Source organism: Schistocerca gregaria, chromosome 3, assembly GCF_023897955.1.
Source record: "Schistocerca gregaria isolate iqSchGreg1 chromosome 3, iqSchGreg1.2, whole genome shotgun sequence".
Taxonomy (NCBI): domain Eukaryota; kingdom Metazoa; phylum Arthropoda; class Insecta; order Orthoptera; family Acrididae; genus Schistocerca; species Schistocerca gregaria.
Window position 1 is genome coordinate 769,832,953 of NC_064922.1, and position 72,089 is coordinate 769,905,041.

Below are 72,089 nucleotides of genomic sequence, written 5' to 3' on the forward strand. Positions count from 1 at the left end.
GCCTGACCATGATACAATCTGAGTGAAATATCCCCATATCATCTGGCCTTTTCCCGATAGAACTCCTCTTCTTGTGATTCTTGAACCGAGTATTCGCTATTAATAGGGGATTTACATAATTCAAATAGTCTTTTTCTCTCTCATTCCTGCTACCACGCCCTTGTTCTCCCATAACTGTTTCTTCTACTCCGTCCCCTACAGCCACATTCCCATCCACCATGACTGCTAGATTTTCATCCTTCTTTACGTACTAAATTACCCATTCAGTATCCCCATATACTTTACCTATCTCTTCATGCTCTGCTTGCAAAATTCTCGTGTATACATTAATTATTGTTCTCGGTGTAGGTTTGGTGTCGATTCTGATGAAAAAAAACTACCACTGAACTGTTCACAATAACACGCTATATGCCCTGCTTTCCAATTCTTAACAAATCCTACTCCCATTATACCATTTTAGCCAGCCGGTGTGGCCGAGCGGTTCTAGGCGCTTCAGTCTGGAACCGCGCAACCACTACGGTTGCAGGTCCGAATCCTGCCTCGGGCAAGGATGTGTGTGATGTTTTTAGGTTAGTTAGGTTAATGTAGTTCTAAGTTCTAGGGGTCTGACGACCTCACATGTTACGTCCCATAGTGCTCAGAGCCATATATCATTTTCTACTGTTTCTGATATTAGTGATATTATCCAATAGTTGTCTTATCAGAAATCCTTGGTTTCTTCTCACTTAACTTCACTGACCCCCCCCCCCCCCTCCTCCACACACAGACACACTATATTTATACTCAGCTTAGAAATTCCCTTTTCAGATTTCGTTGTTTTCATACCACATTTAAATTTCTGACTTTGAAGGGCATAACTCGTTGGACGTTATCCTTTTGTTGGTTGTTCAGTCGTTTTTTTCATAGGGACTTCCCATTTGGCAATCCTCTCCTAGATTTATGGACTATTTTGCCAATGGAGGGATCATCATGACACTTTCCCAATAACAGATCACATGACCTGTGGATACACATTATGTGTTTTTAATGCAGTTGTTTCCATTGCCTGCTACATCTTCATGCCGCTGATCATTGCTGACTCTTTTGCTTTTTAGGGTATTTTCCCACCGAAAGGTCAAAATAGTGCCCTGAACTTCTGTCTGCTCCTCTGCCCTCTTTTATGAGGCTGTTGGTAGAACAAGTATGACTTCTTATGAAAGAAGTCTTTGGCCGCCATCACTGATGATTTTTATTCAAAATTTAAGCAATTGTGTGGGCCAAACCCAAGACCCAGGATGTTTTGATTACTAGTCACATACACTGTCAACTCGCAAATTCCGACTGTTGTATCTGTACAGTGAGTGTAAAAATGTGTGCAAACTTAGCTTACCAATTAGTGCGCAAATGGACAAAATATGTTAACTGTCTTCTCAAGCTCAGGGTGTCAAACAGACATTCTAAACAAATATGAACCTGACACTGTAGGAGAGCTAATATTACGTGCAGATCGTAACAAAAATCACTAGAAGTGCTGCTATCAAGTAACTTGAATGCATGAATTAATAAAAGTGAAAGTTTGGGATCTATTCTAGAAAGACAAAACAGCTATTACCTTTTTTTTACACTACGTATAATTTATCAACTGTGCTTTCAGGGGCCAAGTGATTCACAACAATCATGTTCAATTACTTTTGACACTCAATAAAAAAATATTTAACTCTTAGACATATTGAATTGAGGATTATTAAAATAGTTATCTCTACACATAAAAATTTTTTGTCACAGGAAAGAATGATTAAAAATCTTCATCAACTCATTTACATCTACATTGTTGTAGCTGGTCAATACACTGAGTTGGTGGAGGATTAATTTACTTTTTGCACCAATGAAAAAACTCTCATGTACTCAATGTGAGTGTATGTTAGTATCCTAGCTCTTGGTATTCAATGGTCAAAGTGCATGTAAGTTGGAGTGAGCAAAATCTAGACTCAATATTTACTGTGGCCTAATGCATGATGGTACTTTACCAAGTGGCATCTGCAATGCTCTTGTCTCCATGCTGGATCTGAAACACAAATTCCCTACTCTGGCCTTGACTGAATTCACTCAGTCTCAACTTTCCTCCATTCTGTAGAACGTTAATTTTTCCCTAGTCGAAATAACGGCTAATGCACACTCACTAAGGGTTGGAGTGACATGCACAACTTCTTTGCGTGCAAAAATTCCCACAGGAATAATTAACTACCTCTTTGCTATCTGTTGCCGCGATATGTGAAATGTATCGTCCTCACTTTGCATAAAGCAAAGCTCTCAATCCCCTCGCTTATTTCCACACACTTGTGCAGTCTGCTGTGAGATAGGAAAGAGAGATAGCAATTTTAGGTCAAAAATGTTTTTATATAATGGGGATCTCCCCACTGTGTCACATCTGTGTCACCCAGTAAGTACTGCTTCAGCCAAACACCTTATCACTAGAGGTGAATTTTATTTTTCTTACTGAGTCGCAGCCTAACCCTGTTATGCTTTGCAGCCACTTACCCTCGGTACTGGCCATATTTACGTAAAAGGAATAATGTATTGTTCTGGCCTTATCCCTTTCTGCGCTGAACCTCGCTGTTCTCTTGCTAAGTGGGGTTTTCTGATGTCACTAACCACTTGCTTTGTTAGTCTCCAAAATGTGTTTCACTTTAATTTGTTTATTCATTCCCCTGTCCATATATTGGTGGATTTTGTTTTGTTAGATTTCGGAACATGAGATTAACTGCAATTGCCTTTTGTTGATATTATATCATTATTATTTTCTGAGTGTCTCACACTATATCGAACTGTCGTTACGGATCAAGCTCATGTAAGGTCTGTAAAATCTGGATGCCTCACAACACTATCGCTAGACCATGGATGCACAACTCCATACATAATTTAATTTTTCTCGTCTAGCTCTCTGTACTGCAGTTGGGGTGATATGCTGGCCAATACCGCTACCTGTTCTTGGACATCTGTTCTTGGTTCATTTCGACTAAAATTCGATCTGCATTGTGACATTTTGAGAGATCTTCTTGCAGCTCTATCTGTCCGTGACCACCGTTGTCAGTTGTCATGTACAGTGACCACATTACTGTCAAGTCTTTCCGCAGCATCGCAGAAAGATCATCCAGCTTCTTGTAATAGTGTTTCAAACTCAATGAGATGTTGATAATGGCATCTTCGTCCTCTTAAAGGCATTTTGACTAAAATCAACTCACTACGCCCTGTCTCAAAAGTAACTAAGGCTCACGACCATTACAGCGCTTATTTGAAGGAAACCTAATATGGATGCTCATGATCGTACTACTAGGGCAACTCCTACGCGACTGGCGTGAATTACGAATAGGCGTCATATTTTAGATATAGAAACACCTTCACCACCTTTCATTTATCTCGGACAAGTCCTCCCTGCTGATGGAATTCTTTCTCATCAGTGCAGAATCTTCCACTGCACTACTGCAACTAGGAAACAGCCTTCACGCTAAGTTCGGATACGACAGCATAAACATTTACTTTCCTGTCACAATGGCTGTATTCCTTGTAAGTGAAAACAGGCCGTAAATCCCTGTATGCTCTCGGAACGACTAAAACACAGCTGGCCAGGCGTATTTCACCCCGATATCAACCACCTGGCGTAGACTGGCACTGCTTGGGTAATGGGTGGTCACGCCATTCCTCAAACGGAAACAGAAACATTTACTTTCAGAGCAGACCACGTGAGAGAAAAGCATCAGGCCTTTTTGAGAGGACTCAGTTAGAATGCTATTAGCGACTTCAGCCAAAGAGAGGATTGGGAAGTAACTCCACCATGTACTTTATGGCAGTGGCGAAGCGGTGACATAAAGAAGCAAAGGCCATTCCCCTCCGCCAGATCGCACCCTCTTACAGTGCTGCTAATAATACAAGGAAATAACTGGCCATTAAATAGCAAGACATGAAGGCGACATGCATAAATCGTCAAACTGGCGTTAGGTGTGGGGGAAATTGTTGTACATTGAGGATAATGCACGTGGGAACATATGATGTTACCCGCTACGTGATCGGTGTTTGCATCTAGTGACCGATTCTTGAACCATGTGAATAAATGCAAACCAGAGACAGCCATAAGCAGTGATAAAATTACAGCGTTATGTTTATTAAAAGTAATTATGGAGATGTACAAAACTGAAAGACAATTATATAATTTTACAGAGGTACAGCCCAGCGGACTAGAGACATTTCAAAGATTGCACTCTACCCTCGGTTCATTAGAAAAATTCTGGAAGTCGAAATTAGTTATTATCGATCTGATATTTTTATGGAACATACACAGAGTACAGAATTGCTTACAGAAAAATAACAATGATGTGCAAGATCTTGTAGTCAAAAAGGGTGTCATTTGAGCGTCGCTCCAGGTGCAGAACACTTTCTAACGACAGTGTTCTGTTTGCCGCCTGGTCCAAAACCACACCGTCAGTATAAAAGGACCACCATAGCGGTATATGTAGAATCATCGATAGTCAGTTAACTATGATGTATGTCGCCATACTTCTGTCCGAAACTGTGTGCTCTACGCCTCTCACAGCACTGATGACGACTGACTTGTGTGTTTATCGATCGAATAAGTTATCATGCATTTTTGTGAAAATGTGCAGAGGCGAATTTTTGTGGAGTGATAATATTGAAAACTCTGTGTTTGGTTTTCATCTTTCATTGTTTCGTTCCACTTGTAGCGTTGCTGAAAATCGGTGTGGTAAGGGGTGTAACATATTCACCACCTTTAAAGTGATCAGTTAACTGTACCTAATTAACAGAGTAACAATTAGCGATGCTTGGAATTTTAAGTGGAGTTCGTTTGTGAAGTGTATAAAATTCTGATCATGTTAAGAAAAGTTTATTCGGTCAAAGATATTGATTTTTGCGTTTAAACTTCCCTTCAGTGTACTGATTTGTTAAGAGAGTAAACCTTCATTTGTCGCCGAAAATCCCAACTCCATTAGATTACGAATAGAGAGGTAGTACATTTTATTCCAGTTCAGTGAGCTGGATTGTGGACTGGAGATGTGGGTATCATATTTCTTGAATACTTTCTGGCTCCCTGCACAAATAATTTTCATGTTCTTGTAGATGGAATTGGTATTTAAATTCGCACAAACACATACTAAATGCACTAAACATGAACACTGTCTCAAGAAGCAATAACAATACTTGTAACCCACTGCTGATCACCCTCGAATGATAGTCAGGCTGAGATATGGCTTGGCAGCAATAGTCATCTTCATGTAACCATCCCAAAACAAAAGAAAAAAAATTGTTTCTCTCGATAATACATACACTTACATAGAAAACAATTGGTACTCACACGCAAGATCCTCGTCTACAACACTCTGCATTGAACCAGCAAATGTGTTGTCGTGGAAGATGAGTGTATCCCATCAATAATTTAAATAAACAGTATTCCACACATAGTCTAAATAGTTTAAATGATATTCCATACACTGCAATCGATTTCCCTCCAAATGGCCAATCAACTGACTCTTTTCCCCATCAATTTCCAGGTAGGAGAGGGGAGAGGAGGGCTGGGGGGCTCCCAATGGATGGTTCATTAACTGATGGATTTAGTTAATTAAACAATGAAATTGATATCAAAGATGTATCAGTGAGGGGAGTTTTCAGAGGATGGGGGAGGAGGAGGGGGAGGGTAACAATAGGTTAAGGACCTGTCAATCAATAGAGGAATTAGGTTTGCCCCTGGAGGTGTGCTTGCGGCTGATATAGGAAGCCCACACTAAGAAACTACACCAATGGTGGTGCTGTCCCCCTGCTACTAGGTGTATCATATTGTCATCAGCCTTGTGAAAATGAGGAGACTTTCTGCTACCTCTTTCGCTGCTGCCTCTGCCTGACCTCTTCATGATAATACAACTGTCACACGCAAATGCTAGAAACAGTATCAAGTGAAAGCGGACCTATTGGTCTGCCTAATGTAGCTTAGGTGGGTGCAGTTATGGTGCGGAATATTTCAGCCAACAGCCCTTTAGGACTAAATGTGTGACACTGTTACAAATGGAGCGCTAAGAGCGTGTTTGTGAAATAAGAAGATACGAGAGATTATTTTTTGAAAAATCATTTATCTATAATTCAACGTAATAGCAGTTTTACGTTACCTAATGCATTCACAAAACGATTCTTTTTCTTCTTCAGATTTATGTGACGCAGCAGTGGACATCACATGCTTCTAGATTTCTATCAACAGTGTTATTGTAAATAAGATGTATTCGTAAAGATTTACTACAATCATGTAACAACTGAGTCAGCACTTTGAAATCTTCATAATGGTGTCACTTTATCTTCATCAGTCATCCTATCTGATTGCCAGCGGATTCACTGAAAATTCCGACTCAACCATAACGTACTTTTACAGAGTTTGAGGTTGTTAATGTCCCTCTGAAAGGCTTTCTTGAAACGAATAGCATAAAAAATGTTGTGATAACTCGTCCATCGTTTGTGAAGGTGATAAACGCGACGTCTTTAAATACAAAGTATTCATGCTCATCGAGGGAACCATGCACGTCGATTATGATTTTCACAGTTTGAAGTGCCAGCATGAAATGATTTAGGTGTTATGCTACACTTATCAATTTATACAAGTCTCTGCACAAATCTTTTAAGTGGACGTAGTTAATGATGTGATTATGTATTATTAAAGTGAATGCTGCTGCATCTGTTGGGAATTTATAAAAGACTTCAAATTCAGTATGAACATTAACTGGACCATACTTTACACTCTTTTTCTGTTTGCAGCAATCTATAATGACAACTGGAGCCAACTTCTTAAATTCATTTGGACTGAGCAGACACCCCTCTCTCTCTTGCTCTCATAGTGTGCTAGATAAAAAGTAGACTAACTGTATATATTATTAAGCTAGCATTTTTGTAAGTTATCATATGGGTAATATTCATAACCGAAATAATCTTCAGCGTTTGTGAAATTATAATTGTCGAATTCACCCAAATCATGTTGCAGGTTCACTTTCCGATCGGTTTGAAATGCAAGTATTATAAATCATGGTGTTTTTAATTGAGCTGATGTTTTAATAATCTATGATTGTCAGGATATGCTTGGAACTAGATAATACTCAAACAGCTCTCATGATCCGAAATTTAAAGGTAGTTGAATGCCAGAGTCCAGCATTTTTAAGTGTTTAAAATGTTCTTTGTCGGTTACAGAGCCATGAGGCATTTTCCATATTAATTTCTCAAACCCGAACTTCTTCTCTTCTGGATTGATGCCTAATCCTTGGAAAAGTGCACTATTATCCATTCCACATCATACTGATATAAATTCCCGCTCAACACCAAATCAAATGTGGTTCATATCCTCAACAACGTCCATCAGCATGTTAAGAACTATGCAAGCACTAAATCTCTTGTACTCATCTGCTGCTGGCGGCTTCCCCATAAACCGTCAAACATTTTCTGAACTGTTCAAGTCTGATTTTGATGCTGAAATGTGTGTTTTTATTGTTGATTTGAAATCTACATTCCGAGTGAAGTCCATTTCAATACCATTCAGTTCATATTTTATTCCCTGAAACGGGAAATAAAATGTTTTATGGTATGGTGTAAGTTTTATGCTTGTTGTCATGTTTAAATTTTGATCTTTCAAACTGAAAGTTTTCCAATAAGTGAAAGTTTTCTATAGAATGAACTAACATTCAATGTATGAGTTTTACCTCCTGAGTTCCTATCTGTGTGTTTTTTGAAAAGAGAGTTTTTACTCTACCTTCTGTCTGAAACCTTTAGATTTTATTTTGACTGTGTACATCATGTAACATTCTGTTAACTAGTAATTGTAGGTAACTATTAGTTGTACTGTATATGAAATTTCCATTTTGTAAGTACCTATGTGCATTTTACATACACCGCACGCAGTTCTCAATAACTAAATACTACTAATCTGTCATGTCTGAATAATGTCTTTTTTTTATTTCTAGTGTAAAACACTTACACAGCCTTGAAATAAATAACATCAGAATGTGAACGTAATCTGAAAAGCATCACTGTTCCATAAGGACACAAAACAACGTTCAGATCTGGTCCTAATGAACACTTTGGCTAATCTGTGTGCAAACAGACAAAACTGCTTTACCTCACAGTTGCTTCCATGAAATAAATCACGCTGCTCTGCTGTTTAAATAATCATGTCGCGTGAAGTGCAAGATATTGTGGCAGCTTAAAGTTACACGTCAGCTCTTGTGAGCTTCAGTGAACATCTACAATAGCTTTCTTTTAAATTTTTTACATAGCAAGTCGGATGTTGAGGCTTAATGTTGAATAACTAGAAAAACAAAAGTTGCACTTTAGATTTGTGTTTTAATCAGTGAAACTGAAAGGGTATGAATAAGACCGCATTACTGGTACTTGTTACTATACTGTAAACACCAAACACAAAAGTCGAGGAATGAATTCGTCACAGTATAGAATTATATGCGAATTGTGCTGATCAGTAAAATATCCACCGAATGAGGTGACTCGCAAAATTAATTCTTATCGTTCTGCAGAATTTGATTCTTTCAGAAATTTAGTAGCGATGCTGTTTAATTTTCCTTTGTGTAGTATATCACTGCTTGGTCTTGTTGTTTCCATTTGAAGCGTGTTGTTGTTCACTTGTAACTCGAAACCTGGTACAGCACATTTTAAAACACACTTGAAGTATCGATGTTGTGTCCGCTGTGGAGTACTTTCACAACTTCACTACGTCTCAGGAGAAAATTGAAGTTGCTGTGATGTAATAAATAATGTTATCGGTTGGTAGGACATATTCTGAGGCATCAAGGGATCACCAGTTTAGTATTGGAGGGCAGCGTGGAGGGTAAAAATCGTAGAGGGAGACCAAGAGATGAATACACTAAGCAGATTCAGAAGGATGTAGGTTGCAGTAGGTACTGGGAGATGAAGAAGCTCGCACAGGATAGAGCAGCATGGAGAACTGCATCAAACCAGTCTCATGACTGAAGACCACAACAACAACATACGTTTCTATGTCTTGTCAGTAACTTGGATGCGTGAGGTGTTAAGCTGGTTGTCCGATAATTCTCACACTTGTCACCTCTCGCGATCTTCGGATTTGTGAGGATGATGTTTCTCCGAAAGTTTGATGGGATATCGCCAGACTCATACATTCTACATACTAACGTAAATAGTCGGTTTACTATTACTACCATTTACGCCAAAGATATTAGAAATTCTAATGGAATGTTGTCTTTCCTATCTGCCTTATTTGCTCTTAAGTCGTCCACAGCTCCTTTAAATTCTGATTTTAACACTGGATCCCCCGTGCTTCCCTGTTGACGTTTGTTCTTTCATCATGTCATCAGACAATTCCCGCCCACCCTCTCCCTCCTTCATAGAAGCTGTCAGTGTGCTCTTTCCACCTATCCGCTCTCTAATCTGCATTTAATAATGCAATTCCCATTGCTGTTTTAATATTAGTACTCTTGCTTTCAATTTCACTAAAGATTGATTGACTTTTCTTTATGCTGAGTCATTCCTTCTTTTTTTTCTTTTTCCAATTCTTCAGATTTTTCACGCAGCTAGTTCGCTTCAACTTTTCCCCAAACTTCCTGTTTATTTCATTCCTAAATTTCTTTTACATCTGTATTCCTGAATTGAAATACCCTACTTCTTTGCACATTGAGTCTTCCTGGCTAGTCTCTTACAACCTACTCTTGATCATTACCTTTTAGTGATCCGAGTCAGTATCTGCTCCTGGTTACGCCTTATGATCCAATATCTGATTTTGGAGCCTATGCTTGACCATGATACAATCTGAGTGAAATATCCCCATATCATCTGGCCTTTTCCCGATAGAACTCCTCTTCTTGTGATTCTTGAACCGAGTATTCGCTATTAATAGGGGATTTACATAATCAAATAGTCTTTTTCTCTCTCATTCCTGCTACCACGCCCTTGTTCTCCCATAACTGTTTCTTCTACTCCGTCCCCTACAGCCACATTCCCATCCACCATGACTGCTAGATTTTCATCCTTCTTTACGTACTAAATTACCCATTCAGTATCCCCATATACTTTACCTATCTCTTCATGCTCTGCTTGCAAAATTCTCGTGTATACATTAATTATTGTTCTCGGTGTAGGTTTGGTGTCGATTCTGATGAAAAAAAAACTACCACTGAACTGTTCACAATAACACGCTATATGCCCTGCTTTCCAATTCTTAACAAATCCTACTCCCATTATACCATTTTAGCCAGCCGGTGTGGCCGAGCGGTTCTAGGCGCTTCAGTCTGGAACCGCGCAACCACTACGGTTGCAGGTCCGAATCCTGCCTCGGGCAAGGATGTGTGTGATGTTTTTAGGTTAGTTAGGTTAATGTAGTTCTAAGTTCTAGGGGTCTGAAGACCTCAGATGTTAAGTCCCATAGTGCTCAGAGCCATTTGTCTAAGTACGTGTTAGAAAAGGATTGTCCTGTGTTTAAGACACGTTGTGTTGTTGTTGTGGTCTTCAGTCCTGAGACTGGTTTGATGCAGCTCTCCATGGTACTCTATCCTGTGCAAGCTTCTTCATCTCCCAGTACCTACTGCACCCTACATCCTTCTCAATTTGCTTAGTGTATTCATCTCTTGGTCTCCCTCTACGATTTTTACCCTCCACATTGCCCTGCAATGCTAAATTTGTGATCCCCTGATGCCTCGGAACATGTCCTACCAACCGATACCTCCTTCTAGTCAAGTTGTGCCACAAACTCCTCCTCTCCCCAATTCTGTTCAATACCTCCTCATTACTTATGTGATCTCCCAATCTAGTCTTCAGTATTCTTCTGTAGCACCACATTTCGAAAGCTTCTATTCTCTTCTTGTCTAAACTATTTATCGTCCATGTTTCACTTCCATACATGGCTACACTCCACACAAATAATTTCAGAAACGACTTCGTAACACTTAAGTCAATACTAGATGTTAACAAGTTTCTCTTCTTCAGAAACGCTTTCCTTGCCATTGCCAGTCTGCATTTTATATCCTCTCTACTTCGACCATCATCAGTTATTTTGCTCCCCCAGTAGCAAAATTCCTTTACTACTTTAAGTGTCTCATTTCCTAATCTAATTCCCTCAGTATTACCCGACTTAATTCGACGAAATTCCATTATCCTCGTTTTGCTTTTGTTGATGTTCATCTTATATCCTCCTTTCAAGACACTATCCATTCCATTCAACTGCTGTTCCAAGTCCTTTGCTGTTTCTGACAGAATTACAATGTCATGGGCGAACCTCAAAGTTTTTCTTTCTTCTCCATGGATTTTAATACCTACTCCGAATTTTTCTTTTGTTTCCTTTACTGCGTGCTCAATATACAGATTGAATAACATCGGGAAGAGACTACAACCCTGTCTCACTCCCTTCCCAACCACTGCTTCCCTTTAATGTTCCTCGACTCTTATAACAGCCATCTGGTTTCTGTACAAATTGTAAATAGCCTTTCACTCTCTGTATTTTACCCCTGCCACCTTCAGAATTTGAAAGAGCGTGTTGCAGACAACATTGACAAAAGCTTTCTCCAAGTCTACAAATGCTAGAAACATAGGTTTGCCTTTTCTTAATCTAGCTTCTAAGATAAGTCGTAGGGTAAGTAGTGTTCCAACATTTCTACGGAATTGAAAGTGATCTTCGCCGAGGTCGGCTTCTACTAGTTTTTCAATTGTTCTGTAAAGAATCCGCTTTAGTATTTTGCAGCCGTGACTTATTTAACTGATAGTTCGGTAATTTTCACATCTGTCAACACCTGCTTTCTTTGGGATTGGAATTATTATATTCTTCTTGAAGTCTGAGGGTATTTCGCCTGTCTCATACATCTTGCTCACCAGATGGTAGAGTTTTGTCAGGACTGGCTCTCCCAAGGCTGTCAGTAGTTCTAATGGAATGTTGTCTACTCCCGGGGCCTTGTTTCGACTCAGGTCTTTCAGTGCAGTGTCAAACTCTTCACGCAGTATTATGTCTCCCATTTCATTTTCTTCTACATCCTCTTCCATTTTCATCATATTGCCCCCAAGTACATCGCCATTGTATAGTCCCTGTATATACTCCTTCCACCTTTCTGCTTTCCCTTCTTTGCTCAGAACTGGGTTTCCATCTGAGCTTTTGATATTCATACAAGTGGTTCTGTTTTCTCCAAAGGTTTTCTTTAACTTTCCTGTAGGCTGTATCTATCTTACCCCTAGTGAGATAAGCCTCTACATCCTTACATTTGTCCTCTAGCCATGCCTGCTTAGCCCTATTGCACTTCCTGTCGATCTCATTTTTGAGACGTTTGTATTCCTTTTTGCCTGCTTCATTTACTGCATTTTTATGTTTTCTCCTTTCATCAATTATATGCAGTATTTCTTCTGTCACCCAAGGATTTCTACTAGCCCTCGACTTTTTACCTACTCGACCTCTGCTGCCTTCACTACTTCATCCCTCAAAGCTACCCATTCTTCTTCTACTGTATTTCTTTCCCCCATTCCTGCCATTTGTTCCCTTACGCTCGCCCTGAAACTCTGTACAACTTCTGGTTTAATCAGTTTATCCATGTCCCATATCCTTAAATTCCCACCTTTTTGCAGTTTCTTCAGTTTTAATCTACAGTTCATAACCAATAGATTGTGGTCGGAATCCACATCTGCCCCTGGAAATGCCCCACAATTTAAAACCTGGTTCCTAAATCTCTGTCTTACCATTATATAATCTGTCTGAAACCTGTCAGTATCTCCAGGCTTCTTCCATGTATACAACCTTCTTTCATGATTCTTGAACCAAGTGTTAGCTATGATTAAGTTGTGCTGTGTGCAAAATTCTACTAGGCGGCTACCTCTTTTATTTCTTACCCCCAATCCATATTCACCTACTACGTTTCCTTCTCTCCCTTTTACTACTGCCGAATTCCAGTCATCCATGACTATTAAATTTTCGTCTCCCTTCACAACTGAATAATTTCTTTTATTTCATCATACATTTCTTCAATATCTTCGTCATCTACAGAGCTAGTTGGCATACAAACTCGTACTACTGTAGTAGACGCGGGCTTCGTATCCATCGTGGCCACAATAATGCGTTCACTATGCTGTTTGTAGTAGCTTACCCGCATTCCTATTTTCCTATTCATTATTAAACCTACTTCTGCATTACCCCTATTCGATTTTCTGTTTATAACCCTGTAGTCATCTGACCAGAAGTCTTGTTCCTCCTTCCACCGAACTTCATTAATTCCCACTATATCTAACTTTAACCTATCCATTTCCCTTTTTAAATTTTCTAACCTACCTACCGGATTAAGGGATCTGACATTCCACACTCCGATCTGTAGAACGCCAGCTTTCTTTCTCATTTAAGCCAAAGTTCACAGCAGCTAACGTTTACCTATTTGTAACCAGTCAGTTTTTTTGAAGGGATCGAAATTCATATACAGTAACACTGTCGTGAATCTTTCATAATTTGAATCATCTCTCCTCTGCAATTAACAGTGGGATTCCCATTGTGCTCTTAACGTTACCAGCCTTACTTTTAATTTCACCGAAGATGGTGAGCGTAAAATAACATCATTCTCATCACTATCAAAATGAAGCCCTCTTCGGTTTTCTTTAAGTTTTGGAAACAGATTAAAATCAGGTGGGGCCATGTCGGGACGTATGGAGAATGAAACATGACAGTGAATTCAAGGCGTCGTATTGTTATACAACTCGCAGCGGTAGGGTGTGTTCTAGCATTAACATAATGAATAAAAATGGTTCAAATGGTTCCGAGCACTATGGTGCTTAGCACCTGAGGCCATCAGTCCCCTAGAATTTAGAACTACTTAAACCTAAGTAACCTAAGGACATCACACACATCCATGTCCGAGGCCGGATTCGAACCTGTGACCGCAGAGGTCGCGCGGTTCCAGACTGTAGCGCCTAGAACCGCTCGGCCACCCCGGCCGGCATACTGAATAAGAGACTGCTCCATGTGTGGAGGAACGTTTCGAATTCGAAACTACTTTACAGCACGATGTCTCTCCCGCTCCGACATAGCTGCGTTACGCAACGTCGTGTAAAACGCTGCTGTTCGAAGTCCTTTAGGGCAGAAGGCTGCAGATGTGTAGACTTGAAGAATAAAGACAGAGAATATGAGTAATGATTGTTTCATTTGGGAAAAGAAAATTCGGAGACATTACTTTGCAACACGCCCTCGTAGATCTGATGAGCACACACAGCAGGCAGCTTTAAAAAAAAAATTGTACGGAGAATTTAGGAATAGCTTACAATTGTAATCAGCTACTGTTAGGCAGAAAAGTTGCATGAAGATAACATCACATCTTTATTTGCACATAGTTATTGATACTGCTTACTGTATGACAGATCTCTTTTCCTCGTAACTAGATAAATTTCTACTAAGTATTACATGACTGATCTATCGAACAAGTCATGCAGGTTTCTTGGGACGTAACCCTATTCTAATATGACCAACGTGGGAGCCCACAGACGGGCATAAAAATATATGCTGAAACATTTATTTTCGCAAATAATGACATCCAGAGACAAGAAAAGGAGGTTAAGCAGAAATTTTCGAAAATTATCGCTACACTTACCAAATGCAGTTTTCAAATATGAAGAAAGAGAAAGAGACAACTGTTTGTAGCGATTAAGATGAAGATGCCAGCCTATGATTACATCAAAAGGCAGAGCATTCTTCTCGTGATCCTCTTTCATCTCAGGCAACAGCTAACTTTCTCTGCATTCTGTCAAGTAAGGTGTAACATTACTTCTCAATTCAACAGGTTTCTGTGCAGCTCTTCACTCCTCAGTGATTATGGGACATTAATTATTAGCATATCATACACTGCAAAAATAAATGTCATCTTGAACAGTAATCTTCAACTTTCAGTACTAAACCGGAGTTCTTCATAGGTTATATTTAAAGAACAGAAGCTGTATTTCACAAAGATATTTGATCACATGCGAGTATCATGAAGCTGAATTCCACAGGGGAAAAATCGATCCAAAGTTTTTTAGGTGCCATATGAGTACAAAATGTGAGCGCATTGACTTGCCGACGTCTGTCATAGTTGTTTAGGGCTCGTATTCTTACGCCAGAGGTCTCGAGTTCGATTCCTCCTCCGGCACTTTTTTTTCTTGTGTTTCATTTTCTTTTGTTACTTCACCAATTATTCAGAAAGTTTCCCAAACCTACATTATCTTTAACAAATTAGTTACATTATTGAATAAAAATTATTCTCTTTTTGTCCAACAACACAATTCATGGCGGTGGGTTTTCCATTTTTCATTGTAAAGTATGAGGAAAAAACATTGGACAAAGTCGATCGGAAAACATTCAATTTTTATACATATAATCATTATAAACAAGAACCGCAGTAGTAATTGTCGTAAAAACAAACAAAGCAATAATTTTTGCGACATCTTGCACAACATATAAAAACGGATTTTTACTATCACAGGTCGTTTGCAATAAATCTCTAAAAAAACATGCCCCACTAACATTTACGAAAATGTTTTGAGATTCTGATAATTTTGAGGCAAACCAGGAATATTGAATCATGTCTCGGAATACTGGTGACGATAATTGATGGTGAATTATAGAATGCATTTTTACACAATCTTCCCGGGAATTAATTTCACGATTCTCCTGTAACAATGCGCTGCAATTTTTGCAAGCAACAGAAGGGAAAAAAGTACCGGAGGAGGATTCGAACCCAAGACCTCTGGCATAACGGTCCGAGCGCTAACCATGTAGACCTAATATTTTATATTCATACGGCACCTAAGCAACTTTGGATAGATTTTTCTCGGGATTTTCCGAGTAGTGCGTCCTAATATTTTAACCACGTGATATGTTAGAGGTCCGCTTTCACCACACAAAATTTTGGACAAATCCCCGACCCCACGGTCGTGCCGTCTCCTTGTAAGTAAAGATGCCAAACGATGTGATACCACATTCTAGTGCAGACACTCTTTATAAAAAAAAAAAAAAAAAAGTTACAGAAAATCATATCCTTCATATTTATGCGGATGTTTCTCCAAGTCGATTTACTTAGTTCGACCCACATTTGACTCAATCCAATGTCACAAAAATGAATGCACCATTGGTAAGGAGCTTTTCTTGTTAACATTGTACCACATTATAAAGGCTGAGTGCCTGGCAGTGTAATGTAATCAGGTAAAGTGGCTCTTGCATGGCGTGTTTTGCAACTCTAGCAGACAGGTAATAAGCCCGTCATTGACTTAGGCATTGACCGCGGCCGTTAAATCCGGCATCGGCTCGTGTATGTATATTCATGGCGTGACGCCTGTCCTCAGGGACAAAGCATGCCACACGCTGCAGCACTAATAAAGGACACACTTGTTTGCGTGTCGAGAGCGCCAGCGAGCGAATGGAGCTAAAGTTCGTGGTGATTGGACTAGGAAAGGGCCACGACAGTAGAAGCGGCAAACACAGGGCTTATCGCTGACACAGTCGGATAATATGTTGCTAACAGGTCGCTATTAACACAGCATGAAAGCAGTACGCAAAAAAGGGAAAATTAAGGGAATCAAACACGAGCTGAAAGTGCAACCGTGTTCGAAAAATATGATAAATATGAAATGCTCATCAACAGCGCTAAACACGATTAGGATAATGATATGTCAGTTACACTGTTCTTTACATGAGTTTTACTGTGTAAATCGCAATGAACTCATTTCAGCATATTGCCACCGTCGGTGTTCTGTAAATAGCCTTGATATCAAAGATTGTAACTTGATCGTAAAGGTGTTTGTTATACATTCGATTGGCGTTTTTGCCTTGCGTGTAATATGGAAGTTGCCATATGCTGTCTGGACTTACAGTTATAACTTGTTTTTAGATATACGCATATTAGTTCGCTTTTGAGCTTAATTTTCCCTCTTGATAGCTTAGATAACAGTGTATCAGCCATATTACATGTTTACATGATTGCTAAAAGAAGTAGGTGAAGGGTGTAAATACGGTTATGTTTTGATTATTTTGTTAGGTTTGGTCTGAGTATGGTTTTTACCTACATGTCGTATGGTTTACGTTGAAATTATTATGATTATTTTATTTTTACGTAATAATTTCAGGTAAAAAACATAATCTGTCCAATGCTAAGAAAATAATCGAAACGCTACCGAATTTCCATACATCACGTATTACAAGCGGTAACCATGTAAACACGCAATGCCACTGATCCATTGCTGTCAAGAGAGAAAAGGACGCACAAAAGCCGGACTAATCTTCATCCAAAACCAGGTATAACAGTACATCTACAACGAACGCCCAAGTAACGCCTTTATAAATTCTTACAAAGACATCTTATGGCAACATCGATGCATCGATATTACACGTAAGGTAGAAACGTCAACTGAATGTATAGTACCTTCGCGATCGTAGTCGCAGTCTACAGTATCAAGACTATGATCTATTATTGTACTCAGAGAACTTCTGAAATGACACTATGCCGATATGACATCGTAATTTATGCAATAAAACTCATACTAAGGGCAACGTTACTGGTATATCATGTCACTACAAGCCATATTTAGCATTGCGGACCCACGAGACCAAAACTTACAGAGCAAAACGTTAAGATTTTATTCTTGTCCTCTTAAAGAGTCAAGTCTCCTGGGAGCCGTTTTTCGACGAAACAAATCTAAAAAATATATATATATTCTTTTGGGTTAGCTGGCGACCTACCGTCAATATTTCTTAAAAGAACGAAGATTAGGAAATAAAAGGTATTCTCCTTTTTCCCAACAACCTTTGAGCTCGTCGGAGTGACGACTACAGGCAAACAGCGTCACAGTGAAGGCAGTTTCCTTGCTGATTCACATCATGGAGTAACGTGTATTGGTCGTGCACTTTTATCCAAATATGTTATTACAATAGATGCATGAAAGTGTGCATCTGTATGAATGTATGTATGATCCCTTATTCTGGTAAACCATTTGATCGATTTCAACCAAACCTGGTACACATTTCTCTTATTGTCAAGAACGAACCACTCTCGGATTAACGACCACCTACTTCTCCAAGGGGAGGGGGTAAAAAAACAGTATCTCACGATGCCCAAATTGCTAGAGTATATTCATTCATTATCTCAAAATGAGGGCACTTAGTAACAAAATTTATACATAAATTCAAACATTTCGAAGACTTTACTCGCTAACACCCCCTCCCCCCAAAAAAATTGTGCATTTTTACTGTTCATGTAGTAAAACATCCGCATCAGGCATGAGTTTATAACTTCTTCATTAATAACTCTATTCGTAACACATTTTGCAGACAGTATTCTCTTTTTCTTTTTTATTCTTTCTTTTTTTGAGTCGTTAATCTTCTGACTGGTTTGATGCAGGCCACCATGAATTCCTCTCCTGTGCCGAACTTTAATCAAAGAGTAGCACTTACAACCTACGTCCTCAATTATTTGGTAGTGTATTCAAACCTACGTTTCTAGCATTTGTAGACTTAGAGAAAGCTTTTGACAATGTAGACTGGAATACTCTTTTTCAAATTCTAAAGGTGGCAGGGGTAAAATACAGGGAGCGAAAGGCTATTTATAATTTGTACAGAAACCAGGTGGCAGTAATAAGAGTCGAGGGGCATGAAAGGGAAGCAGTGGTTGGGAAAGGAGTGAGACAGGGTTGTAGCCTCTCCCCGATGTTATTCAATCTGTATATTGAGCAAGCAGTAAAGGAAACAAAAGAAAAATTTGGAGTAGGTATTAAAATTGATGGAGACGAAGTAAAAACTTTGAGGTTCGCCGATGACATTGTAATTCTGTCAGAGACGGCAAAGGACTTGGAAGAGCAGTTGAACGGAATGGACAGTGTCTTGAAAGGAGGATATAAGATGAACATTAACAAAAGCAAAACGAGGATAATGGAATGTAGTCAAATTAAATCGGGTGATGCTGAGGGAATTAGATTAGGAAATGAGACACTTAAAGTAGTAAAGGGGTTTTGCTATTTAGGAAGTAAAATAACTGATGATGGTCGAAGTAGAGAGGATATAAAATGTAGACTGGCAATGGCAAGGAAAGCGTTTCTGAAGAACAGAAATTTGTTAACATCGAATATAGACTTATGTATCAGGAAGTCGTTTCTGAAAGTATTTGTTTGGAGTGTAGCCATGTATGGAAGTGAAACATGGACGATTACTAGTTTGGACAAGAAGAGAATAGAAGCTTTCGAAATGTGGTGCTACAGAAGAATACTGAAGATAAGGTGGATAGATCACGTGACTAATGAGGAGGTATTGAATAGGATTGGGGAGAAGAGACGTTTGTGGCACAACTTGACTAGAAGAAGGGATCGGTTGGTAGGACATGTTTTGAGGCATCAAGGGATCACAAGTTTAGCATTGGAGGGCAGCGTGGAGGGTAAAAATCGTAGAGGGAGACCGAGAGATGAGTACACTAAGCAGATTCAGAAGGATGTAGGTTGCAGTAGGTACTGGGAGATGAAGCAGCTTGCACAGGATAGAGTAGCATGGAGAGCTGCATCAAACCAGTCTCAGGACTGAAGACAACAACAACAACATTCAAATCTCTGTCTTCCTGTACAATTTTTTCCCTCTGCATCTCCCTCTAGTGCTCCTGATGCCGTAGCAGACGTCCTGTCATCGAGTCCCTACTCCTCTTCAGCATCATATTCCTTCCTTTGCCGATTCTGCGGAGAACCTCCTCATTCCTTACCTTGTCAGTCCACCTAATTTTGCCGGCCGCGGTTGTCTCGCGGCTCTAGGCGTGCAGTCCGGAACCGTGCGACTGCTACGGTCGCAGGTTCGAATTCTGCCTCGGGTATGGATGTGAGTGATGTCCTTAGGTTAGTTAGGTTTAAGTAGTTCTAAGTTCTAGGGGACTGATGACCACAGCAGTTGAGTCCCATAGTGCTCAGAGCCATTTGAACTATCCACCTAATTTTCAACATTCTTTTGTAGCACCCCGTCTCAAATGCCTTTATTCTCTTCTGTTTCGGTTTCTCTACATTTCACATTTCACTGCCATACAATGCAGCCCTCCAAACATACAGCCTCAGAAATTTCTTCCGCACATTAAGGCCTATGTTTTATATCAGCAGTTTTCTCTTGGGCAAATGGTTCAAATGGCTCTGAGCACTATGGGACTTAACTTCTGAGGTCATCAGTCCCCTAGAACGTAGAACTACTTAAACCTAACTAACCTAAAGACATCACACACATCCAAGCCCGAGGCAGGATTCGAAACTGCGACCGTAGTGGTCGCGCGGTTCCAGACTGAAGCGCCTAGAACTGCTCGGCAACACCATCTTGGACAGGAATGCCGTTTCTGTCAGTGCTAATCTGCTTTTTATATTCTCCTTACTCCGTCCGTCGTTGGTTATTTTGCTGCGTAGGTAGCAGAATTCCTCAGTTTAGTCTACTTTGTGATCCCCAATTTCTCGCTGTTCCCATTTCCGCTGCTCCTCATTACTTTAATCTCAACCCATATCCTGTACTCATCGGACTGTTCATTCTATTAAACAGGTCCTGTAATTCTTCTTTACTTTCACTCAGGATAAAAATGTCATCAGCCAATAGTATCATTGATATTCTTTCACCTTGAATTTTATTTCCTCCTGAACCTTTCTTTTATTTCCACTATTGCTTCTTCGGGTGTAACTTAAACAGCAGAGGTGAGAGACTGCATCCGTGTCCTCTATCCATACCGAGCTAGGTGGCGCAATGGTTGGCAGATTGAAGTCGCATTCGGGAGGCGACGGTTCAAACCCGCGTCCGACCATCCGGGTTTGGATTTTCCGTGATTTCCCCAAATCGTCCCAAGGAAATGCCGTGGTGGTTCCTTTCAAAGTACACGGCCGATTTCCTTCCCCATCCTTGACACAATCCGAGCTTGTGCTTCGTCTCTAATGACCTCGATGTAGGCGGGACATTAAATCCAATCTTTCTTCTTTCTTACACCCTTTGTAATGCGAGCACTTCGTTCTTGGTCTTCCTCTCTGATTTATCCCTCTTGTCTCTTGTAAATATTGTATATTGCCCGTCTTCTCTACAATTTACCCTTAACTTTTCTCAGAATATCGAACAATTTGTGCCATTTTACATTGTCGAATGCTTTTTCTAGGTCGACAAATCCTATCACTGTGTCTTTACTTTTCTTCAGCTTTGCTTCCATTATTAACCGTAGCTTCAGAAGTGCCTCTCTGGTGCCTTTACCTTTCCTGAATCCAAACCAAATTGATCGTCATCTAAGCCTTAATTTTCTTTTCCATTCTTCTATATATTATTCTTGCCAGCAAAACACCAACGTGAATAATCGTTTGATTGTCCAGGGATTTTTGAAATTCCGATGGAATGTTATCTATCTCTGTGTGTTATTTGGTTTTAAGTCCAACTCATCAGACCAGTCGTCCCCGTTACAGTGTACCCTTTCCACGTATCCGCTCTCTCATCTGCATTTAATAATTTAACCCTCACTGATTCTTAATGTTACAGCTTTGTTTTGAATTTCGCCGAAGGTTGTTTTGACTTTTCTGTATGCTGAGTCAGTCCTTATGACAAGCATATTTCATGTAGCCTTTTGCCTCAGCTGCCCTACACTTCCTATTTATTTTATTCATAAATGACTATAATATTTTTTCATTCCTCCTTTCGTCCTCCTTTCATGGATCACCTGTCGTATTTCTCCTCTTAAGCTTTGTTTCTTCGCAATTACCTTTTACATCTACATCCATACTCCGCAAGCCACCTGACGGTGTGTGGCGGAGGGTACCCTGAGTACCTCTATCGGTTCTCCCTTCTATTCCAGTCTCGTATTCTACGTGGAAAGAAGGATTGTCGGTATGCTTCTGTGTGGGCTCTAATCTCTCTGATTTTATACTCATGGTCTCTTCGCGAGATATACGTAGGAGGGAGCAATATACTGCTTGACTCTTCGGTGAAGGTATGTTCTCGAAACTTTAACAATAGCCCGTACCGAGCTACTGAGCGTCTCTCCTGCAGAGTCTTCCAATGGAGTTTATCTATCATCTCCGACACGCTTTCGCAATTACTAAATGATCCTGTAACGAAGCGCGCTGCTCTCCGTTGGATCTTCTCTATCTCTTCTATCAACCCTATCTGGTGCGGATCGCACACTGCTGAGCAGTATTCAAACAGTGGGCGAACAAGCGTACTGTAACCTACTTCCTTTGTTGTCGGATTGCATTTCCTTAGGATTCTTCCAATGAATCTCAGTTTGGCATTTGCTTTACCGACGATCAACTTTATATGATCATTCCATTTTAAATCACTCCTAATGCCTACTCCCAGATAATTTATGGAATTAACTGCTCCCAGTTGCTGACGTGCTATTTTGTAGCTAAATACACCACAGCATCATCTGCAAAAAGCCTCAGTGAACTTCCGATGTCATCCACCAGGTCATTTATGTATATTGTGAATAGCAACGGTCCTATGACACTCCCACACCTGAAATCACTCTTACTTCGGAAGACTTCTCTCCATTGAGAATGACATGCTGCTTTCTGTTACCTAGGAACTCCTCAATCCAATCACACAATTCATCTGATAGTCCGTATGCTCTTACTTTGTTCATTAAACGACTGTGGGGAACTGTGTCAAACGCCTTGCGGAAGTCAAGAAACACGGCATCTACCTGTGAATCCGTGTCTATGGCCCTCTGAGTCTCGTGGACGAATAGCGCGAGCTGGGTTTCACACGACCGTCTTTTTCGAAACCCATGCTGATTCCTACAGAGTAGATTTCTAGTCTCCAGAAAAGACATATCCTTTTACCTATGTCCTCCTTTCTAACTTCTGTGGTCTCCCATTTTATACAGGGTGATCAAAAAGTCAGTATAAATTTGAAAACTGAATAAATCATGGAATAATGTAGATAGAGAGGTACAAATTGACACACGTGTTTGGAATGACATGGGGTTTTATTATAACCAAAAAAAAATGCAAACGTTCAAAAAATGTCCGACACATGGCGCTTCATATGATCAGAATAGCAATAATCAGCATAACAAAGTAAGACAAAGCAAAGATGATGTTTTTTACAGGACATTTGCTCAACAACAGCTGTGGTCGAGGAATAATGTTGTGAACAGCACTGTACAGCATGTCCGGAGCTATGGTGAGGCATTGGCGTCGGATGCTGTCTTTCAGCATCCCTAGAGATGTCGGTCGATCACGATACACTTGCGACTTCAGATAACCCCAAAGCCAATAATCGCACGGACTGAGGTCTGGGGAACTGGGAGGCCAAGCATGAAGAAAGTGGCGGCTGAGCACACGACCATCACCAAACGACGCGCGCAAGAGATCTTTCTCGCGTCTAGCAATATGGAGTGCTTCTAATAAAACCCATGTCATTCCAAGCATGTGTGTCAATTTTTACCTCTCTATCTACATTATTCCGTGGTTAATTAAGTTTTCAAATTTATACTGACTTTTTGATCACCTGGTATATTGAAAGGTCTCTGTTGAATTCCTTTCATGTTAATTCTTAAATCTGTTGTCATTTACGGCATAAATTCCTCTTCTAAATTACTGTAGTGTTTCTAACTCTTATCTGGGAGGTGACTGAGCAGTGGAACATGTTACTTTGGCACATAAACTGTATGTAGGCTGTTTAGGTTTTTTTATTGGTAACGCCGCCGCCACGTAGCGCTCCGTATAAAAATCACTGGCTGTGCCGTGTGCAGTCTGTGGCTGGTTTGCATTGTTGTCTGCCATTATAGCGTTGGGCAGTTGGCTGTTAGCGGCGCGTAGCGTTGCGCAGTTGGAGGTGAGCCGCCAGCAGTGGTGGACGTGGGTAGAGAGATGGGGGAGTTTTGAAATTTGTAAGAATTGGTGTCATGAAGTGATATATATATTATGACTACTAAGGTAAATACATTGTTTGTTCTCTATTAAAATCTATCATTTGCTAACTATACCTATCAGTAGTTAGTGCCTTCCGTAGTTTGAATCTTTTATTTAGCTGGCAGTAGTGGCGCTCGCTGTATTGCAGTAGCTTGAGTAACGAAGATTTTTGTGAGGTAAGTGATTTGTGAAACGTATAGGTTAAAGTTAGTCAGGGCCATTCTTTCGTAGGGATTTTTGGAAGTCAGATTGCGTTGCGCTAAAAATATTGTGTGTCAGTTAAGCACAGTCTTGTATAATTTTGCAAAGGGGACGTTTCAAAACAAGAACGATCTGTCACACTACTACACTTTAAAACACAGTTTACATGTACTTCATGTCACACAGTCTCATACGGAACCTTCATCCGCTTTCTTTTATATACTGTATATGATAAGATACTGTCATCCCCCTTCCCTTCTGTGTGAGAGGATGAATGAGCAAATGTATTTGTAGTTGCATGCTGGATGGTAGCAGACAAGCCTGTCTGCTAGAGAACAGTAGGACCAACGTCGCAACAGGTAGCTACGCTTTCTAAAAGCAAAGAGGTTTCTATCCCTAGTATGGTCCTGTCCGTCCCTTGTCATGTTGGTATAGGAAGCTGCCACTCTGGTCACTTCCGTTTTGTATACGGAAGCACCCTTGGTAGGAGCCCAGGTCAGTCTGTCAGGGGCGAGCGTCTGAAGTGGTAAGATCTCCGGCTAAGCGCTTGTCTGCGAAGTCCGTAGGAAAATGGATTTCTCAAGTTCAGCCTAACTGAAAATTTAATCACCTTTATTTCAGGTTTAGCTCTAAAATATCTAATGTTATTTTAAATTGCAACGCAGTGTAATTCGAGTGTGAAGTTCAGAATATATTCCGGTAGTTGCTTTGTCACTACTTTGTGAGTAAAGTAGAACCACGTGTTTATCAGTAAATCTAACTAAGATCATCAATCTTAAATGCGAATGTGCGTGAGATTATGACGTCTCGTCTTGACAATATTTTTAAATATAGCAACTTTTTTTATGTTCAACCCACGTGGGGTGCACTTTGTGAGACTAGTACCACGAGCTTATACATTTGTTTGACCCATCAGGTTAATAGTAAGACGACAGTAACCAATTCAAGGTTTTTCTTTTGTAAATTGCTTTTCGATCTAATTTATTTTAATTATCAGAATTATTGTGGAGTTACACTCTTTGTATAAGCCAAATTGACCACGTGAATCATGTGGTGTAATCATCGAAGTAGCCCTCAGCTATTCTTTTCGGGAAGATTTCACAGAAAGTTAGTATGAATTTAGTATACCAGTATGTGGTAATTACATGACGGACAGGTTTGCGCTGCGAACGTAACTTCTTTGGGTGAAAATTGAATCGGTTGGTTGTGGTTAATTTCCTCATGCATATGTTTCAACGATCTTCGTGTGTTATTTTACGAATGCAGTGTTGTATGCAGTCTCCCAATCTTGGCTCCATATTTGATGTGTTCCGTAAGATTACAATCTCACACTTTCACAAACCTAAATAAGGCACCAGTTTAGTTATGAATCAAGTTTAATATGCTGAAATTTCAATGATCAGTGTTAAAATAAATTTCCAAATATAATCTGATTTATTTCTTTTTATTTAAATTCTCTTAGTTGTCGTATGACTATTAAAAGATTATAATTAATGTTAGTCTGGTTTGGAATTTGGTAAGCTAGACTGGATACCTGGTGAAACAGTTGCGCAGTAATGCAAGGTTAACTTTCTCAGATAGCTCACAGCTTTTAACCCACTTTTATGGTATTCAATACCAGCACCGTTCTTACACCTCAAATTAATGCAACAACCTTACAATATGTTCATTCCTCTTCAACTGAACTGCCCGCCTACTGAGCTACTAGTTATCACAGTAACTTTAGCCTCAGAGAACATCAGACGTATCTCTTCATTCCTTAGTATTTTTGTTTCCCACTTGTTTGTTCATTGATTTTGTCCTAACCTTCACCCTACTCTTCATCGTTATTAAAATGTGATCAGAGTTTATATCTGCTCGTGGGTACACCTAACGGCCCTACGTCTCTGCCTGGCCATGGTCTAATTTACCTAAAATCTTGCTATATCTGCTGGCCTTTACCAAGCATACCTCCTCCTCTTGTAATCCTTGAATCCTTGAAACGATTATTCACATATACCACTGAAAGCGGTTATACGAGGGTTGGAACATTAATAGTGTAAACTATTTATTTACAGCTCGTACAAAATAGATACGAGTTTCAAAGTTTTACTGACCTTCACAGTAGTCACCAGCTTTGTGTACAAGTCGTTGCTAGCGATATAGAGGTCGTAGAATACTCTTAGCAGTGCCAGTTGCGTTGACAGTTCGAGCGGCGCAGTCTATTGCCCGACGAATTTGCAGCAGTTCTGAAGTGAATGCCGTGAAGTGTTTCCTTCAGTTTACAAATCGAGTTGAACTTACGAGGGCTCAAGTCAGGGGAGTGTAATAGGTGGTATAGCACTCAGCAGCCCTGTCAGTCAAACAAACCAGTAACAGCTTGCACTGTACGTGCTTGAGCATTCTCCTGCAAAATGATGGTGAGGTCCTGCAGAAAGTGTCATCACTTCTGTCTCTAAGCTGGTCGTAGGTTGTGTTCCAATAATGAAGAGCATAGACCCGTTATGCCATTAACGTCGGGCATTTGAATACCCTTTTTTGCTTCGAATGATCGTTGCTGTCATATTTCTCCTGGGACGTCATGTATAAAAAAAATACAAAAACAAAAGATATCCAATAATTCAAAAATGGCTCTGAGCACTATGGGACTTAACATTTGTGGTCACCAGTCCCCTAGAACTTAGAACTACTTAAACCTAACTAACCTAAGGACATCACAAACATCCATGCCCGAGGCAGGATTCGAACCTGCGACCGTAGCAGTCACGCGGTTCCGGGCCGAGCGCCTAGAACCGCTAGACCACCGCGGCCAGCCTATCCAATAATTAGCCGGATGTAAGTATCACACCTGTCACAAACACACCTTGCTTTTAGGGGCAGACGTATGTTCAGCTGATTTAAATAGAACTGTTTTGGGTATTAGGTCACCTTGTTATGATACACTAAACCAACCAAACTACCGAGTTTAGTGCTCTCTGAATACGACTGTTGCAAAGTCAGTCGAAACTCGACATTTTACTTGTTTTAGTGTTTCATTATAAGTAGGTTTAATGCGAAAAATGATTTTATTCAGATGACGCTGGCCCTGGAAGTCTACGAACACATTAATTTAATGTGCTTACCAACTATGTCCAACAGTCTATCATCGACGTCATGCGATAGCACCTCCTTGCAGCAGGCACAAAATTCAGGAGTACACCTGTCATCAGCAAAGTGTACAGCAACTTAAATCAGAATATATGATGTCTACGGAAACTGGTAGCGTAAGAAAATTATTTAATAAATTTATGGTTATTGAGTATCTTCTTTCTCCATATTGTGAGGTAACGGGCGAGTTGTGGCGCCCTGGAAATTTTCTAAGTTCGGAGTTGGCGTGACCGTGTGGGGGCCCCTTTGTGGGCCGCGGCCCGACAGCAACCATGTGGTGCCAAACTTTAGCTGAGCATGAGTGGTAGCCCCAGCACATGGTCCAGCTGTGTGGCTGGGAATTCCATGGCGACACTGTGTCGATGAAGGAGACACACCGAGAGTGCCAAAGATGGCGGACTTTGTGAAACCTTAGTGGCAGATATTTCACAGTTTGTATAGAAATTAATAGTAGCCAGATGAATCATGATACCTCAAAAAGAAACATGTACACTATGATTATTTCCACGACCATTCTGATGGTGTAATCAGATTTTCAATATCTTCATTAGTTTTAAGTTTAGTATCTGACTGTAAATTATACAAGTAATACCCAGCAACGAATTTTCAAAATCTAAACAGTTCATCCGATTTCGTCGATCGGCATGTCTTTAGAAAGCTATCAGTGTAAATCTAAATTGTCTTTGAAAGCCCGCAATGTCATCGAGCAGTTGCTGTCCCATTCTTCCATTTATACATGATGGAATTACAGTAACTTCCTAAGAAAAGACTCTCTCAGCAAGCTTTAAGGGTACCAACAGTTTTTGTGGAATATGATCCATGGATCAACTTTTGCACCGTGCTCAAAAGTTTATCATAAGTACTATCAGAATCAAATCACAGCAGCCACCAGTCACTAGAGACAGGACATCTACAGGTATTCGACAAAAGTAGGAAAACACAGTGAGGAATTTATGCAGATATTAGCCAAGCTCGTGCAATGCCCTGAGTGCTTTTGCAAGTGTCAGTCCTTGACAGAACACAGTTCTGTGTAGCTGTGAGTGCATTGCGTTGGAATTCGAAGGTGGGCAAGTTATTCATGCTCGCATGATGGGTGCTTCTGTTTCCAAGGTAGCCCAAGTGTTTGGTCTTTCCAGAGGCACCGTATCGAAGATTTATATAGCATGCAGGGGAAGCGGTAAAAACACGATACGCTAAGTCATAATATTGAAACGTCCCCTTTGAACAATTATACACGACTGTGCTTAAACAATATTTTTAGCGCAACGCAATCTGACTTTCAAAAATCCCTACAAAAGAATGGCCCTGACTAACATTAACCTATACGATTCACAAATCACTTACCTCACAAAAATATTCGTTACTGAAGCTACTGCAATACCGCGAGCGCCACTACTGCCAGCTAACTAAAAGATTCAAACTACGGAAGGCACTAACTACTGATAGGTATAGTTAGTAAATGATAGATTTTAATAGAGAACAAACAATGTATTTACCTTAATAGTCATAATATATATAGCAGTTCATGACATCAATTCTTACAAATTCCAAAACTCCGCCGTCTCTCTCCCCACATCCACCACTGCTGGCGGCTCACCTCCAACTGCGCAACGCTACGCGCTGTTAGCATCCAGCTGCCGCTGCCCAACACTACAATGGCAGACAACAATGCAAACCAGCCACAGACTGCACACGGCGCAGCCAGTGATTTTTCATACAGAGCGCTACGTGGCGTTACCAATAAGAAAACGTAAACAGCCTACTTACAATATGGACGAAAGTGTGTATTGAGTGACCGTGAAGCCATTGAACAGGATTGTGACGAAAAATAAAGGGACGACAGCTGCAAGTCACTACACAACTGAGTGTTGCAACAGCCACCACATCCCATTACTACTGAGCCTTTGTGCTCTGCTTTGAGGAGAAGAGTACGTTATCACTATCCATGTATAGAGAGAATTCAGTCGCTGTTTGCAACCACGAGTGACTGAATTCTCTCTATAACATTACCACGGTTGCTGTACCAGTGCCACAGAGTTTGGTAATGAATTGGAATGACTTTAATTATCAACTATGTTGTGCGTAATTTTAGGTTAAAATTAAAAGTAGCACAAGAAAAGAAGAAATTAAGGACGGCATCGCAACCGTTGAAAGACGACTTCTGTGAACATATACGCGCTTGGACGTGCTTTTAAGCTACAAATAATTGAATAAGTAAATAATAAAACTGTATTTTTTAAGTTTTTATACTGATTTTCTATGAAGTCGAGACGCTCAACATTCAGAACGAATTTCAAGTTTATAGCACTGTTCCTAATGGCCTGCATTTTTCATTACACTTACTGGGTGTTTCAAAAATGACCGGTATATTTGAAACGGCAATACAAACTAAACGAGCAGCGATAGAAATACACCGTTTGTTGCAATATGCTTGGGACAACAGTACATTTTCAGGCAGACAAACTTTCGAAATTACGGTAGTTACAATTGTCATCAACAGATGGCGCTGCGGTCTGGGAAACTCTATAGTACGATATTTTCCACATATCCACCATGCGTAGCAATAATATGGCGTAGTCTCTGAATGAAATTACCCGAAACCTTTGACAACGTGTCTGGCGGAATGGCTTCACATGCAGATGAGATGTACTGCTTCAGCTGTTCAATTGTTTCTGGATTCTGGCGGTACACCTGGTCTTTCAAGTGTCCCCACAGAAAGAAGTCACAAGGGTTCATGTCTGGCGAATAGGGAGGCCAATCCACGCCGCCTCCTGTATGTTTCGGATAGCCCAAAGCAATCACACGATCATCGAAATATTCATTCAGGAAATTAAAGACGTCGGCCGTGCGATGTGGCCGGGCACCATCTTGCATAAACCACGAGGTGTTCGCAGTGTCGTCTAAGGCAGTATGTACCGCCACAAATTCACAAAGAATGTCCAGATAGCGTGATGCAGTAATCGTTTCGGATCTGAAAAATGGGCCAATGATTCCTTTGGAAGAAATGGCGGCCCAGACCAGTACTTTTTGAGGATGCAGGGACGATGGGACTGCAACATGGGGCTTTTCAGTTCCCCATATGAACCAGTTCTGTTTATTGACAAAGCCGTCCAGGTAAAAATAAGCTTCGTCAGTAAACCAAATGCTGCCCACATTTATATCGCCGTCATCAAACCTGTGCACTATATCGTTAGCGAATGTCTCTTGTGGAACAATGGTAGCGGCGCTGAGGGGTTGCCGCGTTTGAATTTTGTATGGATAGAGGTGTAAACTCTGGCGCATGAGACGAGACGTGGACGTTGGCGTCATTTGGACCGCAGCTGCAACAAAGCGAACGGAAACCCGAGGCCCGCTGTTGGATCACCTGCTGCACTAGCTGCGCGTTGCCCTCTGTGGTTGCCATACGCCGTCGCCCTACCTTTCCAGCACGTTCATCTGTCACGTTCCCAGTCCATTGAAATTTTTCAAACAGATCCTTTATTGTATCGCTTTTCGGTCCTTTGGTTACATTAAACCTCCGTTGAAAACTTCGTCTTGTTGCAACAACACTGTGTTCTAGGCGGTGGAATTCCAACACCAGAAAAATCCTCTGTTCTAAGGAATAAACCATGTTGTCTACAGCACACTTACACGTTGTGAACAGCACACGCTTACAGCAGAAAGACGACGTACAGAATGGCGCACCCACAGCCTGCTTTGTCTTCTATATCTTTCACATCACTTGCAGCCCCATCTGTTGTTGAAAATTGTAACTACTGTAATTTCGAAAGTTTGTCCGCCTGAAAATGTACTGTTGTCCCAAGCATATTGCAACAAACGGTGTATTTCTATCGCTGCTCGTTTAGTTTTTATTGCCGTTTCAAATATACCGGTCATTTTTGAAACACCCTGTATGTGTACCTATATGCGACTAGAAGCTCCCTGTAGAATAAAAATACACAGCAAAATTCTGTAGGTGGCCTGTTGTTTTGAAATCCTGTCCAGGCTGCGTAAATTGTAGGCTACTGTTAATTTTTGGGTATGGAGGCACTCGATCCGTCCGGTATGGCACGCAAGAGAAAACTTTTGTGGGCGCCAAGCCTCTCGCGTGTGCAGTATCGGTTGAACACATTTCTGGAAGTCATATGTCGTAACGAGACAAAAAGAGCCACTCTTGACTTTTGCGTGACATCACACAATATGCTGGCAAAACACGAAACTTGCGCGGTTATAAAACCAAGGGAATTGTCCGCAATGTGAATTGGCCATCTCGTTTTACGTTTCCCAATGTAAATGTGAATCATTCTTAAGCTAGCTTTGATTCCTTCTCTCGTTCCCAGATCCATCAATAGAAATTAAAGAATGTAATGTATAAACTAGAATTTTATACCTCTGTCGAATTATTCTGATTTGAGAATTTAGCTGGATGTATGAATTATGCAAAATTCGTTGGTTTCAAATAATGCACTTTTACTTTTGCACAGTGTATTTACATGGACACTTGTACAAAACTGGCAGCACTTATGTTTTTGTGCTGCGCATTTACGTGGACACAAGTACACAACTGTCAGAGCTGTTTGATGTTGCCGAATATTAACATCACAACGCAATTACGAGTACCTAGCGGTATATCAATTTTGTATAAGATCCGTGGTTACTCGTACAGTTTACTCACGCACTTTACCTGAAAGTCATTTGTGTCTGTGGTTCCTGTATATAAATAAATACTCTTCCATATTCAGGTTCGCGATAACTCCTGTCTCTCATTCAAATTGTTGCGCTGCAGTTGGGAAAATTAGATCAGGTACGTACAGTTACTTCAGATACAACTAAAATAGTAGCTTCCAGAAACACTCACTTCTGAGCGCATTTTTCTAATGTTAATAACATTGTACAAGTGAAATTCAGTGTCAGAATGAAAATTTAGAGGCTTACCTGTCATGTTTCTTCCCTGTTGTACCATGCTGCTGCATAAGTTCATAGCGTTTTGTTTCGCATGTTGGCATTCCGGTTGCTATGGGTTTATTTATCGATTATCATCTTTTATTTGCAGTTCACTGTTGCTATTTGAGTTTACGTATTATCATTCTGTCATTTGGAAATTGTGAGCGTAGTTGTGGACGCTAGAAAAAGGAGTGTCAAGTGGGAAAATCGAATTATTTCCGACGTACTGTTCTGTTTGAGTACAATAGAGGGGCGACAGCAGCTAACGCAGCAAGAAACATTTGCGTCGTGTATAGAGGATAAAGTCACTGGGCATAGCACGGCAAGAAAATGTTTTCTTCGTTTTAAGAAGGAAGATCTTCGGTGTTTGATGAAGATCGTTGAAACGCATTAATCCTCAATGATCCTCGTCATTGTACTCGAGAACTGGCAAATGTGATGAACTGTGATCATTCCACCATCGTGCGATATTTGCATGCAGTGGGGAAGGTTCAAAAATAAGTGTATGAATACCGCATCCTCTAAGCAAAAGTCACAAAAATCAGCGAGTGGCCAATATTCATCTCTACATGCTCGTCATCAACTGACACTTGTACAACACCGACCATTCCTATGCTGTATCGTTAGTTGTGACAAAACATGGCGTATCTATTTTAACGTGAGGAAAAGAAAGGAATGGTTCAACAAATGGCTCTAAGCACTATGGGGCTTAACATCTGAGGTTATCAGTCCCCTAGACTTAGAACTACTTAAACCTAACTAACCTAAGGACATCACACACATCCATGCCCGAGGCAGGATTCGAACCTGCGACCGTAGCAGCAGCGCGGTTTCGGACTGAAGCGCCTAGAACCGCCCGGTCCCAGGGGCCGGCTAAGAACGGAATGACTGAACCAAAACAACGCACCGACTCCCTGTACAAATACCTGTGCACGTCCGCAGAAAGATAATCTTTTACATCTGATGGAACAGCGACAGTGTGATCACGGCGATGTAACCATCACTATTGACATTTATTATCAGCAACCGTGACGTGTTGTAGAGACTCAATCCAAGAACAATGACCAGAATACTGCGTGAAGTAACACTACTCCACGGGATTAGGCCCAGCCACATTCTGCTTGACTGACGAAAAACACTATACAGGAGTTGGGTTGGGAAGTCATTCTGCACCCATCTTATTCACCTAGCCATGTGTCCTCAGACTTTCACCTTTTCCGCTCTCTATTGAACAACCTTCGAGGAAGTTCCTCTCTGGATGAAAATGAGCTCCGAAATGGCTCGACGAGTTATTCGCCCCAAAATCACGTGATTTCTAAGTTTACGGAATCGAAAAGTTACCCGAGGGTTGACAGACTGTTGTAAATAGTGAAGGAGAATATATTAATGACGACTAGAGTTCTGTTATTTGTATTGGTTGTGTTTATTAAACTTACGGGAAAATATTACGATCTTATGCACAAATCTATTATACCGTATATTCCTTGTGCACGGAAATAGTTCCCAACTATTTATGTTTACTAACAGTTGTAACTTTTAGACCATTATTTCCTAATGAAATTTAATGGAGGCAAGCTCTAGTACGCTGTTTTAAAAGCTTTTGCAACTCCTTTTTCTTTCCCGACGAGGGGGAACCATGGCGGCGGTACGATCATCTCGAAATGTGTATTGCACTTTCTTCTAAGTGAACAGAATGAATCTGAAAGGTAACGTTGGTGGGGCCTGTTTAAATGATTGTGTTGGCATCCTAATTTAAGTGTTGAAACTACAGTTATTTTCTTCTAAAAAAAGACATCAAACAAGTTATTGATTGAATACCGTAAACAACTAAGAGGTGGTTTAAGACTACACTGGACAAGGATCCTGGGGTGGCAACCACGTTTTAACTCTGGCCCTAAAAATGTGGATAACGCAATCTTTTTATTGATCAGATCTACTGAAGCTTCTCTACATAGGTACAGCTGAGAGCAAGTGACGATTGAGATCTGTATGCCCTCACTAAACTGCACCGGCAGTGCATTTCCCTGTTTGCTTCGTGCGGCGATGTAAATTGCAGCTTGCGAGATGTGTGCGGCGAAGGTGAGACTTGAGGCGGCACCTGTGAATCGATCGCGGCCACGAAAGAAATGCAAAAATCTCACGGTCTAGCGATCAGGCAGAAGGATCGCAATTTACTCTCTACCAGAGCGAAATCATGCTAGATTTCAGTGTGTGACACACCCATTCGCTGGTCGTACCAAGGAAAATTTGGCTCACTTATACGACAGAGCGCACAAGGTTACCAAACGTCACGGCTGGTAAACCAAAAACGAATAATTGAGCCCTCGGCAAACGAGCAGTCCCAGACATTTGCAGTCACACTGTTGGTACAGTAAGAACTTCACCACAGGCTGCCCAGTGTAAACGACTCACAAGTGAAATCACTCTCAGGACAGGTCCCAAGTACCAACCACACATGCCAGAGCTTCGACCAGAAGTACTTACCTGACCAAAGTCCCACGCCTGACTGTTTCTCAACTCTCCAGAAAAAAAATTCTGTTTTCCCGCAAAGTGGACAAACGACACTGCCTTCACCCTGTCTTGAGCCAATCACAGGACTCTAGAGGCGCTAAATCACCCCTCCCACATGACAGCACAAACTCATGTCGAACCAGGGCAAGAGTTTACAAACCTACATCTCCCCCAAAAAAAGAAACCACCAATTACTGGCTTTTTCAAGTTTTCAACGAAAGATCTTTATCTAAATTGCCTGTACCTTGGAGCTTGTTAGTCCTAGCTATGATGTGTAACAAAAATTATATCTCTAAACATTTCTCAAATGCCAGAGTTTCTTATACAATCGAGGTGGCCAATGGCAGTGGTTCACAGGCCTATTTGCAGTATCAGCAAACACGAAAACTTGTGAACTTTTATTACACGTGGCTCTGCACACAATGTCCAGTTTATGACTCCACTGTGTAGATGTGTTCCTTCAGACCGTTGCCCCCAGCCCAGGCTTCCGCTGGCGCCACGGCAGGTATCACGGCATTGTTCTGCTAGAGACCTGTCCCAAAGAAGGGCTCCCCTGTCTGCCCTGTACGGTTGTAGGCCTGTGTAGCAAGATTTACTAAGGGATGGGCTTGCTGCCAATTGCTTTCAACTCCCAACATGCCGTTTCTATGAGTTAAGAACCATAAAAATATCTCATGCTTTGAGCACCCTACCAGGCTCCATCAACATCTGCTCATGCCGTTAACTTTCTAGAGTATTGCTCAACGTGCATCAGGTTGTAATAAAATCTGTAATAATTTTCTGTATGTGGGAAATAGGTGAGAGAGTAACTCATCCTCTCTCAGATCAACAACTGTAAGTTCTTCTCAAATGTTACGGATTTCCTGAGAGTGAAAATACAGTTTAAGACATAAAAAACGACGCACTATGAAGGAATTATCCGAATTCGATGAAGTGCATGTACAGACAGATAAATGATTACCATTTCAGAACAATTGAATGATTTATTCTAGAGAAAGAGCCGCATAATTTGAGCAAGCCAATAACGATTGGTCCACCTGTAGCCCATATCCAAAGAGTTGTTCGACTCGGCAGTGACAAATCTGTTGGATGTCTTCCTAAAGGATGTTGTGCAACATTTTGTCCAAACGACACATTAGATCATCAAAATCCTGAGGTGGTTGCAGGACACTGCCCACAATGCTCCAAACATTCTCAACTGGGGAGAGATCTTGCAGTCTTGTTGCCCAAAGTAGGGCTTGACCAGCACGAAGACTAGCAGTAGAAACTCTCGTCGTGTGTGGGCGAGAGTGATCTTCCTAAAATGTAAGTCCAGGATGACTTGCCATGAAGGGCAACCAAACGGGGCTAGAATGTCGTCGACGTATTGTTGTGCTGGAAGTGAGCTGCAGATGCCAAGTGCAGGCAGTCCTGCTATGGAAAGAAATGGCACTGAAGGCCATCACTCCTGGATGTCGGGCAATATGGCGGCCGACAGTCAGGCTGGTATTCCATCGCTGTCCCAGGTGCCTCCAAACAGGTCTTTGGGCTGGAATCTCATTGACTGGAGTAGAATTGTCTTCAGTGATGTGTCCCGCTTTGTTTCCGAAGAAGAAACTTTTTCTCACTTGAGGAAGGATTAGCGAAGGAACCAAATACAACCTCGTTTGTCTGAAGAACCATGATGACAGTTCGGTAACTATTTAAAATCTGAACAGTATGAGTGGAGAGGTCATTCAATGCCTTACGTTTGAACATTACCCCAGTGTTTTCACTGATATAAAAAATTCATGACATGTTTAATACAGTAATAACATCAATAACGTATTGTCGTGTTTGATATTCCTTCTAGTACTACATATTTTTGCTCATATCTCCTCTGTAGATAATTGATAAAGGTCGAGATAAACTCTAATGATCATGAGGGAAGACCTACTTTCTGCAACTTGAAACGTTTTTATTGACACTCTTGATCGCAACAAGCAACAAGGCTAACAAGCGGATATGAAAATAGAAGTACAACCTTCAAAATACCACGATCGCTTTAGTAATGTATTTATTCATATTACCGATTTGGAAAAAATTGTGTTGCTATCTATAGATCTGTAAAGTGTAGAACGAGTAGCACAAAAACTAGGTGTGAGGTATCTGTATAACATTTTAACATTTTAACATCAAATGGATCCATAACCTATCTGATGCACTACATTTCAAAGCATCTCGTCCATGTGCACAATAATTTGTGTCACATAATACAGCGGCACGGAATACAGCATTTAATTCTCAGCAGGTGGATCCCATCCTTAACATTTACAGACTATAATGAATCTATATCCGTGATGTTGTTCCATGAGTGACCATCTGAAAGTGACTGATAGGTTAAAACTCGACCATATGTAGTGTGTATTATGCTTTAATACTGATATCTGGTGTATTAGTAATACTATGTCTCCTCTCGTTACATCTAGACCTCGTGCACCGGTGTAACACCTAAACTTCGAGCTGTAAGGTTAGAGCTTAATATTGTACAACGTGTAATGGTTGTAGGACCCCACTCTACAAACTAATGACTGCATTATTTTCATATGCAACGAACTGAGCCAGTTTGTGTCTTTTTAGGTGTCTACAGTTAGATTAAATTCACCTAGACATCAAGCAATAGCTTTCGTTGCAGTTAGAATTCGTACTGTACTGTTGTTATTACATAGTGTGGAGTATTTGTATAAGGAGATTAAGATTACAATTGTAAAATCTTTGTAAGCTGCCTATCTATAACTACAATATATTTGTGTTAAATGTTTTTAAAACTAACAATTTATTTATGGTTTTGTTGTCCACACATGAGGTGGTGTTATGACGACTTGCTAATCGTTTTATTCAGTTTTAACACACTATACGTCTTGCTTCTTTGAACTGAATGATATTTATTGATATGGCGAACTTTCTTTTATGGCAAACAAAATACTATTCAGTTAAATACTTTATGACAAGAAACACTTTCAAGAAGTTGCTTTTTAAACACAAAAAATTATAAAAAATTTTATTCTCTGATTTGGGTCAGTATCTGTGTAATTTCTTTGTAATCATTTATATTTGTATCTAGGATTCGTACGAAACGTGTACTTGATTTCGTTATTAAGGTTGTGCCACCTGGTGGCTGATTGTAATATCTACCATATTTACTACCCAGTCTTAGCCTGTAGGCGACTTTTAAGCGAGCATGAGCATTTAGATTCGTTGCACTGTGTACTATATTTTATACCTTTGAGATTCCAGTGTACTATGACATGCATGCTGCTGGAATGAACACAAATTATTGTTCACGTGGACGAGATGCTTTGAAGTGCTTTGCATAAGGTATTTTAGGGTCCATATTAAGTTAAAAATGTTATGGCGCTACTCACACTCAGTTTTTGTGCTCAATGGGTTTATGATTCACAGACCTGAAGATGGCAACACAGTTTTCCTGAAACCGGTAATCTGAATAAATCCTCTACTAAGGCGAAGTTGGCATTTTGATGTTTGTTACTTCTCTTTTCGTAACAGATGACGCTGTGATCTTTTTGATCTTCAGATTTTGTCGGAGGCAACCGTTTCCCACTTATTTTAATACAGGGGTTTGGGAATTGGGCTCTTGCATGTGATTCTCCTACCAAGACGCAGTGAGACCCCAAAGGAGATGATCCAAACATATCTCTTTGTTGTACCTTACCTCACCCTGTGTGTTAAATAACTAGATTCAAAATGTAGGTGAATTTCAACACATGAACACACTTCACACGCACTAAGCACCCAGCAGCATCTGTTCTGTAATTACTTTGCGAGTCGTGAGGGCGGATGTTATTCACACGCAACCTCCACTTCGTTGGTCTGTGAGGGTGCACGGTGACACGCTGTTGCTTATGGCACGTAAACGTGAGCTGCGCAGCCAGCACTACTACAGTACTTTTTGAAATGTGACGCATGGCAAGCTGCTGACTCTTTGATTGTTACTTATACGGTTGAGGACTATCCGGTTTGCGTGTCCTGAGGTATTCTGTTATAATTATATCTGATATATCTTTAATGTACAGTATTTCTCTCACCACTAGATAATACGCTTGTTAGTGGTGGTGGTGGTTAGTGTTTAACCTCCCGTCGACAACGAGGTCATTAGAGACGGAGCGCAAGCTCGGATTAGGGAAGTATTGGGAAGGAAATCGGCCGTGCCCTTTCAAAGGAACCATCCCGGCATTTGCCTGAAACGATTTAGGGAAATCACGGAAAACCTAAATCAGGATGGCCGGAGACGGGCTTGAACCGTCGTCCTCCCGAATGCGAGTCCAGTGTGCTAACCACTGCGCCACCTCGCTCGGTAATATGCTTGTTATAACGGTTCCACACCCACATTCAGCCGGCCGCTGTGGTCGAGCGGTTCTACCTGCTTCAGTCCGGAACCGCGTTGTTGCTATGATCGCAGGCTCGAATCCTGCCTCGGCCATGGATGTGTGTCATGTCCTTAGGTTAATCAGATTTAAGTAGTTGTCTAGGGGACTGATGATCTCAGATATTAAGTACCATAGTGCTTACAGCCATTTGAACTATTTTTTTGAACCCACATTTAACTGACTCCCTGACTCCCCGTTTCTTTGGCCTGTTTAACACATTCATCAGTTGGTCCACGTAACATAGTAGTCTTGGTTTATACATTCATATACTTTTAATGCTTGAATATACTATAATATAAGATTTATTTGTTCATAGCCTCTTTAAGTACTACATTATGCTTGTGGTTTAGTATCGATATCGGCGTAAAATGTCACATATCTTTGATAAACAATCTTTGTTCAATTATCCACTCCCGCTGAAGTTACGAGGACTATCTGTTTAGCATTATCTGAAGATGGCCTAGGAAGCCGAAATCTGGTACATAACGATCCATTAAATAAATATTATTGTCTGGGTCCGAAATATAGGCAACCTCCAAGATAGTGCGCCCTGGGCAATGCTCTTTTTATCCAAAGCGACAAAAGGTCTACACACACGACAGCTGAATCAAATGTGATAACGGCCGTAACAATCAGAATTATAAACTTAACTATCTGTGTTCAATAAAATTTTTCTGGGTTTCTGACCGCATTGCCAATATATATAAAACTACCGACGTCTGTTTACAAGACCACGCTGAATAAGGTCGCTTGCAACATGGACCGAAACGTCGGTAGTTTTATATACATTCACAATGTGATCACAAACGCAGAAAATTTTTACTGAATGTGACAATGGCCGCGGAAGTCTACGTTTATAATTAACTATATGTACTTTCAAAATTTAATTCAGTCAGCCATGCGCTGGATAAATAAAAATATTATTGCAGAACATTAATACTGTGTATTAAAGTTTTTAACATATCTGTATTCCTCCAAGAATTAGCGTAATATTACATGAATGTTATTTTTCAGAATATACTGTCATTCATCTGACTCAAGTTTTACACCCGGAAAACTACACAGGCCCCAATCGCAGCATTGGCCATCCCTGAAATATTTTTCCGTCGTTTCTCATTTCATCTCAAGGTAAATGCACGCGAATCTGCCTTTTACAACAGGATCGGAGCCGATTCCGTGTCTGTATGTTGCTTAGACCATTTCATGGAAGTTAAAAATCCACTCTATTCGACTCATTCAATACCGACAGTAAAAGGAAGTAATTTAGATTTTCTTCTAGAACAATTCCCTTCAGTATACTAGTTCTGTGTTTGTGTTGATACGAAGTCAAAGCACGGTTTCAAACATCACCAGGAGGAACGCACTTTTGTAGCCGCTGAGAGATCCCAATGGATCATTGACAGCGGCCTTAACCTACATCACACTAATTATTTTTGCTGAAATTACGGACAGGAATACAAGTTGTAAAAAGCTGTTGAATTTAACAACGAAAGCTGATAGTCAAGGCGGAGTGCTATAGCATAAGTGCCTGAAAACCTCAAATTAGACAAGAAACATGTGAAGTATTGCGCTTTTGGTTCCAGTAGAAGAAAGCAGAGGGATGCCTGTAGCAGGTTTGAAGTTAATTGAAAAAGCAGGAAAGTTCCGTAAAATAATCGCTTCATCAGGATGACTGAATCGATTTAAATGTCACTAACAGATCCGAGAAATAGCTGTTCAGGGCCAGAAACAAAGTGTGAACTTAAACACCGTGCTGTTTTTTTGCGATGATATCTTGTTACACCGAACAGATAAATTTTCTGCCTAACAGCTTTCCAGCATTGACGAACTAGAGTACTTTCCTCTTAGACTATTGCGCACGCTAAATTTGAATTATTCGCGTCGTTTATTTTTCTGCGGGCTTGCTGTCCGTCTGAATCCTTCGGCTGCTAAACCGAGTTCTTACGGCTTTCGCACCTTGCTCGATTAATGTGTACGTCACGTCATTCCCTGCACCGATTCGTTTCCTGGAGATGTGCCCTCAGCGTAGTGCGACGCAATCCACGAACTACGGCATTGCAAATCAGATCAGATTATTTAAATGAAATCCAACACTGAGTTAATCATGCCCGATTTAGCCGGTTCTGTTACACGTCAGTGCATTTTAATTAAGAAGACATACTATAGCTTGTTTCTTATGCATGCCATGGATCAGGTCACCAAAGAAGCTGTTATGCACACTAATCTGAACATTTATTTATAATTCTTTAAATAATCACGTACGCAAGACATGAAATGGGATGTCTCATTTATTCCAATTCTTGTTGCCTTCTCATGTCTTACTTGTTTTTCTTTTTTTTTTTCAGAACTGATACTTGACAGAGCTTAGAGTCTAAACTTTATGTTGCATGTCAAATTGACGGACGATGCTACACACTGCGTACAGATAATAGAATGTCTAACTTTTCACCAGCATCAGACAGTAACTAACCTTTTATCAGATGTGACTCTACACGGAATGGGTGCGCTTAGCGATTCTCTTATTTGAAGATGAGGAGAAGTACAGCAGTCAGTCGCTACCAGTCTGTTTACTGCAGATCTAGATTTCAGCCACTCTGTGCCTATCAACACCGCTAAAAACATACGAGAATACATTACTATAAGAACCGTGCATGACTCAAGACATATTAAAGTTGTATAAGCTTTGTGCAGGAGCAGATGATAAAGAAACATACCAGTGAGATGAAGGTCAAATCATCAGTACAGCTTGTCTATACAAACAGCCCCCGGTAAACTATCCATGTCAGTATTTCGGTTCAAACTGAGGCCACTATTTATGGTTATTACACAATTGACCTCAGCGTTCGCCATATTGGCGTGAGGAGTCCTCTACACATATGTAGTTTAGATTATAGCATTTGCCTACATTCTTCATATAATGTTAATTAATTTTTAGAAAACATCAAACACAATAGAGGAAAACATTGCTGAAAGTAGGGTTGATATGTATTATTCAAAAGCCATTTGCCGGTAGACTTAAGTGATGAGTGATAGCTGAGCTAATAGTAGTTTTACTTATTACTATTTAACAATACTAATAAACAATAAGAAAATATATACAATTGCAATTACTTAAAGGAATAAAAAATTACTAAACATTTTTATGGAAAACGGTTGGCTTCATTTAGATGCCAGTTCCAAATACAAACAAATACCAGAGGCTATAGGAACTTACGAACCAGTCAAAGTACGTTAAAAGAAACAAGAAACACTACACTTTACAATGAGTTCACACGCAAACTTCGCATGTTGATGTTGTTGTGGTCTTCAGTCCTGAGAATGGTTTGATGCAGCTCTTCATGCTACTCTATCCTGTGCAAGCTGCTTCATCTCCCAGTACGTACTGGAGCCTACATCCTTCTGAATCTACTTAGTGTATTCATCTCTTGGTCTCCCTCTACGATTTTTACCCTCCACGCCTCCCACCAGTACTAAATTGGTGATCCTTTGATGCCTCAGAACTTGTCCTACCAACCGATCCCTTGTTCTAGTCAAGTTGTGCCACAAACTCCTCTTCTCCCCAATTCTATTCAATACCTCCGCATTAGTTACGCGATCTACCCATCTAGTCTTCAGCATTCTTCTGTAGCACCACATTTAAAAAGCTTCTACTCCCTTCTGGTCCAAACTATTTATCGTCCATCTTTCACTTCCATACATGGCTACACTCCACACAAATACTTTCAGAAACGACTTCCTGACATTTAAATCTATACTCGATGTTAACAAATTTCTCTTCTTCAGAAACGCTTTCCTTGCCATTGCCAGTCTACATTTTATATCCTCTCTACTTCGACCATCATCAGTTATTTTGCTCCCCAAATAGCAAAACTCATTTACTACTGTAAGTGTCTCATTTCCTAATCTAATTCCCTCAGAATCACTCGACTTAATTCGACTACATTCCATTATTCTCGTTTCGCTTTTGTTGATGTTCATCTTATATCCTCCTTTCAAGGCACTGTCCATTCCGTTCAACTGCTCTTCCAAATCCTTTGCTGTCTCTGACAGAATTACAATGTCATCGGCAAACCTCAAAGTTTTTATTTCTTCTCCGTGGTTTTTAATACATACACCAAATTTTTCTTTTCTTTCCTTTACTGCTTGCCAAATATACAGATTGAATAACATCGGGGAGAGGCTACAACCCCCTCTCACTCCATTCCCAACCACTGCTCCCTTTCATGCCCCTCGACTTTTATAACTGCCATCTGGTTTCTGTAGAAATTGTAAATAGCCTTTCGCTCCCTGTATTTTACCCCTGCCACCTTTAGAATTTGAAAGAGAGCATTCCAGTCCGCATTGAAATACGTATTTTTTCTGACTGAGAAGCCAAATACCAGTTTTCTTAGTTCTAGCTTCAAAACTTTATAGTACCTTTCATCCCCTAAAAAATATTTCTTTTTATCTAATCGAGAAGTGAAATAGCAATTTTCATAAATTTACCTTTAAATTTTTTTCAGTATTAAGAAATATTTTGTTAAAAATTTTAATCTCCTATTGCACTATTTTAAAAGTTGAATTTCCAAAAAAAAAAGAAACACACATTTTTTTATTTCTAACCGAGAAGTCAAATATCAGTTGTCAGAGACGCATTCATAGAAATCCTTTAGTGGTTCTTTAGTAATGATCTATCTCCAAAAAACTTTCACCCAATAACTTACCCCCTTAGTGGTTCAATTTCCAAAAATGTTGAAACGCGTATTTTTTTCTGACTGAGTAGCCAATACCAGTTTTCTTAGTTCTAGCTTCAAAACTCCGTTAATACCGACATACTTTCATAAGTTCTTTCATCCCCTATTTCACCTCATTAAGAATGAAATTTCGGGCAATTCCTTCTTCAACGACGCCTACAGTATAAGATCTACGAACTTTTTAAACTTCAAGTTCCTTAGCTATTTGGGATAGGCGATGATAAGTCAGTGAATAAGTCTGACCCTTTTCCACCCCCTTAGGGATCGAATTTCCAAAAACAGTGAAACACGTATATTTTCGTCTCTAACCGAGAAGCCAAACGCCAATTTTCAAAGATTTAGCTTTAAAAATGCTTTCGCAAAGAACTACTTTCATAAAACGTTTCACTCTCTACTGCACCACCTTAGTGGTTGAATTTCCAGAAACAGTGATAAGCGTATGTTTTATTTCTAACAGAGAAGCCCAGCACAAATTTTCATGGATTTAGTTTCAAAAGTGATTGTACAGTGGAATATTTTCGTAAAAACTTTTATCCCCCCGTTTTACCCCCATAGAGGTTTAATTTCAAAAAATGGTGAAACACGTGTTTTTTTATTTCTACCACAGAAGCCAAACTAAAACTTTCATAGGCTAAACTTTAAAAATGCTTTCACAATAAAACATTTTCATAGCAAATCTCATCTCATATTTTGCTGCCTAGGTAGTAGAATTCCTTCAATTTCGTATATTTCGTGACCGTCAATGCTGATGTTTAGTTTCTCGCTGTTCTCATTGCTGCTATTTCTCATTACCTTCGTCTTTCTTCGATTTATTCTCAATCCATATTCTGTACTCATTCCATTCAGGAGATAATGTAATTCTTCTTCACTCAGCGTGGTAATGTCACCTTGATGTTTAGTTCCACTCCTGAACTATTTTTTTATTTCCGTCATTGCTTCTTCGAGGAAGAGACTGAACACTAGAGGCGAAAGATTACAACCCTGTCATACACCCTTTTTAATCTGAGCACTTCATTCTTGGTCGTTCACTCTTATTATTCCCTGTTCAGTCTTGTACATATTGTATATTACCCCTCTCTCCCCATAGTTTACCCCTATTTTTCTCAGAATTTCGTACATCTTGCACCATTTTACATTGTCGAACGCTTTATCCAGATCGACAAATCCTATGAACGTGTGTTGACTTTTCTTTAGTCTTGCTTCCCTTATTAACTGCAACCTCAGAATTACCTCTCTCGTGCCGTTACTTTTCCAAACTGATCGTCATGTAGCGCATCCTCAATTTTCTTTTCCATTCTTCTGTATTTTATTCTTGTCAACAACTTGGATGCGTGAGCTGTTAAACTGATTGTGCGATAATTCTTACACTTGTCAGCTCTTGCTGTCTTCGGAAATGTGTGGATGATATTTTTCCGAAAGTCAGACGGTACGTCGCCAGACTCATATATTCTACACACCAACGTGAATAGTAGTTTTGCTGCTACTTCCCCTAGTGAAGTTAGAAATTCTGATGGAATGTTATCTACCCTTCTGCCTTATTCGACCTTAAGTCCTCCAAAGCTCTCTTAAATTGTGATTCTTATACTGGATCCCCTCTAAACCTACGTGTGTTTCTACTTCCATCAGATCAGACAAATCTTCCCTCTCATATAGGCCTTCAATGTACTCTTTCCACCTATCCGCTCTCTCGTCTGCATTTAACAGTGGAATTCCCGTTGCATTCTTAATGTTGCTATCCTCTCTATCACCGTGGGCTGTTTTGACTTTCTTGTACGCTGAGTCAGTCCTCCCGGCAATCATTTCTTTTTCGATTTATTCACGTTTTCCATGCAGTCATTTCGGCTTAGCTTCCCTGCGCTTCCTATTTACTTCATTCTTCAACGACTTGTTCCTTAATTTCCCTGAACATTTTTGTGATTTGTTCTTTCATTGATTAGCTGAAGTCTTTCTTCTGTTACCCGTGGTTTCTTTGCAGTTACCTTCTTTGTATCTACGTTTTTGTTTCCAACTTCTGTGATTGCCCTTCTTAGAGATATCCACTACTCTTCAACTGTACTGCCTACTGAGCTATTCCTTATTGTTGTTTCTACAGCCGTAGAGAACTACAAGAGTATCTCGTCATTCCTTAGTACTACCGTGTCCCTTCTTCCTGACTAGTCTCTTCAATCTACTCTTCTTCACTACTATACTGTGTTCTGATTCTATATCTGCTCCTGGGTAAGCGTTAAAATCCAAGATCTGATTTCAGTTCCTGTGTCTGACCATGATGCACGTAACTGAAATCGTCCTTTATCACCCGGTCTTTTCCACGTATACCTCCTCCTCTCCTGATTCTTGAATAAAGTATTCGCTATTACTAGTCGAAATTTATTACAGAACTCAATTAGTCTTTCTCCTCTCTGATTCCTCTTCCCTTTTCTTCTACTCCTTCCCCTAAAACTGCATACCAGTTCCCCTTGACTATTAGATTTTCTTCTCCCTTTACGTACTGTATTACCCTTTCAATACCCTCATACACTTTCTCTGTCTCTTCATTTTCAGCCTGCGTCGTCGGCATGCATACCTGAACTATCGTTGTCAGTAATGGTTTGCTGTCGATTCTGATAAGAACAACCCTATCACTGAACTGTTCACATTAACACACTCTCTGCCGTATCTTCCTGTTCTTAACGAATCCTACTCCTGTTATACTTTTTTCTGCTGTTGTTGGTATTAGCCTACACTCATTTGCCCAGGAATCCTTGTTTGCTTTCCATTTCACTTCGCTGACCCCTAATATATCTGGATCGAGCCCTAGCATTTCCCTTTTCAGACTTTCTAGATTCCCTACCACGATCAAGCTTCTGACTTTCCCCAACTCGTAGAACGTTGGTTATTCTATATTTTTCTCATTCACAGAGTTTCTCCCGCGTATCTTGCGGGACTATCACTTCTGGGAGAAAGAAAATGTGAAGACGTGACTAAGCCACAGGCTAGGGTTTTGTATCTAGAATGAATGTTCATTCTGCAGTGAAGTACGCATTATTTTTTAAGGTCTTTGCAATTGTTATATAGCTGTCCAAGAGTGTTAGTCTACGAGTTTGTAAAGAGTTCCTTAATACATTGAATTTTTTCCTCTGTGGTGGAATATTAATCTGCCGGTACATTTCACTTACCTAATTTTATACGGTTTACTTCCGAAAAGACGTCTACCGTGTGCTCAGCTTACAACTGCTTACATAGAAACAAAAAAAAAGTTTATCTTAGCTGCACAATGTATAATGTTAGGTATTAGGTATGTACACTTTTGATCAACCAAAAACATTACATATTTGAGTGATTGGATGGCTTCCGCCATTTTGTTCGTGACCTTTAAATCTTATGTTATGGAGTGACCATTGCGTTTTCTTTTCCACCCATATGAATTTCAAATGAATGTTAATCACGTGATATTTGTAATTTAAATAAAAGTAAAGTGCATCTGAAACTGTTATTTATGAACTCTGTCTTTTTTCCGTATTTTATACACAGTCCGCTATTTTTTCTTATATTGGATATGTCTTTTGCATGCCAAAGGCTACAATGAAACCCAAGAAGATTGGTTCTCAACCGAATTTTGCGGATTGTTTTCACCCTGCGCGACTCACGCAACTGATCGTACGGTACTAAAGTAGTTACATGAAGATTACTGAAACTATAAAGAGACGATGTATACTAAGTGTCCGTGCACTGTTACCAGCAGTTTTAATTTGTAGTTATGGCTGCAAAAAAAACCGACAGTAGGATGTTATTCGTTATTATTATCCACACATCCTCCTGTACAATAGTAGATCAAGCATAAGTTTTCGCTAAGTGTAGCAGGTGGAGGGTCTTTTTAACTTGTTCCACCGCTGTGGTGGTTAGCCTCTCTATTGCAGTCTACTTCTTTGTTGTTAACCACTCTCCCCCTCTCCCCCCCCCCCTTTCCATATCATCTTCATACCATCGGTCGCGGAACGACGGCTTAACAGTCGTTAGTATGATGTGTGAATTCGGTCTAGGTTTGACTCATCTCGCTATTTGCCAAGCAATACTGTTTCGGAAAGTACCAGGTCACACTCTGCTCTCGCTCTGTGACACAATGCTGTACATGGAATCGTATGTACGTACAACCGCAAAACAGCGCGACGTCGCAGGCATTTTAATAACCGGACAGTGGAAAGAACTGAATGAATTCGAAGGGGCCCTGACTGTTAGACCCACATATTTTGTGAACTAGAACCTTCAGGAAAGCACTAAATACAGTCATACGTCTGGGATATTCAAGAAATTAATCGTTACCCGTCTCTGAACTCTCACACGGACCGAACAAGTAGTTCAACACTTTTATCAGTTTCTACAAAAGATTTCCCGTTCACTTCACATGCAAAAATTGTCAGTAGATTCTGATAAAGGCTAAAGAAATCATTTTTCATGGTCGTACACATGAACAAAAACTGGAGGTCGCATAGAGTGGTGGGAAGTGTCTCTTTTTTGGTATGCCGAGTAAGAACTAGTTTCTTACGGAGCGAAGAGCCAAGGTACATGTAACATTCAGATTAGATTCTCGGCGAAATAACGTTTCTGGAGTGTGGTGCGACAACAGTGAATTCGGTGAGGGTGGTCGTGTCTGGTGCCAGTGTGTACATTGTTTTTTTGAAAACATTCCAGACAGTAACACGTATGGAGCGCTGTTTGGAATCGGTCATTTGTTCACAAGGCAAAAATAATGGTGTGGTCTACTGGTATGGACTGTTCAAAGTTCTTATCTTAATCTTACCGAATATTACTGTGATCACATAGTGCCAATGAATGAGTGTCACATCTTTTCGCCCAAGAAAGTATTCATCACCTTTCAAGAAGGTTGTACACAAATTCAGCAGTGTCAGAACTTTGGAAAATGTTGCTCAAAGATTAAACGATTTCCTGGCGCTCTAAGATATTTTCTTTCTGTCTTTGATATGAATAACAGTGGATGTCCAGACTTTTTGGCTTATAGTGTGTGAGAGGAAACTGCGCAAGAAATTATCAAATATTCGAGATAGAGCACTGTGTGAGAAAAGCTTGTTGTAACAATGGAATTTCCCAGAAAAATGACCATGTCGACGAGGAGAATTGAAAGAATGAAAAATCTTTGGAGTAAACTGAGCGGTCTAAGACTAGGAACAGAAAAAGACAATGTACGAGGGCTGTTCAGTAAAGAATGATCATAATTTTTTTAGGGCCATAATTGCTCGCGATTAAATTTAATCTTACGATTTTCACGCCGTAGTAGTTTCATTGTTGGGACTTCCGCTCCCCGCCCGTGAGAGGCAGGCAGGATCAGACATGTTCAGTATCGCCTACTGCTGCAATGGAGGTAACACACGAGGAAAAGTATGCGGCTTTGAAATTCTGCTTTCGCTCAACAAATCTTTAGATGAGGCCTATACAATGTTACATCAGGCCTATAGAGAGTCTGTTCTTCGCTACAGCACAGCTCTAAGGTGGGTTAAAATGTTTGAAGAAAGGATACAATCAATTTCAAAGGAAGGTGGACGCTGTGCTCCAGTTACTGCTCTTACGGAAGAAAACATCGACACTGCTGCTGTCATTGTGAGACAGGATAGACAAATTACCTTAAGATCACTTTCTGAAATACTGAACAAATCACTCGGTGCCACCCACACGTTGCTGACGGAAAAATTACACATGACACGTGTTTGTGGGCGATGGGTTCCAAGACTTTTGATTCCCGAAGAAAACGACATTCGCGTGCAGGTCTACATGCAGTTAAAGTTGATGTTAGAGGAAGATCCGGATGACACTTGGCTACATCATTTTGATCCTGACAGCAAACAGCAGTGTGAAAATCTTCTTCATCACCAACCCCCCAAAAAACGAAAGTGGTTGCTTCTGCTGGGCAATTTATGGTCATTTCATTCTTTGATATTCATGGAATGGTTTATCAGCATGTTGTACCTTCATATACATCAGTAACTGGACAATACTTCAGGGATGTCCTGAAAACATTACAAGCCCATATCAAGCGCAAAAGACCACATTTCCGTGAAGTAGGATGGATGCTGCATCACGATAATGCGCGGCCGCATATTGCCAATGTTGTTGCTGAATATCTTGCAAAAATCAACGTGAAGTGCAGTGCATCCCTCACAATACCCCATAGTCCGGATTTAGGCCCATGTGACTTTTTTTCTATTTCCTAACATCAAGAAATGCCTTCGTGGGAGGCATTATCAATCATCAGAAGCAGTGGTCAAGGCTGCGGAGGTGATTTTGAAGGGCCTCTCAAGAAATGGTTTCCAGCATGTATTTGAAGACCGGCAGAAACGCTGGGACATGTGCATCGCATTCATGGGAGACTGCTTTGAGAAGGACCATCAAAATTATGAGGTTGAATAAACGTATGTTTTCAAAAAAATAAAATATGATTTTTCTTTATTGAGCAGCCCTCGTAAATCGCGATCCTCAGTTTCAGGGGATGGTTTACAGTCACTGCTGCTTCTATTTTTGTTTGAAACAAAGACATTGTTCGTCCGTGTCTCTGTCTTCTGAGTGAGTAAGTTTCTTGCCCACCGCATTGGCTGCTTCTGTGAACCAGCAATGCAACTACCCGGGTTCTTTGTAGTTGACTCATTTCCTGGCTTGAAGAGACGCGGTTTTAGCTAAGAAGCGTGGCGCGCCAGTCATAGCGAAGGCTTAATCTCGCGGACGATACACTGTGTGAGAGCAGGTAAGAACGCTCTATGCTCTTTCCTCTTCCCCTACTTACTACAGTATAATTTCAGAATTTACCAGCCTAATATGAGTGATCAATAATACTGACAGCTTCCTAAGGTCCAGACCAGAATGCTTTCATCCTCTCTTCCTCTCGTTCTTCTCTATAGATTGCTTAAATCTTACTTTTTACATCTGACAGTATGAATATCTAAATGTTTCACAATTTTTTTTGGAAATTCAAAAAGATATTAATACAGGCTTTTCGGGTAACTCGGTAATATTTTGGGGTCGAAACACTGACAATAACAAAGGTGATTATAATAACATATAATTATCATCGTATGAACATACTGGATAGGCCTAAAAGTGGTAATTTACTCTCCAGCTACGCCAGTGGCATTAGAAGTAATTTCTGGTAACTAAATGAAAGGTGACATAAACGAGAAATCGTGAGGAATCACCCAAAAATTTTTTGCAACAGTTAAGATTTATTCAAAACTTATTACTTGTAGAACTACTGACGGCCTTGGGAGAGCCAGTCATGACAAAACTCTACCAGCTGGTGAGCAAGATGTATGAGACAGGCGAAATACCCTCAGACTTCAAGAAGAATATAATAATTCCAATCCCAAAGAAAGCAGGTGCTGACAGATGTGAAAATTACCGAACTATCAGTTTAATAAGCCACGGCTGCAAAATACTAACGCGAATTCTTTACAGACGAATGGAAAAACTGGTAGATGCAGACCTCGGGGAGGATCAGTTTGGATTCCGTCGAAATGTTGGAACACGTGAGGCAATACTGACCTTACAACTTATCTTAGAAGAAAGATTAAGAAAAGGCAAACCTACGTTTCTAGCATTTGTAGACTTAGAAAAGCTTTTGACAATGTTGACTGGAATACTCTTTTTCAAATTCTAAAGGTGGCAGGGGTAAAATACAGGGAGCGAAAGGCTATTTATAATTTGTACAGAAACCAGATGGCAGTAATAAGAGTCGAGGGGCATGAAAGGGAAGCGGTGGTTGGGAAAGGAGTGAGACAGGGTTGTAGCCTCTCCCCGATGTTATTCAATCTGTATATTGAGCAAGCAGTAAAGGAAACAAAAGAAAAATTTGGAGTAGGTATTAAAATTCATGGAGACGAAGTAAAAACTTTGAGGTTCGCCGATGACATTGTAATTCTGTCAGAGACGGCAAAGGACTTGGAAGAGCAGTTGAACGGAATGGACAGTGTCTTGAAAGGAGGATATAAGATGAACATTAACAAAAGCAAAACGAGGATAATGGAATGTAGTCAAATTAAATCGGGTGATGCTGAGGGAATTAGATTAGGAAATGAGACACTTAAAGTAGTAAAGGAGTTTTGCTATTTAGGAAGTAAAATAACTGATGATGGTCGAAGTAGAGAGGATATAAAATGTAGACTAGCAATGGCAAGGAAAGCGTTTCTGAAGAAGAGAAATTTGTTAACATCGAATATAGATTTATGTATTAGGAAGTCGTTTCTGAAAGTATTTGTTTGGAGTGTAGCCATGTATGGAAGTGAAACATGGACGATAACTTGTTTGGACAAGAAGAGAATAGAAGCTTTCGAAATGTGGTGCTACAGAAGAATACTGAAGATAAGGTGGATAGATCACGTAACTAATGAGGAGGTATTGAATAGGATTGGGGAGAAGAGAAGTTTGTGGCACAACTTGACTAGAAGAAGGGATCGGTTGGTAGGACATGTTTTGAGGCATCAAGGGATCACAAATTTAGCATTGGAGGGCAGCGTGGAGGGTAAAAATCGTAGAGGGAGACCGAGAGATGAGTACACTAAACAAATTCAGAAGGATGTAGGTTGCAGTAGGTACTGGGAGATGAAGCAGCTTGCACAGGATAGAGTAGCATGGAGAGCTGCATCAAACCAGTCTCAGGACTGAAGACAACAACAACAACATTACTTGTACCCTCCTACATATCTGTTACTCGCAGAATTGTTACAGGTACTTAAAATCCGTCCATATAACTAGCAAAAAATGCGTATCGATATTGCCAAACGTGTTTCGTTCCATTAATTTAAAACATTGCTAGTGGTATGGGATGAAACATTTGAAATTTTGGTTTGCTTTCTAGGTTTAAACTCAGCTCGTTACAAAAGACATGTATTTACGGCATTTGGAACTTACAACCTGATGTGTTGTGCGCTCACACTTCTTTCACATAGGGATGTAACAAATTCCTAATCACCAGATTTTGCGCCATTGCCCTGGCCTGAAATCCAAAACTTTCCCCTGTTTCTCACTAAGTGACAGCATGTAAGGCTGTCGATGGTAAACCATCTGCCTGATGTGGACATTAATCTCGTGGACACATTGGCAGTATTCGAAAAGAGTAAGTTATGTGCTACCACCAGATATCACTCACTCCCTTGTCTCGTCATTACACGACGCAAGCATGACAGCACACTCTTTAAAGTCACCTACACTCAGTTCCATACGCCGCATGCAAACAGGCAACTGTGCACGGGGGATAAGAGATCCTTTTCCGACCAGACTCGAAAAGTTTCCAAGCCAACGACGACGTACGATTCCTTCTTTCTTTTGTTCTCTTTTTATTACACTTCAACTGCTTGTGCTTTGTGTTCCCCGAGAGACAGACTGGTACGAGCCAAGCCTTGTTTGAAAGCTTAAAAATAAATAAAAAATGAAAATATAAAAGAAAAAACCGCAGGCGAGCTGTTCGACATACGAGATAGTTAGTCTTTTATGCTGCTTGCAAAATCAATTTGGGTCTCTACCACCTCCCTCTGTCGTCAGAAGCGTGCTACGCGCCGTGCTATGCGAGCAGGTAGATAGTTAAGTGATAAGAGATTCGAAGAATTCCATCAAATTAATTTTTAATATACTGCAGAATCTATTTCAATTAAATTAATGAGAAATACCAAAATCTCTTAGAAAACGTTAGGATTAATAAACAGAACAAGAACCAATTAAAGTTGAGTTTACAATTCCGCGCCTCTGTCTACCACACTACAGTGGACTGGTGTTAAGTAAATCTATGTAGTTGATGTTACGTTGTCTTGAAGGCTTTCGCCGACGGTATTTCTTTCACTGACATTTAACTATAACGTACCGTATCAAGAAAGTGTTCGATAAGTCTTCAACAAGCCATTGTCTTGAAACGACGTACTTTCATAACACGCGAGCAATAAAACGAAAATAATCAAATATTAAGTTCTTTAACCGTGAATGTGTCGTTTCTTGTCACTTTATCTCAGCACGTGCTATCAAAAAGATCCGTTTCCGAGGGATCCTCAATATTCTGGTGTTCTGAAGTGGTATATATTCATAGGCCGTAAATTATAAAGCTTTGTACACACTGGTATACACAGTTGAGCGATTTTTGAATCTAGACAGTGCCTGTGGACAATAGAGCGATTTTGGACGTACAGAATTGAGAGACGTTTCTTGTCTATAGACACGATTTTGCAACAGAACTTGACTTCCGTGCGAAATGGGAGGCATGAGACAATGTTGTGTGACATTCCGTAGTTTCAACGTGTTGGTAAACATGGCCTCCTGTTATTCGCTTTTGTGCCGTGGGAAACACTTTGAAACGTCCCCTTAGAACAATTTATACAAGACTGGTCTATATGAAACGTCCCCTTAGAACAATTATACACGACTGTGCTTAATCTGACACACAATATTTTTTAGCGCAACGCAATCTGACTTTCAAAAATCCCTAGAAAAGAATGGCCCTGACCAACATTAACCTATACCTTTCACAAATCACTTACCTCACAAAAATCTTCGTTACTCGAACTACTGCAACACAGCGAGCGCCACTACTGCCAGCTAAATAAAAGATTCAAACTACGGAAGGCACTAACTACTGATAGGTATAGTTAGCAAATGAAAGATTTTAATAGAGAACAAACATTGTATTTACCTCACTAGTCATAAAATATATAGCAGTTCATGACACCAATTCTTACAAATTTCAAAACTCCGCCATCTCGCTCCCCACGTCCACCACTGCTGGCGGCTCACCTGCAACTGCGCAACGCTACGCGCTGTTAGCATCCAGCTGCCGCTGCCCAACACTACAATGGCAGACAACAATGCAAACCAGCCACAGACTGCACACGGCACAGCCAGTGATTTTTTCATACCGAGCGCTATGTGGCGTTACCAATAAGAAAACCTAAACAGCCTACTTACAACTTCGTCGGTTTTTTTATTATTTTTATTTTTGTTCTCCTCATTTTTAAACATTTATCAGGATGTGCCCAACGAAGAAACTGTTGCAGCTGACTGGAGATTTTCATGTGGCGTCATGTTTGCGGGGAGTTAATAGTTCCGCAAACAAAAATCACAAAAAGAAGTTGATTATTGAAGAGCTGGACAAAAAGTATAAAGTATCAGTGGGTGCTGTTAAAAAAGCAGGAAAACACGTTGTCTTTTTAAGTCAAGAGAAAATTACAGCCGAAACGAGTCCCCTCCGCAAAGAGTAATTTCAAGAACTGATGTGTGATGTAGCACATGAGCTGGAGTCAGTAATTATAGTAGAATAGTCAAATTTTTGGGTATACATATTGATGAAAACTTGATCCGCCAGAAACATTACAGTGCAGTTCTCGAACTATTCAGTTTAGCTATTTTTGCTCTTGTTATAATTACTGATATGGAAACAAACGAATCAACTTCCTGACGTATCTTGCACATTTCCACTCAGGAACGAATTATGGAAAAATTGTCTGGGGTAACTTATCAATTAGAAAGAAAGTATTGATTGTACAAAAGCGAGCAGTAAGAATAATGTGTGGTGTTCACCCACGGCCGTCCTGTGGATACCCCTTCAAAAAGATAGGAATTTTAACTGTGTCGTCACAAGGTATATATTCGCTAATGAAGTCTGTCGTAGACAATCCATCACATTTTGAGAACACTGATGTCCATACCTACAAACATTGAGGGGAAAAATGGCCATCATTACCCATTATTGAAGTTGTCAATGGCTCAGTATCCAGCAACAGCAAATTTTGGTCATTTGCACAACAACATAAAATACCTGACAGATAGCAAAACAAGTTTTAAATCTAACGCAAAACACGACTCTGGCGAATTTCTGTTTAAAAAATAGCGTTGTTCAGTTTCACCACATGAGTCGGACTAAAACAATAAGGTGTTCATTAATGGTCTCACTAGCCATGTGCGCATATCCTGTAAACTGACTCGTTCCACATCATTTCGATAAAACATTCATTCAAACCATCCATGGAACGTGTAACTAGCAAAATGTTATCGTTTCCACCGACGTCTCCTCTTTGTATTTAGTTCAGTATTTTTATTACTGCAGAAGCTGCAATCCCAACAAGGTCAGCCATATTTCGCAAATATCGAGGAACAAGACTTCCAAGTGCGTACACGAGACAAAGTATTAAGACTGTCTACATACATTGTCTAGCTACATGTCGACGGACAGTCCCTTTAAAATGTCTGCAGAGAATTTATGGATTTCGTACACAACTGTGTACACATCCAGAAAATCACCAAATAAGAGCTTCAACTGCAAAACGGCTTCATCGAATTCAGCCTCTCTCAGGTTCCACTTGCAGCGTTCAAACGTTCATGCATCTCATTAACCACGCTGCTGTCCACGAAACAAAAGCCTGATGTGTCTTATTTAGCCTTTCACGTTTGGTAATGCTTTGGAAGGTGAAATTTCACACCTTGACTTAACAGAAAATCCAGACTCAGTGTGATATTGAACCGGACAATTTGTCCTAAAAGCTAGGCGACCTAGGAATAGTCAGCTGGGTATTTTCAATCGTTTATTAATAATCAGTTACTAACAGTTTTTTGCGACATCAAACTTAAACCTGCTTAAACTAAGAAATAATCAATAAACAGGGTAATAATTTGGCATTTGTGATAGTAACTAAGGGCTCAGTCTTCTTAAATGCTCAATCTTCATCTGCAGGTAGTTTTCATTAAACAAAATAAACCACTATGTGTCCTTCTTGGGCGATAAACCTAAAGAATTCAATAACGTTAGACATTTCAGTTATAGTCATAAAGAAATAACAATAATCTGCAGTTATGTATTAAATTTTCTGAATTTACTTTATCATGAACGTTATCTTTCTTGCAAACTATTTCGTGAATTTCTTGACGTGATAATTTAAGTTACACAACATCATCGTCTTTGTGACTGTCGGTTTGCAGTTTATTGCATCCGTTATCCTCTGGGCGTTTATGAAAGAGAATAGAGTAGAATTGCAGGTTCATACTCTGCCAATTTCAATAATTTTCTTCTTATTGTGGTCTTCAGTCCTGAGACTGGTTTGATGCAGCTCTCCATGCTACTCTATCCTGTGCATGCTGCTTCATCTCGCAGTACCTATTGCAGCCTACATCCTTCTGAATCTGCTTAGTGTTTTTATCTCTTGGTCTCCCTCTACGATTTTTATCCTGCACCCTGCCCTCCAATACTAAATTGGTGATCCCTCGATGTCTCAGAACATGTCCTACCAACCGATCCCTTCTTCTAGTGAAGTTGTGCCACAAGCTCCTCTTCTCCCCAATTCTATTCAACACCTCCTCATTAGTTATGTCATCTACCCATCTAACCTTCAGCATTCTTCAGTAGCACCACATTCCGAAAGCTTCTATTCTCTTCTGGTCTAAACTATTTATCGTCCACGTTTTACTTCCACACATGCTTACACTCCATACAAATAATTTCAGAAACGAATTCCTGCCATTTAAATCTATACACGATGTTAACAAATTCCTCTTCTTCAGTAACGATCTCCTTGTCATTGCCAGTCTACATTTTATATCCTCTCTACTTTGACCATCGTCAGTTATTTTGCTCCCCAGATAGCAAAACTCCTTTACTACTTTAAGTGTCTCATTTCCTAATCTAATTCCCTCAGCATCACCCGATTCAATGCGACTACATTCCATTATCCTCGTTTTGCTTTTGTTGACGTTCATGTTATACCCTCCTTTCAAGAGACTGTCCATTCCGTTCAGCTGCTCTTCCAAGTTCTTTGCTGTCTCTGACAGAATTACAATCTCATCGGCGAACCTCAAAGCTTATATTTCTTCTCCATGGATTTTAATACCTACTCCGAATTTTTCTTTTGTTTCCTTTACTGCTCGCTCAATATACAGATTGAATAACATCGGGGATAGGCTACAACTCTGTCTCTCTCCCTTCCCAACCACTGCTTCCCTTTCATGCCCCTCGACTCTTATAACTAGTGGATTATCCACAGCTTAAAACAGTAAAATAGGCCGTGAGTAGTGTTAAGGCCGAGAAGTGGCGACGTTGGCTGGCAGTGCGGCTGCTGGCCCATGGGACAGTGCTCTGCAGTGTCGCCGCTTCTGCAGGCCGGCCGTGAGTCACGGTGACTCATTACGGCGACGCACAGCCCGCATCGTTCTGGCCGCGCTGCGCTGTCCCCGAGAACTGCTCGGCCGGAAGTTAGGCCGCAGTTTCGTGGCGCGTGTGTGTACCGCTACTGGTCTGGACAACAGACATCTATAACTAAGACTGACAATACCGTTCACAGTATGGTTCAAACGGCTCTGAGTACTATGGGACTTAAAATCTGTGGTCATCAGTCCCCTAGAACTTAGAACTACTTAAACCTAACTAACCTAAGGACGTCACACACATCCATGCCCGAGGCAGGATTCGAACCTGTGACCGTAGCGGTCACGCGGTTCCAGACTGAAGCGCCTAGAACCGCACGGCCAAACCGGCCGGCTCGTATACAGTATCATTGGTGTCACTGAAGCCAGCACATTAGAATAGAAATATGGCGGTGAACTCAAAGTACGTGTAAACAGCTAGTTATTTATGGATAAAACAGTGGTAAGAAATAGGAATAAACTGATATAACTGCGTTAGCTTTAGAGTTTTGATATAATGGTCAGTAAGTGTCATTTTTCGTACAGCATATGGAAGATAGAAGCAAAGTAACATGTCTCAAAGCAAGCATAACTAGAAACATCTTACGTATTTTTGCTTTCTTACTGTATGAAAACCTATAAAATTGCATTATAGTTCGTCTTATCCGAAATACCAGCAGTGTTTAAATAATTTTGTGTATTTTAAAGGGTTTAATAAAAAATATGAAATGTTCGTATGGAATTGTTGGCCGAGACGCCCCATCCGGAGAAGTTCGATCGCGTAGTACAAGTCTTATTTCAGTCGACGCTACATGGGGCGACTTGCGTGCCAGTGATTACTACTACTATTATTATTATTATTACTATTATTATTATTATTACTATTATTATTACTATTATTATTATTATTATTGATTATTATAATTATTTTTTATTGTTATAATTATCATTGTACTACTGTTATAATATCGATTTTTTTCTTTAACATCAATACTGCATAATAGGCTATATGTCCTTAATGTTAAGTAGAAACTGTAACTCGTTCAATCTGAGTATGCCTGGTTAGGTGTAAGAGAGGGCCTGAAGGCCCTAATCTTGCCAGGTACAATAAATGCATAAATAAATAAATAAATAAATAGAATGAAATGTTGATGAGGACAACTCAACACCCACTCCCCGAGCGAAGAAAATCTCCAACACGGCCGGGAATGAAAGCAGGGCCGGCTGTATGAGAGGCAAGAACGTTACCACTCAGCTAAGCAGGCTGACAGGATTGCTTAATGGTGTTGCTTTAACCAGTTTTGATCAGCTTTGCCTTTTTTTCGAACAGTGTACTCGTTATAGAACTGCTCCTTCAGGAGAACGTGCTATTTATCGTTGATAATCAGGACCTCTATTCACTTCTACATCTACATCTACATTTATACTCCGCCAGCCAACGAACGGTGTGTGGCGGAGGGCACTTTAAGTGCCACTGTCATTACCTCCCTTTTCTGTTCCAGTCGCGCGTGGTTCGCGGGAAGAACGACTGTCTGAAAGCCTCCGTGCGCGCTCGAATCTCTCTAATTTTACATTCGTGATCTCCTCGGGAGGTATAAGTAGGGGGAAGCAATATATTCGATACCTCATCCAGAAACGCACCCTCTCGAAATCTGGCGAGCAAGCTACACCGCGATGCAAAGCGCCTCTCTTACAGAGTCTGCCACTTGAGTTTGTTAAGCATCTCCGTAACGCTATCACGGTTAGCAAATAACCCTGTGACGAAACGCGCCGCTCTTCTTTGGATCTTCTCTATCTCCTGCGTCAACTCGATCTGGTACGGATCCCACACTGATGAGCAATACTCAAGTATAGGTCGAACGAGTGTTTTGTAAGCCACCTCCTTTGTTGATGGACTACATTTCCTAAGGACTCTCCCAATGAATCTCAACCTGGTACACGCCTTACCAACAATTAATTTTATATGATGTTCTTACGAAAATTACAGTCTACTTTAAAGGTGTATCTATGTAACTTGATGTTCTTGTCGTAGCACTATTCTGCACTGTGTGTGTTGAACTTAAATAATAAACAAATATTTGCTCAAGTCCAGAACGTGTTCAGACCACCTCGTAAAGCTTACAACGCCATTTCGTTTCATATACTCGTATTAGTACCATACACATACTTCCTATCACCTCCATCGCACCAGACCCGACGGAAGGCTTCAGTAAAAGCTGCGCCTTTGCCAGTATAGTAATATACGTCTGTGATATGGACATTGGACTGAAGTGCTCGCAGGGGAAAGCCCAGCGACAACACTCCACCGTAATGAACAGCGATGTCGACAAAGCGCACAGAAAATTACTGTCACGGTCCACTACCGTCATTGCGGCACAAATTTCGATGGAAGTTTAAGTGCTGGTACTCAGGTTGTGTACTCTTTCAGGGACTTCATCTGGCACCTTTCCAATTGGGCTGTACTTAGCTGTTGTGGAAAGTGCTACAGAAACAAAGCAGTGATTATATATTGACTGTCTAACGTAATGGATTTCTGGGAATGCAGCAATTTATTGTTACAACAGTAAATAAAATAACTTCAGACTGAAAAAATGGTTATATATTTTTTTAATTCCACGATCGATATTGATCACAAGATGAGTCAGTTTCATATCTTTACAACCGTATAACTTTTTTTTCAGAAAGTTACTTTACATTAATACATATTCAACGCAAGTGTATGCTATAGGCATCCAATCTACAGGTCGTAAGGTTAAGTAAGAGTTCTGGTCCATATTTTAGAAAATGTTATAATTTAAATTACCCCACACAGTTTTAATCAGACAAATACTAATTAATTTTGGACCAAACGGACAATTCTAATCTCGTGGAATAGAAGAGGTGCAGGGACAAGAACTGTTTAAAAGCTATCTAAAAAAAACTTTTACTTTGCTCTCAATGGCTTGTAATTTCAAATCACACCTGACGTCTGTTGGACTTGAGACATGTTGTTGTTGTTGTTGTTGTGGTTTTCAGTCCTGAGACTGGTTTGATGCAGCTCTCCATGCTACTCTATCCTGTGCAAGCTTCTTCATCTCCCAGTACCTACTGCAACCTACGTCCTTCTGAATCTGCTTACTGTATTCATCTCTTGGTCTCCCTCTACGACTTTTACCCTCCACGGTGCACTCCATTACTAAATTGGTGATCCCTTGATGCCTCAGAACATGTCCTACCAACCGATCCCTTCTTCTGGTCAAGTTGTGCCACAAACTTCTCTTCTCCCCAATCCCATTCTTCTGTAGCACCACATTTCGAAAGCTTCTATTCTCCTCTTGTCCAAACTATTTATCGTCCATGTTTCACTTCCATACATGGCTACACTCCATACAAATACTTTCAGAAATGACTTCCTGACACTTAAATCTATACTCGATGCTAACAAATTTCTCTTTTTCAGAAACGCCTTCCTTGCCATTGCCAGTCTACATTTTATATCCTCTCTACTTCGACCATCATCAGTTATTTTGCTCCCCAAATAGCATAACTCCTTTACTACTTTAAGTGTCTCATTTCCTAATCTAATACCCTCAACATCACCCGACTTAATTCGACTACATTCCATTATCCTCGTTTTGCTTTTGTTGATGTTCATTTTATATCCTCCTTTCAAGACACTATCCATTCCGTTCAACTGCTCTTCCAAGTCCTTTGCTGTCTCTGACAGAATTACGATGTCATCGGCGAACCTCAAAGTTTTTATTTCTTCTCCATGGATTTTAATACCTACTCCAAATTTTTCTTTTGTTTCCTTTACTGCTTGCTCAATATACAGATTGAATAACATCGGGGAGAGACTACAACCCTGTCTCACACCCTTCCCAACCACTGCTTCCCTTTCATGCCCCTCGACTCTTATAACTGCCATCTGGTTTCTGTACAAATTGTAAATAGCCTTTCGCTCCCTGTATTTTACCCCTGCCACCTTCAGAATTTGAAGGAGAGTATTCCAGTCAACATTGTCAAAAGCTTCCTCTAAGTCTAGAAATGCTAGAAACGTAGGTTTGCCTTTCCTTAATCTTTCTTCTAAGATAAGTCGTAGGGTCAGTATTGCCTCACGGGCTCCAAAATTTCTACGGAAGCCAAACTGATCTACTAGTTTTTCCATTGGTCTGTAAAGAATTCGTGTTAGTATTTTGCAACTGTGACTTATTAAACTGATAGTTCGGTAATTTTCACATCTGTCAACACCTGCTTTCTTTGGGATTGGAGTTATTATATTCTTCTTGAAGTCTGAGGGTATTTCGCCTGTCTCATACATCTTGCTCACCAGATGGTAGAGTTTTGTGAGGATTGGCTCTCACGAGGCCGTCAGTAGTTCAAATGGAATGTTGTCTACTCCGGGGGCCTTGTTTCAACTTAGGTCTTTCAGTGCTCTGTCAAACTCTACACGCAGTATCGTATCTCCCATTTCATCTTCATCTACATCCTCTTCCAGTTCCATAATACTGTCCTCAAGTATATCGCCCTTGTATAGACCCTCTATATACTCCTTCCACCTTTCTGCTTTATCTTCTTTGCTTAGAACTGGGTTTCCGTCCGAGCTCTTGATGTTCATACAAGTGGTTCCCCTATCTCCAAAGGTCTCTTTAATTTTCCTGTAGGCAGTATCAATCTACCCTACAGTGAGATAAGCCTCTACATCCTTACATTTGTCCTCTAGCCGTCCCTGCTTAGCCATTTTGCTTTCCTTTACTTGCCAGACCATGACTGTTTGAATTTACATCCATGCAACAAATTTAAGTATCTTTACAATATACTGAACATAAACTTCAAAACTTTCAAAGCTTTCATCAGTTTTACAATTTCTGTAGGTAAACTTCACAATAAATTTTAAGAAAATAAATATCCACAATTATCAGCAAATTAAAAGATGTAACCACTGAAATGGCAAGTAGGCCAATACTTTTTGCAATAAGTGCCTCCTTTCCAAAAGAACTCCGTTTATAAGTCGGGTTAACTTTAGATTGGGCGGTACGCTGGTATTTCTCGTACATGCCACCTCTGTGGTTGTTAGTTTGGCTGTACATCAACACAGTTTCTACACGTAGCAATAACAACTCCTATGACAGAGCAACTGTTAAGCACTTATAAAAACAAAGCAATTTGAATAAAATATCTTGGCCCTTAATACGAGTTTTGCGAAGTTAGCTGATTTAAAGACGTGGCTTATAATTTATCCAAAAATTCTACTTAATTAGAGAAGGGGGTAGAAAAGTTAATTGCCAAACCTACCAACAAATTTAAATATTAAAACAAACACAGCACCCCATTTACTTGGTGCAATTTAAATCAAGGAATTTAAATTATCAAAACAAGTACTAAACAAGAAAAGAAGCTAGGCAAATTGAACTTAATGTAAATATGAATAAATAGCAACTGATTTGCATGGTGCACTACACTCTTTAAATTTAAGAAGGGCTTCCCGTCGTGTTACTACACGGGAGCTGGAAATAAATCTATGTCTGGTAACCAGTACAGCGAACTGCACGCAGACTTGCTTTAGTATAGATTTTCCCAGCATGGTAAGTGCTTCCCAGATGTAAAACTCTGACTGTGTCCTTTGTTGCTAGTGCTGGAACAACATTCTCATAGACGTAAACCTCACCACGTGGCCAAACTATAGCTGAGCTCATTGCCCGCTTGTTCCACAAGCTATCTCTGGAACGGTGCCTTCAGTGGGAAGAGGACAACAACTGCATCGCTGAGTGCAACCCACTCGTGGCACTGAGCCAAGTTAAGACGCGCCGCTTGCAGACACTGCCACAACTACGTACAACACCGAACTTGAAAGGACCCAAACGGCGTATACAACATCCTGTTCACACAGGGCACCTCACATACCGGATCTCCGTACGGCTGTTTACGCTATGGCTCCACCACTTATCTATGCAACGGGACACTCACTCTGCAGTCGGTCTCTCTCTTTCCCTCTTCTCTCCCTATCATACACACACACACACACACACACACACACAAACACACAGCCTTTCTTCCGTCTTCTTCCTCTGTCGATCTGTCTCCGCCTCCCCTTAAACTCCTCTTAAAACACACCGTGGTGCTCGGGAGTAGGGGGGGGGGGGAGGTGTGGTGGTAATGGAACGTTCTAGGTAAATGACTGGTGAATTTCCTCCATGCTGCTTATCAGACCCGAGTTTCAACTGGCTAATATGTGCTCCTATTTTTCACATAGTGCTGCGGTTATGGATAAGGCAACTCACTGGAGACAGTATTCTTATAACATCACAGGGGCCCCGGAATTCTGGGGAGCAGCTTCCTAGTAATTTTTGCGCTATCCTCACTTTTAACTCAAAATTCTTCAAATACGTCATGTCCCCTACTGTCAAACAGGCCAGATGCGTCCCCTTACTGCAGGTGATGGCTCCGCGTCTGTCCGCTAATGGAACGTTCTTGCTGGCAGCTTCTCAATTTCTTTTTATCACCTCTGGATCGTTGTCTTCCGGCGAGCATCCACACAAATCTTGAGAAAGCACTGGCCACAACTAACAGATAACGATTACCCTCCTCAGTACGCGGCAAGGGCCCCACACAGTCAATAAATATTTTATTCGTCGAGAGTTCCTATTTGATTGTAATTTTCCCCTCCGAATGTGTAGATTTGGTTTACTTCTTTTACACTCATGGCATCCCGGTGTCCTCATAAAGATTTGTAAAGTTTTGACCAAGCCAGGTGATTTTTAATTTTCATAATTGTTTTATGAAGACCTAAATGTCATCCACAAGTTCGCTCTTGAAAATATTTGAAAACCAGAGATACCAATTGCTTGGGCAGACAGATCTTTTGCACAGAACATCCCAGAACTTCGACATCCACCAGGTATATTTAATTTGTGCAAGCCCAGGATCCTGCTCGTGGCTTCCCCAGGTTTCCAAAAAGAGCCAGAATTTCACTGAGTACCCAATCCGTCCTGGCTTGCTCTACACCTCAGTCATCTCCCTCTGTCAACTTAGCATCGATCTGAAACATCCTACCAAGGACGTCGGCAACTAGATATGTTTGACTTTAAATGGTGATGTCCTGACAGACCAGTTGGAAGTCCTTCCTCTTTTTTAGGATCCACTAACATCCTTGAAAGAGCTTGATTGTTATCTTCAAGTGTGAATTCCTCGTATTATAAATAAAGGCAGAATTTTCTGAAGCCAGAAATCACTCCCAAAGCCTCGAGCTCGAGAACAAAATACTATCGTACGGTCCTTTTCAGTGATCTACAAGCATAGGCAGTACTCTTCTCTTCCCTTCATCTTCTTGTAACAACACTATGGCCAGTCCGGGATTAGAATCATACATTTGGAGCACAAATTCACTTTCAAAGTCAGATAAGTTAAAACCGGTGCATTCGCCAGAGCCTGGTTTAAACTTTCTAAAGCTGCTTGATTGCTTTCAGTCCACCTGAAACTTCCACGTTTCTGGCTCAGTTGGTTTAGTGGTGCAGCTAATTCTGCGACGTTTGGCACAAATTTCCTAAAGAAATTGACCACCCCAATGAGCCACGCAACACTCCCCTCTGCCCTCCCTCCCCCCTCCAATCCCCCCCACTCCCATTTTATCACAGGAAGAAGGAAACTGATGAATCTTCAAGTTCTGCACTGATCAACTTCAACTACCCCAGATGAAACTATATGTTCTAGGGAGGTAATTTCCTGTCTAAGCCACTCTGAAGGGTTTTACAGTTAACCCAGCTTCCCGAAATCTGTTCAAAACTTGTCGCACAATGCTTAAATGTTCTTCAAAAGACTTACTGCACGCTACTACATCGTCCAGATAGTTATAGACAAATTTGTACTTCAAATCCCCCATCGCAGAATACAATAACCTAGAAATTTGTGGCTCCTGTGGCAAAATCAAATGGTACATGATTATATTCATTCAAGCTCTAATCTGTTCTAAAATTTGCAAGCGCTTTCGATACTCCAACTAACAGGGCTTGCTGGAAAGCTTAGCTCAAGCCTAACACTGCGATACTGAGCTCCTGTAAGGCAGAGGCAATACAACCTTCTGTTTAAGCAGCCTATAATCCAGTACTGCCCTGAATCCTTTCCCATACTAGAAATAGCGGAGACACATAAGGCGACACGGAGGGCCTAACTACATAGTCCCTTAACTCCTGATCAATAACTTTCCTTGATGCTTCCATCTTTGGTGCTGAGAGCCTAAATGGTGGTTGACAAACAGCAGCTTGATAAGCTACCAAGATCATATATTTAATTTTATTGGTCATTTGTTTGTTGAACAGTACATCGGGAAACTCATGCCATACCTTCAACAGACTACATGCTTCTCTTCTTCTGATTGACCTTAAAACCTGTGTAAGTTTCATTGGCAATGTAGACCCATTGGATCTAAATAATTGGATCTGAAACTTACACATCTATCACGCAAAAGGTTAAACATAATACATTTGCTACTGTTGTCCAAAACACACTGAGTTCTTAATAAAAAAAATCACAACCAAATAAAATCAATGTTATTAAATCCTTCCCAACAACAAATAACCAGCCTTTACATATATTTATGCGCAATAAGTGACAGTTATCTTCAGGGTCAACAGCCAATCCCCAATCCAAGCATCGCGATGCTCTGCAGATCTTCCTACGTTTCACTACATCTTTCTAGCATCATCTGCGAACAGTCTCACGTAGTTTCATTATCCAAATATCCGTTTATAAAGAGCGATTCAGTTCTCCCTACGCAGGGGCTTAATGAAACCCACAACGCCTTCAAATACCACGAGTAACATTTTCATATTCTCTCCCACACTCTGCGCAAAATGTTAGTCCTACAGAAACAAATGAACATGAGCTTCCTGTAAGAAATACAAAGTAATTAAATTTTGCATCGAAATACGTTTTCACTAGAGGCCGTAGTTTTCAAATTATTCAAGAAAAACGTACAAAAGTGACCGTCAAAGGCGTTTTTCTGGAATACTCGAAAACTGTGGCCTCCAGCAAAAACGTAGTACAAAACTGAAGTACATTAATTTTCCTACATAAATTTCTTGTTCATGTTTTTCTACAGGACTAATAGTTTACAAGTAGCGAGCGAGAGAAAATGAACATCACGCATGTTGTTTTTGAAGGCATTCCAGGTCGCATGAAATCCACAGGTAGGAGCAGCTCAGTCACCGTGCTTATATCAGTTTGATCAGAAAGAGTCTGAAAAGCTAGTAAGGGTGATGCAGGTAAGTTGAGGTGAGATACAAGTGTTAACAAAAAAAAACCGTACGCTGCGTCGTTTCTGAGTTAATTATCATTGAAGTCAGCCAATAAGTGATCCGCCAGATACAGTTCAAAAATGGTTCCGATGGCTCCAAGCACTATGGAACTTAACATCTGTGGTCATCAGTCCCCTAGACTTAGAAGTACTTAAACCTAATTAACCTAAGCACATCACACACATCCACGCCCGAGGCAGGATTCGAACCTGCGACCGTAGCTGCGACCGTAGCAGCAGCACGGTTCCGGATTGAAACGCCTAGAACCGTTCGCCCACAGAGTCTTGCCCAGATACAGTTAGTGTCCGTTGTTTTCATAGCGTAGATGATACCGTACGAGGCTGGTCACCATATGGCTCGGGTTCGATCCTTGCTGTCGTCCCATTCTCATTTTCGGTTTTAGGAAACAAACCAAGAACACGTTTGGCGACACCGTCTGTGGCGGGTCGCTTGATTATGCACATGCAACGGCGTGATTGGCTAACTTAATGTTAATTAACTCGAAAATGGCGCGACGTATCGATTTTTTTTCTGAACAATAGTTTCTCAGCACAACTTATCCTGCAGCACCCTTACAAGCTTCTCAGGCTCTTCCTGACCACCCCATATACCGAATAGTAATGGATCTGTGACACTCACTTGGGGTACGTCCGAAGCTACGGTGACGACTGAAATTTTCTCTTCTTTAACAGTGACAAGCTGTGTTCTGTTTGCTAGGAACTTTACAACCCAGTAACATAACTGCTCTGATTCTCTGTACACTAATATTTTCTTCGCTAGGCGACAGTGCAGAACTGAAACAAAAGCCCTCCAGTGAAAAGTAAGTCGTATGGCATGATGGTCTAGGAGAAGAAGAGGTCAGGTGCAGCCCCCTAAACAGAAAGGTTTTCCTATCCTTCGCGCACACTGACATCTTTCCTTCGCGAAGAGTGAGATTTGTGTGTTAAGTGTATTTGATGAGCGTAGATGCCTGTAATATGCGTGCGTGCTTGTGCGCGCGCGCGCGAGCGTGTATGTATGTGTGTGTGTGTGTGTGTGTGTGTGTGTGTGTGTGTGTGTGTTGCGTGATGTCATGTTTGCGTTTTATGATGATGAGAGAAGGGCAAGGGGAAAATCCAGCGCCAGCAGAGAACCTATTCCTTTCCAACAGCATCAAGGGGGTTGCACAGCTTAACGACCACATCCAACCGACCGATCACTATCAACTGTGTCACGTGATCTCACTTCATGAGACGCCGCAGAAGGGTTTGAAATTTAGTCAAGGATAACGGCGAGCGCTCCGTTCGATCATTGTTTGCGGAATCTCCTGTAGATTCCTAGAAAAGAATGAAATGAGCATATGGCGTCGTTGGCCGGGAATTTCGGAAGTTCAGGGAAGTTCGGCCGCCAAGTACAAGTCTTATTTCAGTCGACTTGCGCGCCAGTGATGAAATGATGGTGACGACAACACAACACCCAGTCCTCGAGCGGAGAAGATCTCCAATCCGGCCGGGAATCGAACCTGGGCCCGCTGCAGGGAAAGCAAGCACGTTACCAACCAGCTAAGCAAGCAGACCCTAGACTTTTTCGGTCTCCAGAAATGTCATAACATGCGAACACAGAATGTGTTGCAAAATTTTACAACAAATTTATGTCAGTGATACAGCCGTATTGTTGTGCTTGAATCAGCACGTGATTGATATATTGTTATAATTAACAATGGCAATGAAATCAGAGGCTAATCCAGCAGTTCTGACTGCCAAAATGACTTAGTCAGGGTATACACTTTCGGCCTTGATCTGAAAACCATCTCTCTCAGAATCAGTTAGTCAAGTGGTCTTTCGTGCCACCCAAAACTGTGCTTCTTTGGCTTCCAAGCAAGTAGTACAGTTTCACCAATTAGATGTCTTCGTTTTCCCTTCTAAGTTATCTTTCTATTCCTATTTCGTTAATTGTTACGGTTACGGCGTAAAGTCAATCGTCGGTACGCCAATCGATAACTAAAGAATAGAGATGGCTGTGAGAAGTCGTCAGCCAATCGCACGCTAACCGACCCCTCTCCAGGACGACGATGCGACATCAGCGGCTCCTTGGTGGAGAGGCATAAGCGCCTCGACTGACTGGTGACAGCCCAGTTCAATAGCAACTCCAAGATTAGCCAGTTCGATAGTAGCTTCAACCCTAACCACTTCACGAGTACTCTTTATGTAGCACAGACTTGGGATTGTCTACAACGAAGATTGATTATTTTGTATGTTGACCTTTGCTTGCGACACATCTGTGTAATTGCTAAAGCTAAGTATTGTATCTTTTCTTATAGTAATAAAACTCATTAATACTACTTGTTTGTTTGTCTAGCGAACCAAGTACACAGGATTCCTAGACGCTACACGTTCGGCGACGAGGTAAACGAATACCACAGCGACAACCCAGAGATTGACTGCCACAATTTTGTTTCGTTGTGGGCTTTTGTGTTTTGCTAGCGCCCTAATTCTACGCTCTCTCTTCTTTGGAAGGGTGTGTTTACATTTGTAAACAGTGTTTCATAGTCTTTTTTCTATTCTGTGTTTTCAGGTGGGCGTTGCAGAAATTTTCTTTGCTTGTATGCTTATTTTCATTGCTTGCATTGTCTGTTTATTGCATTTGCCTATTCCAGAATGAGCAACCCACCTCACCCACCCCCTGCTCAGGCGCCTCCTCTGCAAGCAATAGTTGCAACGCAGCTAACACAGATGTTTCAGTTTCAGACGCAGCCGATCGCCACCCTATTAAACACGGTAGAGCAGTTAATAACCAACGAAACGAACGCTGTACCAAAGGCAACAACAGTAGCTCCGAGTGCCATACCGCCTTTTCGCCAGTTTAATTTAAAGAAAGAGGAATGGCTCAAGTGGTTGCGTCAGTATGAAGCCTACATCACTGCTCACAAAGTACCAGGTAGTATGGAACTACATTACTTTTTGTCGACGGCAGGAAGTGCAGTCTCTCGCCTCATTCAGAAAATGTACCCTGACGCCACTCCGAGTGAACTTCTACATGATTAGGTTATAGGTTCTGTAACTGACAATTATGACCAACAAGTGAATGCGGTGGCAGCTAGGTACCTATACTTTCGTTGCAAGGAAAGTTCAGAACAGACTTTTCGCGAGTGGGTAACAGATTTGCAGCGTGTGACGAGGAAATGCAAATTCGAACATGCTTGTGGTAGAGCCTTATAGCAAGTTTCCTTTTGCTGTGCTAATGAACACGACATCACGTATCAGAGTTCAGGTGTTGTCCTCCATTTTTTGCCTCGAAGGTTTGTCTAAAGTCATAGTGTCAGACAACGGCCCTCAGCTCACGTCAAATGAATCTGAAACATTCTGTGAATGCAGTGGCATACAGCATCTAACTAGTTCACCGTTCCATCCACACCCGGCGCCGAAGGAAGGCCGCAGTATCGCTTCGCGCAGCATGATATTGGTTTTTCAGAGCTTTTAGCGGCAGCACACGGTGGGCGCGAGGTGAGATCTTTCGTCAACTTGGCACATGCGTGTATCTCTCTATGTAGTACAGACTTGGGGTTTTCTGTACTGAAGAAGACTGGTTATTTTGTATGTCGCCATCATCTTGCGACTCATCTGTGTAATAGCCAAAGTTAAGTATTGCATCTTTTCTTATTGCAATAAAACTCATTAACACGACTTGTTTGGTTGTTTGTCTCTCGAACCCAGTATGAAGTATTCCTAGACACTACAATTACGATTAAAGCTATTAAATTAACTTACTTGCGGTATCTGCCAAGTTCAGTATCAGCCAACCATGACGTTATACATGGTCCCATGATCAAAGACAGGCCACCTAGGTCGTCATCAACTACCGTACCCAATACGTGGGTTACCTATGTTGGTACTGGCAAGCCCAGCCCTCGCTACGGCACCATAACAAGTATAAAAGCAAGTGCCCCTCTCTCCTAACTGCTGATTAACGGCTCCCGCTTCCTCTGTGAAAGCCACAGAATTCTTTTTCGACCTTGACAGAATAAAATCTCCAGCACATTGAACGTACTAATTATTTTGCCCGATATATCCTGATGAATTACAACTTGTAGTTTCAATATTCATTTGAGCCACCAGGCTAGCCGAGAGCGCTAATGGGCTCCTTCCTGGACTCGGGTAGGGCGCGCCAGCCCCCGATCGGATCCGCCCGGCGGATTAACGACGAGGGCCGGTGTTCCGGTTTGTAGGCGGTTTTCCACATCCCACTAGGTGAATACTGGGCTGGTCCCCACGTCCCGCCTCAGTTACACGACTCACAGACATCTGAACACGTTCACACTACTCCATGGATTGCACTAGACGCAGACAGCTGGGATACACTAATTCCGTCCTGGGAGGTACGGGGCGGCGACAGGAAGGGCATCTGGGCATCTCTTAACATTAACCTTGCCAATTCCGTATCTAATCATGCTGACCCTGCGCAACCACGGGATAAAGGCACAAGCAAAAGCAAAAAAAAGAAGGAGAAGTTGCAACATTCATTTATGTGTGGAAAATAAATTCTACCAGACAGCTATTGCTATATGTATTCATTTTGCAAATTAGGTTCAAAGCATTACAGCTTCATTATCAATGCAAAACATTCATCTGTGAATGTATAAAGGTCAGAGCACTTTGCCATCTACAAAATAAGATTCGATCCAGAGTTATCGACTGGACCTTGCTATTGCTTTGGCGTAGCATTGTTATGTTCCTTAAACTGTCTCAGAAGACTATGCGCTCGGCAGTAGGGCTGAGAGATGAGAAAGACTAATTGAGTTCTGCAATAAACTTCAGCTAGTAGCAGCAAATGCTCAGTTCAAAGATCACAGGAAGGATTCCAGTTGGATTACATCAATGATCAGACAGAGACCCTGAAATCAGATACAGGAGTGCAACGGGTACTCAGGAGCA